The sequence below is a fragment of the Centrocercus urophasianus genome, unplaced genomic scaffold (assembly GCF_019232065.1).
Source record: "Centrocercus urophasianus isolate 14NV4802_14NV808 unplaced genomic scaffold, USGS_Curo_1.0 seq_31, whole genome shotgun sequence".
Taxonomy (NCBI): Eukaryota; Metazoa; Chordata; class Aves; order Galliformes; family Phasianidae; genus Centrocercus; species Centrocercus urophasianus.
In genome coordinates, this window is record NW_024884878.1 from 9,325,970 (window position 1) to 9,398,058 (window position 72,089).

The following is a 72,089-nucleotide window of genomic DNA, read 5'->3' on the forward strand; positions in this document are numbered from 1 at the left end:
GGCTTTGCTTTTACTTTGTTTTCATCTTCACAAAATAAAATGGCTACCTACAGCCAGTAAAATAACAGATTGGATGCTGCTGCCATTTACACTACCACAATCCCAACAGCAGTGAAACCCATGGATTAGCATCAATTCTGACTGCACTTCTGCACAGCATTGAAGCTTCTAAGATTTGTTACAGTCATTTTTTTTCATGCTGAAATGCCAATAGTGCTGAACAATTTGAATGCATATTCATTGCAAGCTAACCTAGAATTTAGCTGCTTCTGATCAGAAAGTCTAGTCAGACATGATAATGAGGAGGAATAATGATCTGATACCTGCATTTTGAAGCATTTGCTTCTTATTTCTCAATAGTGCTTAGAAAGAAGGAAATTATGACAGAGTTCTGAATCCATCCCTGTGGCAACATCTCCTGCTCGTCCTCCTTTTTTCCTAATGAACTTAGAACCACTTTTCATTCTCTTAAGTATCAAAATCCAGCTCAAAATGAGGAAAAAAGAAACACAACCCATGAGATGGCAGATCTGAGTTTAGATAAAACCACCTTTAAACCATGCATTTGCCACTACCAGAAAAACGTAGCGGAAATATTTTCTAGTAAAGGTCAGAGACCCAAAACCCTATTAGACATTTAATTTGTTTGCTTGCTTTTAAGAAAAGGAAAAAGTGCAAAACATCAGAAAAATGCATTAATCTACTTTACTCTTTGCAGATAAAATGCACTTTTACAAAAAACAGATTTTCCAAATGTCTGTTTAACTGAGAAATTTTTTTTCGTACCATTTGTTTTCAGCCATAATCCTAATATTTCTGTTTTAAAAGAAAGTAGATGCTTGAGCTCCATCAGTGATCAGTGGCAAGAGTTCAGAAAACATACCTATCTGTCGTATTTAGGATGTACAGTGCTCCTCTCAGTCACATTTATACAGGAGTCAATACAAGTAAGAATGGCATGATGAGGAGCTTTTCTTATTTACAGCAGATGCACACAGATTTCCCAGACATTGTAATACATACTCATATGTTGTCCTACTCCCTAAGTTTGACCAATTCTGTGTAATACAGAAAAACTTAAACCCATATGCAGGACAGTTAATTAATGTGTACTGAACACACATGGCCTAGCCAATGATGCACTGTATCAATGATAGCAAAAACTCCAAATATGCCAAAAATTGCACTGCATAAATCCCCTTAAAGCAATGGAATACTACGTACACTATGTTATCAAAATTATAAGAAAGAGCGCAGAAAACCAGGTACAAGTAAAATGCTTTATCAGAATACAAGCCAGCATGTTTCTAGATTTGCAACTGATCTCAGAAATAGAAAACAGAATTGTAGCAGTGGTCCAATTGCACATGTCCAAAGACAACTGAGAAGATGTAATCTATTACTACTTAATGAAAGGTTCTATTAAAATTTTGAAGATGAAAATTATGTCATGGTGGAATTTGTTTTCCTGTATTTCATTACACGTATGTTAAATTCTACATCAAGAGGAAGTAAACCCCTTATTACCATGGGATGAAGGCCATGAGAAGGATGCAAGTGAGTCTACGTACTCTAAGAGGGTATCAAATAAAATTTTCTCTACGACTACTATAAGTTTTGGGATTAATTGCAGCAAACAATCTCATATCCAATGAATAAATTCAAAAACACTCACCATGATTCCAGTGAGTAAACAGACTCCTTTCCCACAGTATGTATTAGGTACCATGTCACCATATCCAATGGATAGAAAAGTTATTGAAATCAACCACATGGCTCCAAGGAAGTTACTAGTAACATCCTGCTGATCATGGTACCTCGAAAGAAGAAGAAAACAAAACTTTTATCATGAACATTTCAGTTAATTTTTAGGGCTGTAATAAAGAAATCTCAGCAACTGGTCATATAACCACTCTTGTATCCTACAGTTGCTTGTTTTTTTAAAAACAGCTATAAGGAATTCAATAAAATGCATATTAAAAGAACATAAATTGTAAGGAATCTGAAGACACAGTAATAGCACAAGCAGCAGCGACTCTCCAGACACCCTGTATGTTAGTATTTATTTATATTAGATTCTGTTACCATCATCAAAGTAGCATAAATCTCTTGGCTTTTATTAAAATTTTTCCACCTGGGCACAAAACCTGCTAATCCTCTGCAGTGCCACAAGACATCAGTCTACTATTGCTGTTGCAGTGAGAGACATAAAAGGATGTGTGGGAAAGCTGAACTCAAAGTAAGGTCTTCATCTTCATCTTCATCTTCATCTTCATCTTCATCTTCATCTTCATCTTCATCTTCATATTTAAGAAAATCCCCCTTTTCTGAAATTAAATATAATTTCCTATGTGCCATTTGTTGTCTTAGTTTCAATTTTCAAATTTAATACAATTATTTGTCTCCTTCAAAGAAAACAAGCTCTGATGAATAAATTCTCTTCACATGACAGAAATATCAACTGGGAAGCCATGATGGCACGTTTTAGGAATAAAACCTATTGTTGACACTCATCCTGTGGGGGGAAAAAGGTCTAACAGCATAACACAGATGGACAGAGCTGCTCTGCAGCACAGACTATCTGCAACAGCTTCTGCAGACTCAAGATTGCAATAATGCCCACAGCTGCTGTGAAACCTCAGGTTAGTAATTGATGCCACTGCATCATGACAAGTGTCATTTCAGCCAGTCTCCAAATCAGTAGGTCAGACAGTGCCATCAGAGGACACGCTCATAAATCTGAAAGCAACCTGCTTTTGACCACCAAAATAACTGCTTCAGTCTTCTTCTTCCTGGAATTCACCCTCAAAAATGGAGCAGGAATGCAGAATAAGCAGAAAGAAACATTCAGGAAAACTGCAGTTCACTGCAAGTATCTGCAAAATGACTTTGTTATTTTCTTAGAAGTCTCACCTATGATTACACCGACCTCCAAACTCTTTACCTGCCAGCAACTACATCAACTGATCCCAACCCATCTGTTTCACTGTTTGCCTGTGTCCTCATCTCTGTCAGTTTGTGCTGTTCTTCTCACACACTTCATGCAAACTTTTGAAGGTGTTTTGTTCTGTTCTGCATCTAGAGAAATGTGGCAATAGTTCACACAGAGCTCCTAATGATGAGAGTGACTTAAATAAATACAGCCAGAACAATGGTAGTAACAACAGCAGAGCTGTAAAATTGATTTAACTCATCTCCATTAAGCTCTACACAACAAAAAGAGATCTGGCATTGCTTTTTTCCAGTCTGCTCTACACTACATCTTATAGACTTAGCATATAACAGCTGTGAAATATATGCACAGAGAGACAGAGAGACATAATTATCCCATTCAGGAGGCAGGAAGAGAGACTGTGCATCATGCAAGTCCCTACAGAGTATCACATAAATGAAACGACCCAGAGGCTTTGGATGAGCTTCACCATAAGTGAACTAAAGCCACAGCACATAACTCAAAAGCTAGCAAGTCAGTTACATAGAAATAAGTGCCCAAATAAGTATTTATAAGATACTTCCCCAGTGCTCATCTTCGGGTTTTGAACCTGGTCATTTCTGTAGTTCAGACAGAAATCAGTTTACCTACAAAGAACATGCATTTTTCCTACATCTTGTCTGAATTTCTACATCTTTTAAACTTTCAGTGCTGTGCGGTGCTAACTATAGAAATGTTGGTAGGACATAAAAACTGCCAAAATCTCTCATTTGATTAAGATTTTAAGGTTATGGTTCAGCAGTCAAACGATGCACACTATTTAAAAGCCCTCATCAATGCTTACTATTTTGTTGTGACTGAGATGCAAAGAATACTGTGTGTCACCTGTATGGGCTCAACTGCCCAAGAATGGCAAAGCCCACCAGCTAGAAGCCTACTGCAATCAGTGCTTCTCTCACAGCTGTGCAATGAGGAATTTCTCATATTAAAAATCCTCCAGTAAAATTGAGACAATGTAAAGAAGAGTTACTGTCCTGATAGTCTTCGCCTACCCCAGATTTACAGGGAGATGGATGGGTTTTGCCATGTTATTTTGTTTCCTTTGGTAATCTGTCTGGTGATTTTTAAGTCTTTGTGGAGAACAGTTCTGGTACATGCATAAGCCCTTCTGATTTTAGTAAGATGACAAGAATATCCTTTCAACTACTATGCTGTGTCATTATGCAACGTGATTATTTGGGTTCAAGACCAAGCTGACAGGAAGATCTCCCTCCAATGGAGTGGGAGCAACACCAGAATCTGCAAGTTTGGATTTCGGCTATCCTACTTCTGTAACCAAATTAAGCCAAAAAAAAAAAAAAAAAAAAAAAAAAAAAAAAAGAAAAAGTAATTTCTTAAAAGAGAAGGAATTGCAATGTCATATTGTACAGCCATGGGAACTACTGAAAAGAAGGTCAGGAGGTATTTAGGTAATTTTCCTTTGTTTCAAGGAGGCAGACAGAAAATTTACCCTTTCTGACTTGCTTTCAAAGTCACCACAACTATAAAGACTGAACTCTGTTCATGCAGGAAAATAAGCATGTCCATCAATCAGTGCACCTCTAATGTCTGTCTTTCAAGGCTTGAGAAAAGCCAGCCACATCACTGTGTTCTTCACTGTTGTGACTACCTCCAACAGAGCTGTTGTAATGGACATTACACTGAGGATAAAAGCTGCCCACAGCTAACAGGAACAATGCTGTCTCACTCATTGTTAGTTGTCATCAATCTCTACAGACATTTCCTCTTTCCAGATGGATCATGAAAGATAGGTCGGATACAACAGGCTCTAGAATTCAAAAACACTTTTCCTAAACTACCTATTCATTCTGTTTGAGAGCTATGAAAAAATGGAAACTCAAAAGCTGAGGAAGAAAATCAAAATAAATAAAAATTTTCTTTCAGAAAATATAACATATCTTTTTTTTTTTTTTTTTTTTTTAATCACTAGAAAAAATATTTAAATTCCACTATTCTTAGTCAATAAAAAATTGGACTAGAAACATGGTGAGTCACTTAAAATTGAAGATACACGTTCACAATTATGTTAAAACTGCAGCTATATACAGTTTGGTTTCCTGGATGACATCCAGTCCCACAGAGTGGCAGAATAAAGGGACATTTAGAAAAGCTGTGTACTCCCTGGAGGCAAGAAAATCCCTGACTGAAGTTGCGCAAGCAGAAGTATAATTTATTGCTTCTGCTTTCCTTCTCCAACAATGAATGTGCTGGCAGGCAGGTGGCACTACAGCTGGAACTCGCTACTCTGCAGAAAAGCCTCCTCCTGTGAAATGCCACAAGTCAGTTCTCACTAACTAGCATGCATCACTCCTGAAACTACTCTAATTTAAACCAAAAATAGCTGAATGGTTAGACTTGTGCAAAAATAGAGTAACTTGATGCCCTTCCAAACCAAACTGAGTGGGAGTTTTACCATTCATCTCAGGAAGATATAAATACATTCCTCAGCTGCTAGGGTTGTCAAAGCTATATTCCAGATTCTTTACTGAGCAACATTTTCTGCTGCTTTCACTATCAGTATAATGATTTTCAGTTCTGCTCTCCTTCAGAATTATGTTCCTTTTTGATGATGTTTCATTTCAGATAAAACATCTCCTTCCTAGCTTCATGCAGTTATCACAAATGAGTATCTTGACATCTATTAAACATTAATCTTATAAAGTAGTAAGTAACAGAAAATCAAATATAATTCTTAGCTTAACTACTGGCATATTAATTGACGGTTAGCAGATTCACTTCAATTCACCTTGCCTCTAAAGCCAGCCTCTGATAACTTCCAACTTTTTAGTTTTGCTTTCTTTAACGCATCAGTGAAACAACTGAAGATGAAGGTGAAAAGATTTTCCTTTTTGTAGAGAAGAAAATGGTCAGCTTTGACAGTAATCACAAAAGAATCTGAAGCTTGCAGTACAAAGCCCATCTGGGCAGTTTACTGTTGTGAAGTCTTAAAAATTTCAGACTAATTATTCCATGGAAACAGATTCAGCCCATTAAAGCAGAAATTTGTCAAGATTCAGCACAGACGCTGATTGATCTAACTAGCTATTAGCACTCAATTATAGCACTGGGCCATCCTGTTACTAAGTGCCTGTAAAGTCTTAGACAGTAGACACTGGTAGCTTTTTTTCTGTTAATATAGATTTTTCTTCTGTTGAAATAAAGAAAAAAAAAAAAAACAAAAGAAACCTATAAATGCATTCAGATGAAACAGGAACACTGACTCATCCAACGGTGTTACTGGCAGAAATGCTGCCTACCTTCATGGGGGGATATCACACCTTCTTTTTTTTCTGTCACATCTATTGAAATCTTCAAATGTTTTATGAACAGCAGCAAAAAGGCTTTGCCAAAAAACACCAAACTTAATCCACTAGCACTTAATCCAGTAGCACTACTGAACCCAATTGAAACAACTGCTGTGATCAAGCAGCCTGGATTCCTTCTACAGAAGTTAAAATGATAATTATTTTACTATTAAGAATATCAGTGGACAAATTGCATGTAAAATTAACAAAACCAACAGGGAAATGTGAAGTAAACATTATTACATGAGCAGCACGTGCACTATATTAACAAACTGGAGAGAAACAGTAATCCAAAAGACACCAACTGACAGGAGAAAGAGAAATCAACACAATAACAGAAGGGTGAAATGGCATGTTTTAAGAAAGTTTATCATTATTCTGGAACATAAATCATATTTTAAACATAAGTGGAGACATACAAGGATTTGAACCCTAAACACTTTCATATATCAATGTTTGGATACGGGGTAGAGTGCCTTTTCAAAAGGCACTGAAGTTATTTGCCTGACACTCCTGAAGGTCTTGTCTTGCTTTCTTGGAGCTGATACTCTTGTAAATCACTATACCTGTCTGCAGTGCTAGGAGGTGGAAAGAGTTTATGTTTTTTCCAAGAAAAGCCATTTGGTTTCAAATTTAATCGAATATATCAATGTTACTAAAGTTATTTGAAGTGTTACCTACATTTTCTTCTTTATCTTTTAAATAAATGTAAAAGTGTGAAGGAAAGCTGCAAAGGAATTCTGCAAGTGCTGGGAAACTGGTACACTTGTAAAGGTGGGATAGACAGCAATCTGCTAAGAAACTGCAGCACAGGTGAGTGCTGAGTATACATTCACAGATAGGAGCTATTGGGAATAATGTTAGAACTACTGCTTCAGGCCTTAGACTATAAGAAAACGAGTAGCATGGAAGTTCTCTGATAGTTTGTTCAAGGATCCTTTTTCTTTCCTTGTTTCAGAAGCACACTCACACACACAAATCTCACCCTTCAGGGCTTATCCCCCAACTTGATCACACTTTCACTCCTACCGTTTTCTTTTCAGCAACGTCAAGTGTTTTTGTTCCTTGTAGTGGTGTAACCAACGAGAAACATTATCTCCATTAAAGTCAACAGCAAAATTCCCATTGCCTTCACTGGGATCAGGAAATAGAAATCCAATTTCTTTTTGTCAAAGTTTCAGCTGAGCATTTTCTAAAATGTTTCCAGTTAGTGCTTCCATGCTCATCCATTTCAGAATTTTTACTGTGCCTTTGTGTTCATCTCACATCCTGGGTGCCAGGAAACCTCCACTGTTATGTGTATGACTATCAAGAAACATTCCAAGAAAATTGCTAAGCTAATTAAACTTCCAGTTTACAGGAAATGTAAAACGTGATGCTTTTCCTCTTCAACATTTAGAAGTATTACAAATAAAATAAATAAATAAAGAACATTAATAATAAATTAATGCTTATTTGGGAACTTACACTGAACTATAACATATCCTTATGTCCTGTGTGCTTGAGATTCAGTAGAATGGTGAACAAGCTAATGATCGTGGAAAGCTATCTTCTAAGTCTTAAACCAGAAACTGTCCTTAAGTGCTGGAGGCCTGAATAAGTTCTGCTGGCTCTGCATTCTGCCCGTCACCAGCAGCCTTTCTTTTAAGAAAAACAGAGCAAAACACAGAAAACAAAACACACAGAGAAACTGCCTGGAGTCATCCAGTTGCACCATCATGAGAAGCAGCACTGTTTCATTCAGCTAATGAAACACAGCTAATTCTGTTACCCCCACACTCTGCACAGCAACTTGTTAACAGCTTCCACTTCCCTTTCACCTCTTGGTGAAACACTGCATCTTCAGTGTTTCTACTGCTGAAAACTCTGAAGAAAAATATTAATAAGCGATAAAATGCTTTTCAAAAGGTTTTGTTTGTTTGGTTGGTTGGCTGGTGAATAATACAAATGAAATACTTTACTGGAGCTTTAGCATACTTCAACTTAGAAAGCACACCCTCATTGCCTTCTTAGACTACATCATCAGCCAGAAAAGAAAAGTTACCATCCAAACAGAGCCTGTTTTTATTTTGTTTTTTTTTCCTACTCTTTTGTACCTCTCTGCTTACTACTTTAATGCAGCAAAAAACTCAATTTGTTTTTGAACAAGGAGAATAGTGTGGTTACTATGAAAAACAAACATTTCTTATAGTTACCATACATGCTCAATATATTGGCTTATAGCCATGAACTGTAAGAATATAAACTTGAACATTTCGAAAAGCGTATGTGATACCATATTTGTCCCAGTCTTGTTGATTCTAATAAGATATAGCTGTATCAGTTTGTATCCATTTTAAAGGAAAAAGAGTCTACAGAAATTATATATAATTCTAGAAAATCGTGAAAGTGATGGAAAAAAAACCAGGAACAAATAAAAATTATACATATCTGGCTGCAATATGTTTTAGCATCAATCTATCAAAATTAGGGAAAAGCTAGCATGGAAGGTTTTTTTTTTCTTTGAACAAAGCTACTGAAAAGATCTTTTAAATAAAAATGGAAATAGAATTCCTAGACTCCCTGAATGAAAAGGAGAACAAGTTAAATACAGATAAAAGGAGGTAGCTTTATTAACATTGATATTTCCTGACATTAGATAAGATGGAAGAATCATATTTTAGGAGGATTTAAAGCTGAATCCAGTAGCATGAATAACAAAAACAACCAAGGTTACAGTAGCAAGACAAAAATGTATACAAGACATTAATCCTCAAATTTCATAGCACAAGGCAAAGAGTAAATGTCAGGCAGTAGGACAAAGTTATACCTACAAACACGTGCGACGGATCTGTTAATCTCTTTATGATTCACACTTGACTCAAAGCAGAAGCGATGTTAAAATGAACAATACACACAGGTATCTGCATGGGCAGAAGGAGTGAGCTACAGTTATACCTCACGGCAGGGCAGCAGCATCCTGAGCACCATCTTTACTGTGCAGCGCTGCAGACAGACTGAAAAGCACGGGTCCATCACAGCAGAGGACAGGAAGACAGAAGAAGCAAGCAGGAGCTAAGCAGGAAGGGCTGCCGCCTGACACAGCACCACAAACAAGGTTGGGGTCAGGCACTCCAAGTTTCTGACTAAGCCACGCTGTCAGCAGCACGAGGTCCAGACCCATGGCACCGCACTTGCTGACAAAGCTGGTGAGCAGAAGCCAGGGGGCCCTCACCCTGCAAAGGGACTCTGGCACAACCCACATGCAAGCAGTCTGAGGGACCACAGGGAGCTTGACTGAAGAGAAACAGCTGCTATTGTGTCTGGCGCAAAAGAGAAAAATGAACAGAGCTACTTCAACTTTGAATTGAATTCAAGATCGAGAGAGGATGACTCTTCAATCTACTGGAGAGATACTGCCTAAAATGCTTAGAAGAGGAGTTGGGGAAAGAAACACATCAGTGCCAAACGTAGACAAACCACTTCTCAGTAAATAACAGCTCTGCTTTCAAAGCCAAGTTTATAAAGTAACCCAGAAAGCCTTGAGACTACCAGCACACTCAGTTAAGAAAAATAAAAAGAAAACCTCCTGTAGATGCTTTTCCTATAGCTCAGTATATCATTTTTTACCAAATGAGGTTCAGAACAGAGGCTATTACAAACATACACCCAGTTAAAAGAACGCTGTAATGCATTAATATAATTGGGCCAAACTAAAGCAACATAAATGGCTTTGGAGCAATGCTTTTTGATACTGTAATCATACAAAATAAGACATACATTCATGTGTATTTCCTTTCTGCAGCCATCCATTTAACGAAGTCTGGAATTTGGGGATTCAGTCAGAATGAATATTACTTCAAATATTCACTGCAATTTTTCTAAGTTTCTAACAGAAGTAGATGAAGCTGTATAATTACTGAAATATCAATCTTTGAAAAATCAAAGGAAGTTTCTTAATGAGCTCTACAGTTAATCCTTCTGTATATTCAGCAGCAACTAATTCCCTGCTAAAATTTTCCTTTATTTTGCATTTTTTATTTTCTCCAGATACCTTGATACTTAAGCCCCAACTGGGAGTTGTTCTGTTTTCTTCTGTTGTTTTTTGTTTCTTTCTTTCTTTTCTTTTTCTTTCTTTTTTTTTTTTTTTTAAGTTCAGAACGCCAAATATAATCAACTGATGCCTAAAGAATCCAAAGTAATTTGCTGAAGATAAATTTTAGACACAGAGGTTTATAGAATTAGTCATTACGCATCTAAAAATAAGCCCACTATCTTTTCTTTGTGCCATACTTGCCAGAACGACATAAAGGCTAGCCTTCCTTTCCTCCTGGATGCAGACATGGGTAAATGGGAGATAACAGGAGGACTACAAATTACACAGCAATGATGGTGAATTCTCAAAGAAGACGTAGTGACAAACCAAGCACTCTGAAGGTGCTTTTCTCCCATGGAACTAATAGCATTTATCGGTATGCAAACTACTGCTTTTCAGTATCTTGCTTTTTACTGCAGAAGCTGATGTATTTCCTCTAACCAAAAGGAAGTACAAGCTCAAAGTCATAATGCCCATTCTATGTGCCCAAACATGAGAACGTCAACAGTATTACCATTGTAAGTACTTATCCTAATGAAAAGCACATTGTAAGCAGATGACCATAAAAAAGACCTGAGAGAATTTATCATTTTCATTAGAATTTAAAAGTGGAATACTTAGATTCATTCAAATGTTCTAGGCACACGGAATCTCAGAACTGGGTTGGAAGGAACCTCAAGGATCATGCATCTCCAGCCCTTCTGCCACACGCAGGGCCACCAACCTCCACATTTAATACTGGACCAGAACAATAAGATTGCCCTCAGCTGTGTTGCTACACACAGAGCAATAAGATTGCCCTACGCAATACCTTGGAAGTAAAAAGTTTACAAAGAACAGAATTTCTTTTCAGCTGGATCTTTGTGGTACAAAAATTATCTGACTGCCTTTTTGGACAAAGCTCGCAATTTGTATCATAGGCAAGGCTGGAAATGCGCTTACCTTAAATCAGTTTAAAATGTACTTGTTTAATGAATGTATTTTAATATCCTTCCTGAAAGTGACAGGTTGCATTGAGCTCAGCTTCCTGAAGTCACAATGCTTGATACTACACAGATTTTACTGCATATTCATAAAACAATTCCAAACATAAAGTCTGCATACCTGACATTATGTCAGTCACCTGAAATTTGTGCCGGTTTTTACCACCAGTTGGTTATCCATGCACTGATGGCAAAAATTAATACACTGACATTATGAAATATAAAGAAGTATAAAATGTAATTATATAATACTACATAGTGTATTAGACAAAGAAAATACTTGTAATGTGTTTTTGCATGTGAAGCTTTAGCATGAAGCAAACAGTGTTAAAGAAAAAAAGTGCTCCTCTTTTTCAATTCTGTCCTTTTCATCTCTGATCCAAAGGCTAGAAAAATACTGAAATCACATTGCCTGTAATAAATCTAGAGACACTCACCTACTGTAGGTCAAGAAAGGTCATTTATGCAGGAGACAAAATTTTTGTTTCCCTTTGGCACGATGCCTCCATATTGCTGTATGCCTTACATCGGAGTGAAAGCATACACAGATCACATATGGGACAGAAGTTCTGTCACAAGTCTCACAGTGCAACTACACAGTGAAATAATACTTTCAGTCAGGCTATCAGAAACATAATGCAGCTGTAGTGCTTAGCTACAGTGATGGTAATAAAGGACTGCTGCCTTCATTACAGGCCTCTGTGGTGTCAGATTTGGAGGGAGAAGCATTGTCCAGATAGAAAGAAAATGCTTGAGAGGCTTCTGCTGTTCAGTGTTAAAAAAGCCAGATGCAGTTAAGTTTCCCTTTGCTCTGTTTTAGACAGTGGCTTAATATCAAATTCTGTGTGAATCTGTATGAAATCTAAGTTTTCTGCTTGCTTCTTTTATCTTCTCATCAGAATGAAGATAAAAATCAAACTGGTTTTGCTAGTTTTTCAGTTTCCAGTTTGTTTGCTTTCAGGACAGCATAACTCTCAAGGAGCATCTGTCCTGTAGGGATCCAAAAAAAAAGAATAAAGATAGAAAGAAAAAAAGATCTTGCAATGTTTTCTCTAAATATCATGTACTAGAGAGATTTCCTTGAGCCTCCAAACTCTTCTTGCCAAGACTCTTTTATTGACTGATACTTGTCCTGCAGTAAATACTTTCTGATCTTTCGTCTCTCTTAATTCCAGCGAAGAAAGGAATGAAATTCTTTGCTCTCAAGGAACTTCAGCAAGTGATATTTCAGAAAGAAAGAGCAGTTGCATGCTGTCACTGTGCTCTACTGGAGGTAAGAAGTCTGAATTCACAGCTGTGTCCATCCTGAACTTAACTAACCTTTTTCACTACCTACACCTACAGCATGCGTCTTGTGGCTTACAAGCTGAATGTGTTAGAAAAATCCTCTAATGATACAGAATTTACCTGGTGTCTATGGATTCCTCAACAGAGCTAATTCCTAGGCAAATCATACTTTCATACTTAACTGCACAGGATTCAAGTGAGAAAGCACAAAACAAGGAACTGAGTCCCTGATGAAGTAAAGATGTACAGGGTGGGAACACACGACTTTGTTCTTGGGGTTGGACTCGATGATCTCTGGAGGTCCCTTCCAACCCCTATAATTCTGTGATTCTGTGATTCTTTCTACACCTTTATTGGTTTGCCTTGAATATTTTCTTTACTTTCACCTGCTAATTATTCTTTTCCAGATTGTGTTCATTAAGGCTGTCAACATAATAAGCATTAAATTTCAACATAGCCAGCAAGAGCAAGAAGACATCTGTTAAAACCTGAAATCTAATTCACAGTGGTCTCTCAGCCCTGTACAGAAGGTGAGCTCATGGATGGGACAGACTCACAGAAGTGCATACACATGAGCAGGTCTAGTTCTAGGGAACTACCCATGCGGAGCTACTAATCGTCCTCCTCCATTGAGTTTATTGGCTGAACTGTCCTTCTGTAAGATTTTACATATAAAGGGAACTGAATCCATCAAAAAATAAATAAATAAAAATCATTTTAAATTTAGAACTTAAAATTTTAACTTACAAACACCACTGGAGACCTACAGTCTTTTTTCTGGTGTCTTAGCTTTCAGCTGTCCTTCTTCGATAATTATCACTTGAAAGCATTCCAAAGAAGAAGAAGAAATCTATTTATTTATTTATTTATTTTTACTCTTATTTCAAGTAAGTAATGATGACGAACAACATGGAGGCCAAAGACACCTCATTCCAATAGAAGTCCATAACACTGAAGAATAAACAAGTCAGATATGCACAATAGACAGTGTTTGTTCTAGAAGAGAAGACAAGAACTAGATACCAAACTCAAAGTATATGTCTTCCTCTATTGCTATTGGGACCACTTTATACCCAAATTGTATTTCTGCAGTTAAAAAGTGTTCATTATGCAAATGTACTAATGGGACATACTAACTCAAGAAAATATTTGAGTAAAATTATTTCTTATTTATCTTACAGAATAACGATCTCAGATTTGTCTAGATTTCTGCACTCAAGAAATTGAATTGTGTGTTCTTCATAGTGAAGGAAGACAGTGACCTTCAACACACTAATTTAAAATCCATGGAAAGTACATCAGATCCAGTGTCTCGATTCTCCACACCACTCATCTCCACTTAATTCCTCCCTTAGCTACATGAGCTGTGACAAAATAGAAGTATGAGCAGAATTGAAGGACAGCTACAAATCATCCTGCCTGGGATAGCCCATGTTTCCTGAATGTCTTTTCCCAAAGACTGAGAAATCATAAAGTAAGCATACAGAATAAATTAAATTAACTGTATTTTCATACAGACACACTTCCTTCCTCCAAGAATGGGTAGAACTAGGTTGGACATCTACCCGCTCAATAATTTTAAGCAATATAAAAACACTAGCACTTCTAACATTCTTTAACAGCGTTGCCAAACTGAAACCATTTGGATAAGGTATGGGTCAGGATGACATTGTTTATGAACAACAGAAGGATGTATGTCCTAGAAACCAGATAAGCATTGCCTAATTAGCCTTACTGCTTATGAAAACTCGGTGGATTCTTCTGAAGTAGTGTCCTTTCGATGAATATAGCTCACTCTGACATGAAAATTACACCCCTGGAGACCCTTACTTACGGAGCAAATGTAGTCATATCAACAGTTTCTTAAATGTGAGCAAATCACTAACCAGTCTCCTGACAGAGGGCAGATATCCGGGTGGATCCTAACCATAACTAACATTGTGAAAACAGTACAGAAATGAAGCTTAAGAAGGTAGTGTGCTAGCTTAGTGGAATTCCCACCTAGTACCCAACTTTGGGCAAAAAATCTGTATGTGAAATTGATTTATTCATACTGGATATGCAATCCCATATGTAGTACTACAATAGAACTTTGCCTCGAAAGGCAAATGGGATCCTGGGCTCCATCAGGAGAGGGGTGGTCAGCAGGGACAGGGAGGTGATTGTCCCTCTCTACTCAGCTCTTGTGAGGCCCCATCTGGAGTACTGTGTCCAGGTGTGGAGCCCTCAGTACAAGAAAGACATTGAGATTTTGGAAAGGGTCCAGAGGAGGGCGACTAAGATGATCAGGGGGCTGGAGCACCTCCCCTATGAGGTCAGGCTGAGGGAGTTGGGTTTGTTCAGCCTGGAGAAGAGAAGGCTGCGGGGTGACCTCATGGCAGCCTATCAATACCTGAAGGGAACCTACACCCACGAGGGGAGTAAACTCTTCAAAAGGGCTGACAACAGCAGGACTAGGGGAAATGGATCCAAGTTGAAGGAGGGAAGATTTAGGTTGGATGTTAGGGGGAAGTTCTTTACAAGGAGAGTGGTTAGGCCCTGGAACGGGCTGCCCAGGGAGGTTGTGGATGCCCCGTCCTTGGATGTGTTTAAGGCCAGATTGGACGGGGTCCTGGGCAACCTGATCTGAATGTGTGTGTTTGGTGGCCCTGCTAGGCAGGGGGGTTGGAACTACATGATCCTTGAGGTCCCTTCCAACCCGGGTGATTCTGTGATTCTGTGATTCTGTGATTTATGCTGGTTAAGTTTGAACCATCTTGTTATTCACTGGAAAATCAACACACCAAATGTGTTTATAATTCTCTTCATGGAAGAGACAAAAGAGCTTAAATGACTTTAGAATCATAGAATCATTCAAGTTGGAAAAGACCTGAAAGATCATAGAGTCCAACCGTAAACTTTGCTCAAGGGCAGAACAGTCTAAATAATTAACTGCATTTTCCACTGAAGTTTTGCACATTTTTATATTTTTAGAAATGTGTGAGTTTTATGTTGGCATACCAAGACCTTCAGTTCAATGTTCTGTCCTACCCACAACACAGCCTGTTATCTGAATAACAGCAAAACAAACATCATTGACATCATTAAGGCTATGCTAGCATTATTTCTAGTACAAATTTGTATTTTTCTTACAAACGAAAATGAAGATGAGCTGACCCAATGTGCATTTCCTGGTACAGATTGTTGCACCTCCAGTACACACTGGAACATCTATCCTTGGCATTTGACTAATTATCTGTGCCAAAGCATCCTGTTCTAAAGATTAAGAGAAATCACATTTCTTTCCTTCAGAAGTACAACCACTGAAGGATAACAGTATCCTGCTGTGGAACATTGATTGCATCAGCAGTTCTGCTTTCCAGCACACAAAGAACAAAGAATGCAACCAAATCAATCTGATTGCAAGGAGGTGCAACTGTTTGAGTAAATATCATGCTAAATGCAGTATTATTAAAAATTACCATGCACCACCTTTGATAAACTTTGGAATACTTACAACAGATAGAAAAGTAATGCTGCAAATATTACTGAGAGCTGACAAATGTCTCTGGTGTTAAATTAACTAGACGGAAAATATATTTTTCTTTTGAATACCTTGGAAAAAAAAAATCTTCTGCAATTTACCACTGAGGATTAAACGGTGAAGGTTATAATTTTAGCAGCTTATTGGTCTGAAGGCATATAACGATTTTCCAAGGAAATGAATGATTAAAAACAGAAAGATAGGTACTTCAGCATGAATATTTAATCTGAAATCTGACTGTCTAATTTCAGGCCACGTTGCATCTCTACGATTTTAGATATGACCTGCAAAGGTTATACTGTTCTTTTTGAAACACAGTGAAGAATTGCTTTCGTTAGATGACACTTAATGTCAATCATTTGCAAGGTCATACATGTGCTAGTGCATGCCTAGAAGGATGCAGTCCAGCTTGAGGACTGACACTGTCACAAAGAAAAACATTTTGTACAATTCTTAGGTCACAGTGATTAAAATAAGAGGCAAAATAATCAAAGCTACCAGAAACAAGCCTGAAGCAGCAGATGGACAGCACATTTGCTCTTCACCAGTGTGTCACATTCACCACAATCAGTCCAGAGGCTGGATTGGGCAATGTTTTATAAGCCCATCTTTAAGCTTCACCCTCAGATGTACTCAAATGGCAAACTCAAAATAAAGTCACTGAACATTGTGACACAACTGATTATTAACTAAGTACTTTCCATGCCCTTCAACACTCTTCTGTGTTGGAAAAAGGAAGCAATTTCATCTCTCTGAACATCATGTGCTATACTAGTCCTCACACGCAGCAGAATACAAGCCAAAAAAGGAAAATGCCTCCAGCCAAACTCCACAGCTCCCCTCAAACTACATCAAGCTGCACGCAAGAGGACTAAAACATTTCTTGCTCCTTTCACATCAGTTCCTTCACTTTAACACCTGCACGGTCAGCTAGGCAAACACTGTCTTCTGACTCTCTGTTGGTTTGTTTCATTTCAAAACAGCCCAACAGCATGAGACAGCTAATACGCAACAAACCAATGGGGGGGAGAAAAAAAAGGCAGCACTGATTCAGACTACTTCTTGCAAGTAAAGACTAGGTACTTATGTGTCCTGAGTTCAGCTGAGACAGTGTCAATTGCACAGTACGTTTGCCAATGCCCAGGACTGGGCCACTTGGTGAAAGAGCTGCCATCATTATGGCCTGGTAGCAGGGGGCAGGGCAGAGCCAGGACAGCTGGACTAAATAAAATAAGGGGTTATTCCATATCCTTTGCGACCACAGGAAAGGATTAGAAACTTCACAGCTGTGGGGAGCGGGCAGGGGTCAATGGAACTTGTGTTGCTGACGTTGTACAGCAGGTAGTTGTTAGCTGGGCATCGGTCAGTGGGTGGGGAGTAGTTGTATTGTTTTTTATGTATATAACTTAATATTAATAAATATATATTAATATATATCATATATTAATATATAATATATAATTTATTAAAATATAATAAGTATATATTAATATTTATAACATTAAATAATAATGTTACACAATATATTTTGGTACGTAGTATAGTTTATATAATATATAAATATATGCACGTTTTATTATTTATTAATTAACGTATTATTTATATAATATATAATATAAACACGTAGTATAGTGTATATAATACATAGCATACTATTACGTAGTACTCATATAATAGTATATCACGCAGTGTACGCACAGTTATTATTGCATTTTCTCTCATTGCCTTTTCTGTTTTAGTAAACAGCTTTTATCTCATTTCACAAGTTCTATTTTGCTTCCAGTTCTCTCCTTCATCCCACAAGGAGGGGTGAGTGGGCAAATGACTGTGTGGTGCTTAGCTACCTGTCGGGTTAAACTACAATATTAAACAAGGGTTTAGTTATGGGTTTGTTTTTTTTTTTTCCCCACCCCAATAACTGTCATGTTTGTAAATAAATACATAAAATCAGCTATTTTAAAGTCAATAATTAGACACTGACTTAAGTCTTACTACAAAAAATAGAAAAAAAAAAAACAACAAGAAAGCTTTAAAGATTAGAAAAACCTGGATAATTTATCAATCTATTCAGTCAGTAGCTGTTCCCAAATACAGATCTGCATGGGTCAAGCTGTCTTACGAGAGAATGAGATCACTGAGCCCCAAGTTGAACTGCCATGTTATTATGCTTAAGCCCCAAGCTTTTAAGACAATTAACTAAAAGTCTTTATCCATTTGCTCTACTGCACAATAGCCAGAAGACTGGCACTTTCAAAGAGTGTGCCTCACAGCTCTCTTGCTCTGTCACTGATCCTAAGGAAGAAACTATCAGAGATGCAAGGATGAAAGAAACCATAACTTCTGCTACTTTGCTGGAGTGATAGGATGCAAATGTTTACTTTTTCCACAAATTAAAGACATGGAAACACCCATTGAAATGGGCATGCATAATACAGTTGTGCCTGGGGCCATAATAACTGAGTTTTCCTCTAACTAGCAGGACTGACACCCTACTGATGATAACAGCAGTTCACAATGCTGTCACCTGCCTAATTACAGCTACTAAGACATACTTTTATGACCTAAGACAAATTACGCTCAATGCAGACAAACGTTTCCCACAAAAACGCGTTTGAAACATCAAGCAAGTAAGATGAATCAGACAGGGACACATTTTATTTACATGCCAACTCTTGTTTCTCAGAGGACATAGCAACATAGGATACTTGGAATTCCAATACATAAGTGCCAGCAACCACATACTGCCTTTACAGTTACTTTGTTAACGCAAAACAGCTGGCATGAGAAGTGGCAGCTGCCATTTCGGAATGTCTCCGGCGAAATTAAATTGATTTTTGTGAAGGAGCCTTTCATTAACTCCATCAGGTTTAACAACATACAGTCTCCCAACAGTCATAAAATTATCCAACTTAAAACACTCTGAGACTTTATAAACATGAAGGAGTTTGAGTGCAGAAAATTATAATTATCTCCTTTCAGTTGTAATCCACTTTTTCTCCACTCACAGAGGGTGTCCTCCCCCTCAGGGTTTACTGGCCTCTGTGGCTGTTTCTAAACAGCCAAGTAGTGCTCTGCTGGTCCAGGCTCCTGAAAAGGAGCTGTGAGAAAGCCAAATTACTAACAGAGGCAAGATAAATGACAAAAATAGGATGGCAACCATGTTTGCTGGTCTAGCTGGGGTCAGCAAGGATTGTCCATCCACCAGCACTGGAGGCACTGTGGGAGCTGGCAATGCAGCAGCTGGCAGGACGATTGCTGGGTGCTGAGGAGGCTGACCCTTCACCACATCATCTAACTCATGGCTTCCAGGCCAGCAGGAGGCTCCTCAGGAGACTCACTGAGGTGAAGAGTACCTCAACTGTTAGTCTACCAGAGCACTAAAGCCCAGCTAGCTTCTGGTCCACCAGCAAGTAATAAAAGCGTTGCACTTTCAAGTACTGTACAACATGCTCACAGTGTTTCTGCACCTTTTGACAATGCCCAAATAATCTTACCCAACAGAGGGGTCGCAGCACTTCAGGTAAGGAAATTAAAGCATACTTGCAGTGACAATCCCTGAATTGCAAAAACTCTGGAAGTGATAGCTTTTAGCATGCTCAACTTGTGCAAAATCTGGTCTTTGTCAGAGTACATTCATTTGTTCAGCCCACACAACTCTAAATTCCTAGGGTTTTAAACCCTTTTTGCTTTCTACTCCAAAATTGCAGAGGGCTGGAAATATTATTAGTGCAACCTGTCCAATAAGACAAAACATATGCTATGTGACTAGATTTATATTTACTCAAGCTTACGAATATTAAAAATAATCTCTAACATGACAACCCTCTACTTTATTATGCCATCAAAACAAAATAAACACCTATGAACAATCTAATGCACTTCAAAGATTAGGATATAATCTTGCACTCCTGGCATAGCCATAATACTTGGTAATATAAATCCCATTCATTTGCATTAAGTGAATTGCTGGCTTATACTGCCAGGTGATCATTGTCAGAGACTACATTAGCATTAACAGCAATAAAAATCTTCTGTCCTACAGTTCGTTACATATTTAATCATTTTGTCATTTCTTTTCAATGCACTACAACATATTTTATTGTATCAAACACAGTCTTTGTTGCAAACTTTTAGTATTTTCACCTTGTTAACCTGCCTTGCAAGTCCAATTTACTTTTAAATACTTACTGTATTAATGGAAAAAATGAGTCTTTTAAAATTAACAATAACAAAGAAGCCAAACAGCTGTTTAGCTGTAACAGATGTTACTGCCAGACACCCTTATCTCTCACCAAATACACACAGAGGTAGACAACCCAAAGTGATTCTAAATTGCCTTTCATATACACTGGGACCAGTAAGACTACTTGCACATCTTTTCAGACATGCATCCCTATTTCCTCCTGTTGCAACACCTGCTTTCAAATGCATGCACAGTTCCTTACAAGAGATACTTATGTCTATATCCAAAGCTCTTCCTAACGACTTGGCATGATCTGCATATTTATAAACAATCATTTCTGCTCCACACTCCAGGCCCTTGAAGTCAGTGAAAATCCTTTGCCTTCCACTAGTTCCATATCAAAACCCTAACAAGGCTGTAGCCTCAGGCCAGTGACACCATCCATCCCAGCTCCCACCCTTTCCAGGTAGCTGATAATCTGGGGCACCAGAGATACTTTTATCTTCACTGCACCTTCCCAGCAGTCAGAGATAACCTCTTTTGCTGGCATCAAAAGACAGGCTCACATGCTACATCATGCATTTCATAAAGGAGTACACTGCAAAGACACCAGCTTAGTGCCAGGTCACTCCAAATCCACCTGATGTGCACTGACAGCATCGTTCTGTGCAGTACAGCTGAACACCTGCCAAGCAGTGAACGTTAAGGTCCCATCACCTGCGTAGCTGCTCACTTCTGCTCCTCTGCTGGATAGGTACAACATGGTGCTGGCAAATCCCTGTCCTCCTGCTTTGGCACTGATCTCCAGTGTGAACTCTCAGCACGGCCAGCATCCATCAAATCAAACAGCTCATCTTAAACTTCTATAGCAACATGTGACCACATTCATCTTCATCTGAATATAAGTACTTTCCAGAAGTACTTTGCTGTCTCTTTCCCTCACTAAAAAGCATAACAAGCATCACTTAGTACTGCAGTATCTTAGATGGAAGAGTTACTCTCAGATATAACTGTGCCCAGCAGTGCACACACATACACTGATAGCCCTGACCCAGAAGCTTAGTCTGAAAAGCAACTCATCTTGTACCAATAGCTTCAGCTTTCCACTTATGCACCTCAATATGGAGAGCTGTTCTTGTGGAAACTCAAGAGGAAAGTTGCCAATGGATTGTATTTAAACTACAATAAACCCTGTGTGTTTCAGAGAAGAATATCTGCAAGAAGATTCACGTTCTAATTTCTAACTGAGAAATGTTCTTGATTGTCCCTACAATCAGAGCCTACAAGCTCTGGAGTACTGTTAATCACTGTTTTTGGAAGCATGTTTGTATGTGATGGAATACACTACCTCCTTCAGGGTTAGATAATTAAGAAAGTCATGCATCTCAACCTTCAGACCAAACTCACTGCTATCGAGCACTGCATCTGAGAACACCGTGATCCCAGAACATGTACAAACCTCACTGACAAGAACAGATGAAGAAGGGGAACAAGCTCTTCTAAAAACAAGTCATCGCGCACTCCTCCTCATTCAGTTTCCCAAACATAACTAGTTAAAACATACTACAAATGATAAAATGTAGGGCATTTTTGTGAAAAGATTTAAATTACTATAGATTAAACAGGCTGAAAATAGGTATCAGGATTTCAAACACAACTGAAGCTTTACATAAATACTGCTGCAAGGATGTAAGAGGCCCCGTGTTTTGGACCAAAATAGGTAAGTGCCTTGTCACTTGCAATGAAATTGGAAAGCCTTCCCTTTAATATTTCACTTACTTTTGACTAAATAACCTTTCTATAAAGCCATTTAAAATAAATAATAGGATACCTAAAAGAAGAGGGAAGTGAGCAGACAGAGTCACCAGTGTGGCTCCTGCACTGCACACAGCTCAAAGACTGACTTGTGGGTGTTACGTCGAGGTGGTTCTCACAAATGCATGTGGTAGAAATCACTCCAATGCAGCATCGCCTTCTTCCTCCAGCACTCATTTCCTGCAAGCAGGAAGATGCACAGGCAGAGCTGTGCTCACTTGTACCCCACCAGGAAAGGAAGCTGCCATTTCAAAAGTCTGAATCAATGTAATAGTATCTCAGCAATATTCCAGTGTGGTAATGATGAGACCTTTGCCTTCAAAGAGCACTGGTTTTTAGCATGAGCATTGATGAAAATTTGGGCTCTCTGTAATTGCTCTTAAGCTCTGTTACATGTTAAGATATCAAATGTTTCCAGTGGGTTTGTGGGCTCACGTATACAACTGAACTGTACGCAAGAGAACAGTATCAGGGATCCTCTACAAACAGTCTTAATACAATACTTTTTGACCTGAAAATAAACAAGCCAGTAGTAAATTACCTGGTAAATTGGGAAAAAATATATGTATGTATATATATAAAAGTAAAGCTATGGCACCTACGGGTAACAAAGTTCCATCTGGTGAGTTGCACATACTTTCCACATATACGTTAACTACATGGGGATTGTACAGGAAGCCACACTTAACTGTTACAGCTGTTTCCCTAGGCAGCAGGGTGGCCACTACAATGATGTCTCTGCAATACCAGTTACCAAGTGGCTGAACAGCTGTAGCAAGTACTGTAGCCAGTTTTGAGCTTCACAAGGTAGAAAACAATGCCAACAAAAATATATACATCTGAATGTGCTGAAACAACCAGAAGAGCACTAGAAAATAAAGAACATACCAAATACATTAAAAGCACCTTCTAACATTTCCTTTCTTTGTTTAATTTCTTTAAACTTCTCCCACGCCAACCATCTCTAATTCATCAGTAATTCAACTTACAGACTTGGATTTATGTAATTGAATCTTAATTTCTCAATGGAAAGGATGATTTAATGCCTACAGTCTGAGTTCAGCCAGCATACCGCTACACAGAGTTAGCAGTGAACTGACTATCATGATACAAACTCCTCACTGTAGCCTGACAGCCAGATTAGGAAACTAATGGAAGTAGTAAAGCATAAATCCTCATTTATGGGTGTATTTTCAAATGCATTAAGTTCCTAGAGCAAGAAATCATATTTTCAAGTGATAACAAACTGATTTCTGGTTCAGTATGACTGTATTTTCTAAGGACTGCTTTTTTTAAGTGGTACAGTAAACAACACTCCTTTTGAAGCGAGTCATCCTGGCTAGTTTAATGTGTTGCTTAGAATAGGTAGAAGAAAAAGTGAACTACTGCATTTAAAACTGCAATAATGCAAAAGCCAGAGGTTGCATCTTTGATCATTGAAATGATGTTATAAAAACATGTCCATAAATTGCTCTTATCTGAAAGTTTTTGGAAAGGCTGCAAGAATGACCATCCTTGCTAAGCAGAAGACAGATCATTCCCTGCATTATGTTTCGCAGATTACAGACAAATGGAAAACAAAAAAAAAAAGCATTTTGTCCTTGAAATCTGATAAGTAGCCCTTGATAGATATTCTCATCTCTTCAGCCTTTTGCTGCTGGAGAAATAGCGTCATGAGACTTTGCAGCTACATATGCACTCTTCCACTTCATTCTGTTCTTACAATGCTGCATGTAAATAGAAGGGAATATGACCTTAAATAAATAAATAAATAAATGGAAAGTCTTCCTACTCTAGTTAGATGACCCTGAAAACATATAAAGCAGTCATAAGATCTTTCTTCAGAATAAGGAGATCTGCTTGTTCTTGTTTTCCTATTCTATTTTGCCTTTTGCTCTCCGTTCTCCCAAGTTAGGCCTGCTATTTTTGGACTACAGAAACACCCATCTATTGGTTTGAAAATCTTTTGTTAAGAATGATGACTATATCCCCTGGCTTACTGTACCAGTTATTGGTACCTGTCACAATTACAAGGTTAACTCCCTCTGTTTCTTCCATTAAAATACTTTCATGCCTTTGAAAAGCTGTGGAATAAAGCACTTAGCGATTACTTCTTCTGGATACACCTGGAAAATGAATGTTTTATTTAGATCACTTGATCTCTTTGGGGCCTGGTTTATATATATTGAACATACACTGATGTACTTCTATGATGAACTCCTTTGTTGCCTTCACTATTTGATCAAAGAATAAACCTGATGTCTATTGCAAATATCAGACACTTAAAAAATGATGATTTTATTAAAAATTGCATCTGTTTTTTCTTAGAAGTTGATTTTGAGATGTAAATACAACAAAAAACTAACCTAACATTTACAGTTAATCTGCAGTTTGAAAAAACAAAAATGAAGACTGGAAACGGAATAATTCAGCCTTTTATAGCACAGATTCAAGATGATAGTGAACCATACTGAATCACTGTTGTGTTGAATATTTAAACAGTTAACTTTTATCGTGACTGAAGAAATCTGACTGCAAGTAACATATGTTAGTTTCAGCAAGACAGGAGAAGGTAAAGAACAGCACGGTATCACCAATGCACAAACATCTTATCTGCTGTCAGTAATTAGACTCACCAGCTACAAAAAATAAAAACAAAATATCTTTGCTGCTGAACTTCTGGGACAGAAAAAATTGTGCGTGTGGTTTTTAGTTTTTTGGGGTTTTTTTTTGTTTTTAATATTTAGCTTTAAACCTAAGAATTCACAGTGCTGTGAATACTTGTGAATACTGTGTCCTGTGCTGGGTTCTTCAGTTCAAGGATGCCAGGGATCTTCTAGAGATAATCCAACAGAGAGCTACAGAGATGGTCAGGGTCTGGAGCATATCTAGTACAAGGAAAGGAAAAGTAACCTGGGACTGTTCACCTTAAAGAAGAGAAGACTGAGAGGAGATCTAAGCACTGCTTATGAACATTTAAAGTGCCAAAGTCACGTGGAAGGGGACAGGCTCATTTCAGTGGCAGCAACAGCACTAAGGGCAAAGGGTAGGAGTTGAAACTGGGGGAGTTCCATACAACCATGAAGAAGAAATTCCTTAGTGAGGGTGACAGCACTCTGGCTGCCCAGAGAGACTGCGGAGTCTCCTTCTACAGAGATACTCAAAACCCATATGGATGTCTTCCAATGCAGCCTACTATAAGGAATGTTCTTTAGCAGTGGGTTGTACTTGATGATCTCCAGAGGTTTCTTCCAACCCCTACGATTATGTGGTATCGCCTTCACATGCTGATGGATTTCTTTGTTTTGGTTTGGTTTTGTTAAATCAAGGGGAAAAAAAACATAGCAGAGGCTGATAGGGGAAAAATATGCTGACTAAACAACTTAGTCCAAAGTGACTTCACTACCAGGTGTTAGAGAGAAGTACAAGCAGAACTAAAAATGGTGCCATAAAGGCGGTCTCTGGGGAGGCAGAAAATCCAGCTCTGTTTTCAGTTCTGCTGCTGTAAATCCATACGAACTCTGGGCATGTGATATGAGCCATTATGGACATACAACAGTGTAATGTGGGTAAACACGGCCCATGTCATCCTGATACACAGGGTATGTCACAGCCATGTATGCATTCAGAAGGCAAGCTTTTGTGGGCTTTTTTTTTTTTTTTTTTTTTTCAAAGAAAAACAGCAACTACACTCTACGTAACCTAGGAAAACACAAATCTCATGTAAGAGGTAACTATTCTAAAAGTGTAAAGTGTATTTGTCAGACCTTTCAAGGATGAATGCTATGCACAGTAGCACAAATTCCTGAGAAACAGAAAACCTCTATTTTAACTGCTACAATTAACTACCATGCATAGAGGTATGTCAGCAACAATTATAAGGACTGCAAAAAGCAATCTGCTTACACAGTTCATGATTTATCTACAGAAGCGATGTATCATAAGCATTCTTGATCACGAGTCTCACAGATATCATAAACACCAACCTATATTGAGTAAGCACTAATAAGAAATTAGGTTTCCATTATGAAGTTCACATACGATAGGCAGCAATATATTAATGCTGGCAATAAACAAGCAGATATTTACACATGTAATGTAATCTTCCCTGCAAATGAGACATAGAAACAGAAGTAATAAAAAAGCAAGAGTGCCTGACTTGAAGTACACAGTGACACTTCGGTGTTTTCACCACCTTTTCCCCTCAAACTCTGCAGGCATGTTACTCTGGAGCCCTGGCAACCCAGCTGCACTCTGTGCGTGAGGGCTGTCCACCATAATTATCGCAGCCACATTCTTGCCCTTGTGGATGACCTTAAACTGCAATCCTGGAAAATACCTTGCTCATCAACCCAAAGTGTCACTTGCTATAATTAGCATTCTGCGAGCTAACAATACAGCCATTAAGGCACTGAGATAGACACATGCTCTGTCTTAGTTCAGCGTGCATCGAGTGATCTGTCAGATGATCATGAAAGTAGTGAGGTCTTTACTTAAAACAACACAGGAAGGTGAGCTCATCTGCCTCAACACAGATAAACTGTCTCTCCCTGCAAAAACAGATGAAGATGCACCTTTGTGTTATCTTCCACACCAAGAAATGCAGCGCTTCCAACTCTCTTCCTTTTCACAGGACAGCCTGCGAGGGCATAAAACTGACTTTGAATACAACAACAGTCTAAAAATCTTGCTGTCATTCAGTAGCAGGGCTACCTGCTGAGAAACCACAACTTCACAGTAAGGACATTAATTGCAGCCACCTGCCCCCTCATCAAAGACACTGGAAGTAGTGTAAGAACTTTAAAATTCCATTCTGTCATGTTACAGCTTTGATCTGATTATTATAATAAGTCCTATCTCTATGGTATCACTCTGATTTGGACGGCCAGGAAACAGCACAGAAATACAAAAACAATTTGTGCAAAGCTTTCCATAAAACCACAGCATAGCAGTAGTATGAGTGATTTTCAGAACTGTTCACCACCACTTGACTTTGTTCATGTAAATCTCCCCTTCACGAAAAAAGAAAAAAAGCACCAAACTGTTCACTGTTTCCTATTTTTTGCTAAGCGTAACAAAATACATTACAGCTCTACATATTCTGTCAAGCTCAATAGCAAATACTTCAATGGTAACATCTATTTATATTATTGCATATATTATTACAATTTACATTATATTGCAGTAGTAATATAATAATAAATAATGTATATTATTTGTATTTTTATAATACTGCAATTGTAACATTTATTTTCTGAATCATTTTCTGTACATAAAATAGTCTACTCTAACAAATAAAGATTTCCTCTGCTTAAAACCCAGAAAGAAAAAAAAAAAAAAAAAAAGAACAGATGAAATAAACGTATCTTATTAGTGTAAACTAAACTTTAACCATGGAGCAAATCAAAGCCATTAAGCTCTCAGGGGATATCCCCTGGAACCACAGCCCCTGCACAAATAGATTTAGTGGCCATATTTGCCCTTTCCCATGACAAATGGCATTTATATCTGTCTACAGCTATGCCAAACAGGACATTTCACTTTAGGCAGCAGAGTGCTGAGAGCATTCCCACGTGTGAGGTCTGGAGTTTCTCATATGGAAGTTGTGGAGTTTTTTAGATGTACTACTATATGGGCTATGAATTTACTAGAATTCAGTAGACTAATTAGTAACTGGAAGCTAGAGCCATTATCATTCGTTTGGCAAAAGTACTTACCTAATACCTCGAAGAAAACTAGAAGGCAGTTCACACAAAATTGACTGTGAAACAATTATGAATGACACAAGTAACTAATTCCCAAAGCCAAAACATATCTCTACTAGTGTTTCTGAAATGTAAAAATAACAAGTCTGTCATGTTGGAAGGAGCAGGACCTTTGACAGGACTCCACTGATACTAGTTAGTTACGCTTGAGATACATCAATCTAACAGTCACTTCCACATTTAACTTGTTTTAGTTGTGTTTTGCTTTACTTTTAAGAAGTGACTGATTATGCAGCTTACTATCCCAACAATAACAGTAACTGTAGGTGCACCAACTTCAATTTAAAATGTGGAAAATTCACAACCAGTTTGTTATCAACTTGAAAAAAAAAGTCAGTTCTGCTTGCAACCGTGGAGTTCAGTGTCCCTGATTCAGCATCACAGAGATGCAGAAACATGCAGTTCTTGCTCAACAATTTTCACTGTGACATGCACTAGTTCTATATGTTTGAATGTGCATCTCTTTAAAATTAACATAATGACACTTCATTGCTACTTCGTAATAATAAAACCCAGTAATATGCAAAACAGTGACAGCAGTGGATGCTGAAGTTACTCTGAGCCACTTCGCAAGTGACAATTTGGGAAATTCTTAAGTAGATGCTCATGAATTCCTGTGCTGTGTTCCTGTGGAGCAAAAACAGGAACAGAGAATGCAAGAGAAAAGGGGAGAAGTTCTGCAAAAGTCAGTCACATTGGAGATGAGAACGTGTTTATTAAAATATAACTGCCATAGCTAGTTTCAATACCTAGAGTGCTCTACCAGCCTCCACTGCAGGGAATATTCTGGAAGTATGTTACTGTTAATCTGGCTTTTTTCTTAATCAAGTAAAATGGCAAGAATAACATCCACAAGTAACCTCGCAGCTGGCATGCAATTTAGCTGCTGATTTAAATCAGTTAGCTGGTAACTACACAAATAACTCCCCTACCTTGTTTCCAAAATTGGCAGACATGGTAAGAAAGAGGAAAAACAAAATGGTCAACAAACAGCAATAGTAATGCCTTAAATATGCTGAAGAAAATCTTCCTGTCTACATTAGCAGAAGTTTATCACAGGATCTGCTCAAGTTGTTAAGTCTTTCAGAATCATCATTTCCCCTTAAAATTACATCTCATGTTCCTAGATAATTCTATCCAATCAAAAGTTTGTTACCTTTTTTGTTAAAGGTATGCCCAAAAACCTCATTTTCAAGGTGGCAGAACTGATTCTGCACCTACACTGAGGACTGTGAGAAGGGGAGGTTAGAAAAAAAATCACATGAAACAAACAATCTAACTCTCAAATGCAATTCTTTTGATTTTTAATAGAAGGCATCAGCATTATACCAATGCCAATAAGGCATTTCCTTAAATGTTATATTATTGCAACTTATCGCTCTTCCCCTTTCTTGATTTTGCCAGCGTCCAGAAAGACACATTTCCTTTCTGTTTTCTTTAAACAGGACAATAAACTCAGGAATGAAAAAAAAACAACAGCAAGAACACACACACACACACACACAAATACATTCATTGGAATTTTACACTGCTCTTTTACTCTCAATAAATTCCTACTCTTACACAAATAAACAAAAGCAAATATCAATGCAGAATACCAACAAGCACAGTTAAATATATTGCATGGCATCTGTCCCCTGTGTTTTAGCCAACATATCTAAAGTTAGACCAAAACACTTAAATCAAATTGCAATTCTGCTGTAACCAGTGCAGCACAAAGTTCTCTTTGCAGTTCCTTCAGATTAAAGGCAAGGTGTTCCTGGCAATCAGTGACAGAGTGCTACACTGACAGCACTTCAAATACTCAGTACCCAGAAATTCCATCCCATTTCATGTTTAGATCCCCCAAAATAAAAACTAAGAAAGCAAACTGAGAAAGAAAAAAAAAAAAACAACGAAACTAAAAAACCAGAATAATCTTACCTTTCACAAGCTCGGACGGTCCACGCAGCAATTATCCACAATGAGATACTAAAGACCAACAGTACAGTTCCTGGACATATTGTCATTAGAGTCTTCATAACAAAACGAGTATTGAAGTTTATCTTATTTAATGCTCCAATGCTTCTAGATGAGGCATCAGTGAAAAGTTTGCTATGCAAGAGCATAACTCTGGCGATAAGATACAGTCTTAAGAACATTGGTATAGATAAAATAATATCCACATCAGCTGTTGCTGTGGATGGAGCATAAGAAAAGGCAAGTCGGGCTGTCCATGTGAACGTATAGTTCCCAGGTATGGGATGTATAGCACACACCAGTATTTCCAAGCAGATAAAGAAAATACGCTCATAAGTCATGGCTATTCTCCAGTCATCTGCTCCATTGTCCACCATGAACAACTGAAATAATAAAATATAAAGTTAACTTTAGTGTGTCATTAACAAACCATTTTTATAATTCCATTTTAAAATACCACAGCTTTCAGCGCTACCAATGACTGCTAAAAAGAAAATAAATACGCCATTTCAACAAATCAAATTACTACACTGCTACGAAGTGAAACATAACTTTGGTTACACCAAAAATATTTTTTCACCATTTTAAAAAATGTATATTTTCATACATTAAAAAACTGTATTTTGATGCATAATTTCCTAAAAATTCCTCATTGTTTTTCATTTCTCATAAAGCGAAACTCTGGATCAACTAAACCCCAAAATCAATTGCTAGCTCAAAGTTCATAAACTGGAGAAAAAATGAAGAAGATTTTTTCAGAGTGGAGAGGTAAATATCAAACTGAACATTCTAAGGTTAAGCTCTCTCTAGAACATACCTATGCTTCAGCCATCACGATATTATAGCTTCGGCTGTGCAAGCTTACTTCAGTCTTCAAGTACCAACACAGATTGATAGAGAATGTAAAACATTCTCAGAAGCTGAACAACTCAAAAAGATATCTCATAAGGAAAACCTGAAAAGCCTGCAAACATCAGAGCAGACCAGGCAGGCAGGTGACATCTATTAGAAGCTGAAAATCAAATGCACCTGTTGGTTCTTGTATAATCAGGCCCTCAGTTCGCCAACCAGGAACAAAAGCACTGACACATTTCACACTGTTTAGTAAATTCCTAAGGAACTGTGAAATTAATACTTCAATAATATTTTTAATTAGTAGTGAGTAAGGGGTATGTAAGAATTTGCAAACAGGCTATGTGCTAAAAAGGGAACGTTGTGACTAAGAAGATACTACATGATCACAGGAGAAGACTCACTTTAGCTGTAGTCTAGACAGAGCTGTTCATTATATGCATGAGGAAAAATTAAAAAAACAATAATAACTTAAAATTGGATTACTCAAAAAAAACCAGAAGCAATTTAAAGAATGAAAAAAAAATAAATACACAAATAAAGCTCTCCTCAGTAATAGAAAACTATTTCCAGCATGCTACACACAGCTAAAAATACAATTCCTCATCTGCACTGTTATTTACCCCTTCCCATCTTTTCCATCTACCAATTTCCTGCTCTGCTCTGCACTGGTATGGCGTCACCTCGAGCAGTGTGTGCAGCTTCAGGTGCCACAATGTAAGGACCTAAAACTACTACAGAGGATCAAAGGATAGCTATGAAGATGACTAAGGATTTGGAGGGCAGGATGTATGAGGAGTGCCTGAGGTCCCTTGATTCATTCAGCTCAGAGATGAGCAGACCGAGGGGAGGCAAAATGGTGGCCTGCAGCTCCTCGCAGGGAGTGAAGGGGCAGTGCTGATCTCTGTGACAGCAGTGGGACAGAGGGAATGGCATGGAACTGCATTGAGTGTTAGGAAAAGGTTCTTCACCAGACGTTGGCTGGAAGAGACCCCCCAGAGCAAGGGTCATAGTCCCAAGCTGCTGGAGTACGAGGAGCATTTGGACAACGCTCTCAGATACAGGATTTGAACTGTGGGTGGTGTTCCTGTGTAGCACTTGGAGTGTGGTCACCCTTGTGGGTCCCTTCCAACTCAGGATGTTCTGTGATCCTATGAAATCCCAAGAGTTTAGAAAAGGGAGCTTGATCTCTCTGTATAAGTTGTTTAAAACCAGAAACACACTCTGCAATCTCCAGTAAATTCATTTGTCTTCCAGAAAACTGTTCCAGTAATTTGTTTTTGAAAATGATAATTATAAATTTATTGTAGTTGTACTGACATTGAAAGAAACAAAGAAGTTAACTGTAGTAAGAAACAACACAAAATAGATTGTTGTATTTGTGGTCATATCTTACATTCCTTTATGCTCTTTCCTTCTGTCTTACTTCATTGGGTATGTGTGACAAGATTTTGATAGCTGGGGAAGCTGCAAGGATGGTCTCCCTGATTACCATGAGACACAGCTAAGCCTGTTAGTGAAGGTGGTGCCTGTTCCATGCAAATGTGTTTAAGAAAAGCCAAAACACTGAACAGTCAGTGAGGAGTAAGGAAAGAAGTGTGTGAAACAGCCTGGTGAACACTAAAGTGAAAATAGAGGGGCATGAGGTCCTCCAGGCACTGCAACATGGAGAAGATACGTGTAGAACTGCAGCCCATGGAGAAGACACATGGAGGACTACGGAGAGAATGGTATTCACTGTAGTCCATGAAGGAACCACATCAGAGCAGCTGCCCATTTCCTGAAGGCTCTGCTGCCTGTGAAAAACCCAGGCTGGAGCAGATTCTCCTGACATGGCCCACAAAAGACCCATGCTGGAGTAGTGTGAGGAGGAAGGACAGGTAGAAGAATTGTAATAATCAGATCACAACCCACATCCCCCACCTCTCTGCACAGCTTGGTGAGGAGGTGGGGCAGAAGGAGAGAAGGTGAGCCTGGAAAGAATCAACAGGAAGGGGGGGGTTTGTTTTTGTTTTTGTTACTTAACAGCCTACTCTACTTTTAATTGACAGAAAGCCAAATTTTCCCAAATCAGTCTGTTTTTCCAGTGGTGATTAGCGATCTCCCGATTACCTCAGCCCATAAAGTTTTCCTCTTAATTTCTTTCTTTTTCCTGTTGAGGGGGTAAGCTGGCACTTGGCTGCTGGCCAAGCTCTGCCCATTGCACTAATGCATAGATCTTACCTCCACTGCAACAGTATTAATAGCAAAGAAACACAAAGTGTTCAATTAAGCTACAGAAACACACTCGGTTTAGCGTTAGCTAACATGAGCACATGCACCTTCTTTCACATGAGATCATTTTGCATACTAGAAATAACTGTAAAATTGATACTGGTAGGAAGACCAATCTATTAATTTATTTATTAATTTAGTGGAAGTATTACTTGTTATTCAAATTACACCATGGCTCTAGCCCATTTGGTTCCTGTGATCAGTCTCTCAATGACAGTCATATCAAAGTATGGCTACATGAGGGCTGCTTTGAAAGTAATGCCTCCTATTCTACTACATCAAGCCAGAGTCAAAGGCAGATGTTGGTGGCATGGCAGTAGAGGTTGAACCTTCCCACCAGTATCCCATGACATAAGGTTGCCATGCGATACATGGCAGCAGATGGGCAGTCTGATAAAATGGCATCTGACATGGAAGCGTGTATGAAGAAAAGGTGCCTAATTGAATTCCTCTATGCAGAAAAAAATAAATGCGTCCATTGACATATTGATGCTTGCTGAACATTTATGGAGACCAGACACTGGATGTGAGCACAGTGAGGCGATGGGTGCTCCGTTTCAGCTGACGATGGCTTTGGGTCACCTCCGCTCAGGCAGATTTTTACAAGAGCATCATGAAGGCTGTTGCTCATTGCTGGCAAAAATACATAGCTAATGGTGGTAGCTATGTTGAGAAAGTGTTTTGTAGCTGGGAATTCTCTGTATTAAATAATGTAATCGTGCTGTTTGTATCTGCTGTAGTTTCCATGGAAATAAACAGGAGGCATTATCTTCACAATGACCTACGTAAAAAAAGAATATTTATATGTATATAAAAATATAGCCAAATCTCTCAAATATTGTACAGTGTTCTGATGAAAAGACTAAGTGAATAGCAAGGCCAAGTATTCTAAAATATACCTTAAGTGGGCAGTGTTTTAAAATTTCTTTTAGAGTTACAAAATCAGTTGAAAAATACAATGGTTTTCATCTGCCCTTTTTACCCAACTTCTCCACAGATTTCTAGAATAATTGTACTTAATGATACATAATGGAGAAAGCAGTTCATGAAAAATGGTATCTTAAGTACAGATTCAATTTAAAAATGAGAATAAAAGAATGTCTACATTAGAAGTTGACCGTACAATCTTTATGGAAGAGAAGTATTATGTAAGCATTGATACGGGAAAAAAAAAAAAACAAAACAAAAAACCCAACAACTTTGAAGTGCCATTTTAAAATACTTGAGAATATATTCACTTTTCAGTAGAATAAATCCTGACATGCTACAAAAAAAGAAATTTCTTAGTATTGCTCAATAGAATGGATTATGCTTTGCAGGCACAGGAGCTGCCTATCAACTTTCCTCGACCTCAGATGTACCAATTGCTTCTAAGATAAATAGTACCTGAAAGTGGTAATATCTTCAGATATCATACAATGATCTTTAGAAGGTGAAAACTTGGAAGGTAGAAAACAGCAGAATCTACAAACGACCAACAGATCATATAAAAATTTACATTTCATAAAGATATTAATATTTCAAAACCATGTTTTTAGGTAAATTTCCAAAAAATTCTGTGTCTCTACATTCAAACCATGATGGCTATCAAGTACTCACAAACACTGGCCTGTAAAAAAGGCTGTGAGTAACAATTAAATTGGGACATACGGAGGGAAAAAAAAAACATCACAGATGCAGGTTTTTGTGTACATTTTATACATTTGCAACTATGCAATCTTGTAAATGCAAATTTCAGGTTTTTTTGTGGAAGGTATTTGTGAATGCCTGCTTGTTTGAGTAAATTTCCTATTCAGAAAGTGAGAAAGGTAAGTGAATGAAAAGGGAAAGAACAGCACATACAAATGCACAAGCGCTCTCAGCTGCTTTCAGTCAATTCTAATAATAATAGTGCATCCCAATAATAATAATAATGCATGCAATAACCATGCATTAATTTTCAGAATCTACTCCTGTTTGAATGGTGAATCATGCTAGTGATATAAAAAGAACACTATAAAAGAACAAAGTCCTCCTATATAATTGAGTCCCGTGCTTCACAAACAAGGCCAAACTCCAGTTGAGGTCAAAGATGTTATGTCTGTTGATAGCTTTCCAATTTATTATAATTATTATTTTAGGGATTAAATGCAAGGTAAGTGCTTAAGCAGTGTCCTGCAATGGTCTTCAAATAAGGAATTAGACTTCCATGTGGTACCTAGGATTCCCAAAAGTCTGACAGTCAAAAATGTTCTCCAAGCATATAATAAAGATCTGAAGACAGCGTAAGTGCAGGAAGAACAATTTAGAGGAGTGGAGACTACACTTCTGCTTCTTTCCTCTGCAAAATATGAAACTAACTAAGAAAAGTCAGTTTTCTTGATTTATAGCATTTCTTGCTTTGTTTTAGAAAGTAAGGAAGAAAAAAAAAAAAAAAGAAATACATGTTGTTACATAACAGGCGTGTTTACTAGAGAACAGATTGGGTGATCCAGAGCAATCTAGAACTTAATCCACTTAACAAAGATAGAATTAAAAAATATACATAGTTTTAAAACCTAGCTTTGTTCCCAACAATCTAGGGATGGAACAAGGCTGTCTGGATCTAACAGGGTCCCAGGAAACACATCACCAGCTAAGCTAACCACAATACAGCCTGCTCTGAACCCAGATTCCATCAGTAACCACCCCATATGGCACTCTGCTTCTCCAGACTGGTTCTTGCTCTCAGTATCCAGAGTACAGCAGGACATAAGCTATGCCAGCTTCATGACATCTGCAAGAGCAAGTTGCAAAGAAATACTGAATGAATCACTCAGATTCTCTTTGCACTTTCGCCAGTATAAACAAGTGGTCACCATGAATGGATTATCATACTAATAAACCCAAAACAACTAAAAAAAAAACAAAACAAAACAAAACAAAAAAACCTCCAAAAACTTCTCTTTTAGGTGGTCTGCTGCAATTAGCAGAGTAATGTTGGCAGTATGGGGATGGAAACATTGGTCTCATTCCAAAGTTAAGACCAAATTAAGTTTTGCACTGAATCAGCAATTCTGTGACTTTGTCTATGAAACACAAAGCGTAACTGATGACAAAGTAACAGAGCTATTTCACCCAACTGATTTTCAGAACCCTGAAGACACTTGATGGTCTGTTACATTTTGCTCCCTTCCAAGTAACAAAGAAATTCTGATTCTATCCACATAAAGAAGCAAATATCCAAGGGGAGAACTACCTGCATTTCAATATTTTTGTGCTATTTTTATATTAAGTAATTATTTTTAAATTCTTCATTTAGTACTTGTTTTTCTTCATTCATTACTAAAAGTAACATGTTGAACAGATCACTGCACGAAGAACTGCCACTACACAAAATGGCTGCCACCTGCCACTGTTTCCAATGCGAAAGAAGCCTCCATCTTCAAACGTGACCAGCTTCCTAGTAGGGAAAGTGCAACCCATTAAAAAAAGGATGTATTTGCTGGATAATTTGGCACTATTTTTGAATGCAAATAGGGGACACGGAAATGACAGAGCAAAACATTGAATCTGAAGCTGGATAAAATGAGCTTACTCATTCGTTCTGCTGAAGGAGAGCACCTGCAATTCTAAACTTAGAATGTATTTCTAAGGAAAAATTGGCTCCAACACATTGTATATACAAGTATCTGTTTTCTCTTCCCCTTCCTTATCATCTGCATTTGACATACATTCTTTGGGTATTTGGGAAATTTCGTGTGTTTGCTTTTTAACCGATGAGGTTTTTTTATTTAACTGACCATGAGTGAGTACACATTTGCACCACAGGAATCATAAAGTCATTTTTGTAGAGTCTTCGCCACTTCAAAAACATTTAAACTGGATACTTTCAGATACTATTTATGATTAAAATTGAAGAAACTCCAAATATAGAAAAGTATGAAGTATTTAACCTTTGTACCTAACTACTGAATATCAAGAACAGGGCAGCAGGAGAGAGTGGGGTTTGATTTATCATGAATTTAAACATCTACATAAACATAGTCATGCACAAATCTTGATTGTATAGAGGCATCCCTGCAGCAATTCCCTCTGTCATTCACCCTGGCAGGTAAAACTGGGACAAAGCAGAAACAGCCACTGTTTATTTCATACCTTTTACTTCTGAAGGCCTGATGTGAGTTTCTGGATAAACCATGCAGCAGATAAAGTCTTTAAGCTGCTTCAAAGATTAAGTTAAAGTACCTTAAAGAAAGCAACTTTCAACATCAGGTTAAACAACATAAAATCAAGTTTCTTTAGAAGTATTTACCTAGACTTGTTCATAAGCAAAATGCTGTTTCATTTGATTACTGCTAATTATGACTGGAGTTGCTTCACCAACCCAAACAAAATAGAAAAATAAAAACCATTTCAAACGAAAAACAAGAGCAACAAAAAGCCAAACAACCAGCATATTCCAACACTTCTTGGCATACATTATTCTTGTTGCTGCCCTTTAATTATTTGAATGTTACAGCTTCATTAAACCTGCCTGGTTAATTGGAACTAAAGATTCACCGTCCCCTAAGTTACTATTTTTCAAAAGAGCCTGCAATCAAATAAGTGAAAAAAGTTTGCACTGCGTGCTACCAACACTATCATCTTTAGTACCTTAAAAAGTTGCTACACAAGATGTTTTAAGCAGCTTTGTTTTCACAACTATTATGTTTAATATGATAGTCCACAGAAAGGAAAAGTTGGATGACCAGCAATGAACACTGGAAGAAGACAATAAAATGGTGCTACAGGAGCCCACACACATTTGTTTCTTAGTTCTTATTTCAAATACACTGGTTAAAAGCATAAGCTCTTTCTTTGCCTCTGGTATCATCTCATGGATACACAGACTCAGCATCAAGCTAGATACTTTCCTAGAGAGGCATCCTTATCACTGGCTGTGGTTTTGCAAGACATATTACACTGGGAATTATGCCTGAATAGCCTTTAAACTATCTATTATGATGCCTGTGGCTCCTGTTCTTGCCTAAAACTTTGTTATGTGTATTCAATCAGAAACCAAATCTGTTGCTCAGAAATACAGAACCCAGCTCATCCCTTTTCATCTCAATAGCTCTACAACATTAACAAGCATAGAAGCTTAGAAGATGGCCCCTTGACAGAATGAGCTTTTCTGTCATAAATCTGTTTCTTTAAAGGGGAAAAAAAAAAAACAACAGAAAATAACCCTTAAAAAAATTAAGAGTGGGTAGCTATTCTAAAACGTAAAGACATTAAAGCTCATCCATTGGTTTTAATTTACATGCAATTCACAGATGCATTTCCTTTCAGTCACAAAAAAGATTGGTACTTCTTCAAAAAGGATTTAATTATGAATGATCTGTGACTCTCCAGCAAAATGAATGAGATAATGAAGCAGCTTAGGTGTGCACATCTCTATTCAGAATTCATCTCCCCTATTCATTCTTTCATGGAGTATCTAACTTAAAATATCAAAATAAAACAATTTTCATTAAGGAATATTTTTCACACCGTGGAATGAATGCAATTGCAGACACCAGGAGACAAGAGCTGTATGAATCAGTAAGTTACAAATGTATGATCCGCAGCATCTACATTAAAACTATACTATATAAAATACTGATGTGTTTATATTTGGCTGCAAAATACATCAGTTTCAAGTGTAAAACGCATATGTTTTACCACATTACTTACACAGTAATTATTTTTTCTAGCTATAGACTCACTCCTGTGATTATCTCTTTCAATCTTCTGATAGCCACAAGAAGAAATTATCTAACGAAGCTTTCATTTAAACAACTGGACAAAGCCAATTTACACAACTTCAATAAAAATAAACTGTGGCACATAGATGTTTCACACATGATATTTCTGAATGGAAGTATTTCCATTCATATTTTCGGTTCTGTGTAGTTCATATTAAAAAAACATCACCATGAAAAGTTAAGTGCTATTTTTCATTTAACTGAACATAATTTACTTCCCCACAACATTTCTTGTTTTGCTGCAAACTTTTAGAGTTCCTTGTCAGTTAATAAAAGAATGCTTGTAGAATGAACGATACGCTCATCTTACCTGAAAGCTAATTATAATATCAATTATAGCCTCTCCTCTTAGAGGTGTTTGATGTTTTAAAAGCAGCTTCATGGGGTTAGAGCAGTTAGTCATCCTCTAGTAAGGATATGTGACAATGACTTTGTGACAGTGTGGAGTGGGGTGGAGATCCCATGGCCAAACCCCGTGATCATCCTTCAAGGATGAAGACTTGTTGATATGTTCGGAACTGATAAACTGTTTTCCTGAGCCAGCAGTTTTGATTTACTGTACTGAATTGTATTACTCAGAATGTAACCCCAGTCCCCCCAGTCCCTCTCATATCTGAGGACAAGCTGGAAAGCAACGGTGTTTACTTTCTGCCAAACTTGTCTGCATGAGACACATTCTCAGGAAACACACTCAAAACAACAGTGCCTGTGAACAGGCAGTCATAAGTAGTGCCAGGCCAACCATTAAGTGGTCTGTACATCACAGACAAACTCCTCCTAAACCCTCATAGAGGCTGTTGGAAGTAAGCATCTTACACACATAGCTTCCGTGCAGAACGCCTCCAATCCTTTTGGATGTTGAACATTAAAGGATTTCCTACTCTGCCTTCCACATCTTGTACACAACAGTGCTCCTTTCTGCAGACACTGGGCTCTTGTAACACCTTGGAGGTCAAAAGGCTCTGCAGACAAAAGGTACTCTAAAATGTATTGAACGGAACTGAAACCAAGTATTTTTCACATAAACACTCACTGCATTAATTTGAATCTTATTTCATTTTCTGCTGCATCAAATGTGTATTAAACAAACGGAATCATAAAACTACAGAACTGAGTTGGAACTCAACAAGTAGAAAGCAATTTTCAAGTCTATAAATAAAGTTGCTGAATTACACATCAACAGTAATAAATAGAAAGAAATCACTACTTCTCAACAAACTGTAGATGAGAATTATCAAAGCTTATTTCTTAATTTTCATGTTATTCAATGTAGTTCCCTTTTTTTTTTTTTTTTTTTTTTTTCTGCAGCAGCAGCAGAAGTTTTAGTCTATGTTTGTTAGCCCTCATAACTCAACATAACCTAGGCAAAGGCATGTCTGATCATTACTTTTTGCAAAAAGTCAGCAGAAGCAGCCAATGAGATGCAAGTAAACCACCAAAGACAAAGCAAAAAAACCCACACAGATAAAAACAGATAAGTAATCTGGCCTGCATAGTACCCATTATTCCTTGTGATAAGTAACTGTAAGAGAGTTTGACTTCAATTTTGTTAGTGAATGCAGGACTTTTACTAAAGAACTTTCCATTTATGTTGGTTGGATAAGGAAAGCCCCATGAACAGTTTTTTATTACAGTCATGTATTACAGAATTAATTTGCACAATAACAAGGTCAAGATATATACTTATCTCCAAATCCATTAGCATCACATTGTTCTGAAGTGGTGGAAAAATAACATAAGGACAGACGGTGCCTTATCCAAGCAGATCTAGTTGTTCTCCTGTGGAAGCCACAGCTTACCCTCAGCTTTGCACTTTGCAAGAGTTCTACCTCAGCATGAACTAGCAGTATATTTTAGAATTGATTAGAAATTGTCAATTATCGGAGAAAAATAATGATTTTATTCACTCCTACCCAGCACCAATTACTGTATTTCCTGTACAAGTGAGAGCATCTATATCAGGGAGATGGAAAAAGAGGTCCAGATTCTGTCCAGGAGAGCAACAAAAAGGCACATAAAGTCCTTTATTTACAGAGCGGATAACCTAAGTAGTCCACCAAAACAAAAGTTTTTCTGTGGACATACACCTCCTCCCTAAGGACATGCAGTTTTACTATGTGAACTGCATGTCAAATTGCCATGTGAACTTTTCAATTCCACTTTATTAACCTAAAAGCAAATTCCATTAAAGAAATGTGGAATAGAACAGTAAATTGCCAAGAAACAGTAGCTGTAACCATGTCACACACTGCAGCTTTAATTATGTAAAATAGCATTCAAGTAAAAAACTATTTATGCATTAAGTGGGTAATTAGAGCAGTGTACATTATTATGATAATTGGATCATGCTGCTTTCTTCACTTTTCCCTCATCCACATCTCCAAACTCTCAACTGAAGAAACAGTAAGAGAAAAACCCATTTTAGGGTGTGATAATGATGAATTTGATGAAAGAAATCTTCCAAACACAGGACGCTTGCTCTGAAGAACTTAATCAACAACAAAAATTTGGAGGGAGAATTATAAATTTCTGTAGTCTCCCAAATCAATGTTCTAATATTACAAACATGACATCAGTGGGCTAAAAGGAGAATAAACCAACTTGAGGTTGTTCCTATACTCAATGCCACCCTCGTTACTGTAGTTCATCTGCATTTTGCTTTTAGTTTTCAGTTGTTTTTTTGTTTTCAAAGGGAGGATGAAGGAAACAGAATTCCTTCCTGGAAGGAATGTTGCTGGTAATTTCTATGCTCTTTTCTGGAAACAATAATGTGAGCAATGACTTCTGGCTTAAACATGCCTCGTAGACTGTTATATGTCTTAACACACTGATTAAGCTTAGCAACAGCTCCCACTGCAGATTTAGGATAACGCAGTATAATAGTCGAGATGCTAAACAAGTTAGCACCTGCAGTACTTCACCGGACAACACAGCATCCAAACACCACTTCTCGCCTGAAAACCACCGCTTCACGGGAGACTTTTGTCTTCCCACTGCAGAGCTCGGCACAGGCTCGGGGACCTCGAGAAGCGCGGCGCTGCGCCGGCACAGCGAACGCCCCGCTGCGGAGCGCGAGCCGCGGGACGGCGCTGTCCGCCGCCAGGCAGCGCCGAGCCAGGCGCACCGCGTGGAGCTGTCCGCGGTGCTGAAAGGGCGGCGGGTGAACCTCCTCCCCGAGAGGCCGCGAAGGTGCCGCCGCTCCCCTAGGGCTCATCAAGCGCGCTCCGAGCGGGATAAAAGATTTATCTGCATAGAACACTGACGTGTTCCGCACACATGCACAACTCCTAGCCCTCGGGAAGAATTCCGGTAAGTCTTTTTAAATCTCCCTTCCAGTCCCCTTGCAACGGGGCTGAGGCAGGTGGATTCAAGGGTTTGGTTTAGCTGACTGCGTGACCTGTTTCCAAAGCATAACGCATGTGGGATGTTAGTGGAAAGACTGCAGTCACCTGCTGTGCTGCGAGGCACTCCCACTGACTTGCTGGCAGCATGACTGTTCGGACTTCCTTCTCCACTAAGGTCACAGACTACTAAAAAGAATCGAGAAGCTGATTGCCACGAATGGACATTTCTGGTCATTGAATATTAAATCAGCTAGCAGTAATAATTACTATCGTCATCCTCTTACTCATATTTTGTTTTATTCTTCATAGGAAAAACTACTTTTAGCTAGGGCGATTTGTTTACACTCAAATTTTAAAAACATACCACACGTAACAGTGCAGAATCAATATTCTTCTCTTCTACAAAACTCTTCTCTCTGCTCAGTCCAGCTAGTTTATACAATGCTCCCCTGTAAAGTCTTTCAGAGAAGAATTAAACCAGAAGGCTTAAACCTGCACACAACTGACGAATAGCTGGTGCCTCTAGGACACAGACAGCCATCTGTGAGCAGGATTCTACAGAAAATAATTCATGAATTTGCTTGAATTAAAAATTAGTTCACCTTCAAAATACAGACAGCTTTAAAGATTATTTTAAAACAACCAATTATCATCATTACAAAATATTTTATTTCATCTGGACTAGGCTCCATATCCACTTAAGCCTAAGTATTTTAAAGGAACTTCCTGTTTTCAGATGCCATGTGTAACACAAGTTTGTCAGCATAGAGGGATGTAAGTTTTGCTCAGCATCTTCTTCACCTTGTTTTTAAAAAGTCAAGACTGAAAACAAACGCATACTGCTCTGAAAGTAAAAAGCTGTCAGATACTGGACAGCTCAGGGACATTATGCCCTTCCCTTCTAACAGGCTCCTTGAACACAGAACTTTTATTTTCAAGATGAATGACAGAGTTTGGAACAACCAATAAATAAAGAAATTACTTTTAATTACTATTAAAGGTTTTTAAAGATTGTTTTTGTCTGACCCACAACACATCTCTATAAGAATGCAAAATTTGCAACTATTTCTCTGAAAAAAATAAATAAATCCAAAACAACGACCAAAAAAAAAAAACAAAAAAACAAAAAAACACCACAACCCAAGTCTCAAAGTAACTACATGGTGCAAGCTGATGCAAATAGAGACCTACAAATATTTGGTTATCCTGCACAAAATCTTCCAAAGTTTCTGGGAAATGCTTTGAGTTATTTGCAGTGCATTCTTTTAATCTTTGTTCCTAATGCCTCAAGCACCACTTGTAGGACAGCGCATCAGAAAAGGAGGCTCTCACACTGGAACAGCAATAGTCAGATTAAGAAAACCGTCTTTCTAAGTAGCTCACAGAGACACTACTTCAGGAGAATGTTTGCTTACATTATAAAACAGATTTTGATACCTATGATACTATAAAACTATAGTATAGCAAATAAACTGGTTTTTGAATCAGAAGTTTTGCATGTGGAAGAACAGCATGACAGGAAGCAGCCTGGCAAACAGTCTCCAGTTACATAGTATTTCTCCAACTTTATAGTAGGAGACTATGATATCCTCTAACACTGGAGCTGCACCATTCATTTGCATAGAAGGGAATTAAACTGAATCATAGGGGTCGGAAGGGACTGCTGGCGATCATCTAGACCAACTCCGCTGCAGGTTCTCTACAGTAGGTTGTAAAGCAAAGTGTCTGTGTGGGTTTCCACCACATCCAGAGGAGACTTCACAGTCTCTCTAAGCAGTTCCAGTGCTCTGTTACCCTCAAAATGAAGCAGCTCTTTTTCACATCCAGGTGTAACTTCCCATGTTCCAGTTTGTCCCCATCACCCTTGCCCTGCTGCTGGGCACCACTGAAAACTCTGGCCTCTTCCACTTGACACCTGCACCTTAAATATTTATAAGCACTGTAAGATCCCATATTCTCCTTTCCAGGATAAACAGTCCTCAGCCTCTCAGACTTTCCTCACAAGGTCTGGGCCCCTGACAAATCTATGTAGCCCTTCACTGGACTCCCTCTAGAAGTTCCCTGTCTTTCTTGAACTGGTGACTCCACAGCTGGGCAAAGTACTCCATAAAAGGGTAGCAAAGAGGATAATCTCCCTCAGCCTGGTGGCTATGGTCTTTTTAACGGTCCTTAGGATAACCCTAGCCTTCTTGGCCAAAACAGCACACTACTGGCTCATGTTCAACCTGCTGCACACCACGATACTCAGGTCCTTCTCGACTGAGCTCCTTTTCAGCAAGTCAGCCTCCAACCTGCACTGCTGAGTGCAGTTATTCCTTGCCAGGTGTAGAACTCTATTCTTGCTCTTGCTGAGCCTCACAAGGTTCCATTCCACCCAGCTCTCCACCCTGTCTAGCTTTCACTCAATGGCAGCTCTGCCTTCTGGTGTGTCAGACACTCCTCCCAGCTTTATATCATTAGAAAACTTGGTGACGGTGTGTTCTATCCCTTCATCCAGGTCATTAATGAAGAAGTTAGTTAAACAAGTACCAACTGCTGGGGAACACCACTAGCTACAGACCTTCACCTAGACTTTGAGCCACTGATCACACAGACAGCCAGCTCTCAGACCACCTCACTGATCAATCACCTATCCCACACTTCCTAAGTTTACCTATGAAGATGTTATCAGAGACTGTATCAAAAACATTAGCAGAAGTCAAGATATATAACATTCACTGCTCTCTTCTCATCTACCCAGCCAGCCATCACAGAAGTCTATTAAATAAGTCAAACATTATTTCCCCTTGATGAACCCATGCTGATTTGTTTATAACCTTCTCTTCTTTCACTTAGTTGGAGATGATATCCACAATAAATAGCTCAACCACCTTCCCAAGGACAGAGGTGAACCTGTCTGGCCTGTCACTTCTTGGGACCTCGTTCTTGTCAGTGAAACTGGCTTATCCCCAGACTTTAGGCACCTTTTCTATTCTCAGTGACCTTGCCCAGATGACAGACAGTTGTTCAGCAATAACTTCAGTCAACTCCCTAAGTACCTCTGAGTGCATTCCTCTGAGGTACATGGATTTTTCTTCTGTGTATAGAGTTTGCCTAGGTGATCTCTGACCAAATCCTCCCCGATTAAGGGAAGGTCTTCATTTTTCAGATTCTCTCTCTTACCTGCAAGGTTTCAAACTCCCGAGGGCCACTCTTATCACTGAAGATTAAAACAAAGAAGGTGTTCAGTAACTCCACCTTCTCAGTGTCTCCTGTTACCAGGGCACCCACCTCATTTACTAACGGGTCCACATTTTCCCTACTCTTCCTTTTGTTATTGATCTACTTAGATAAGCCCTTCTTATTGTTAACCTCCTTTGTCAGATTTAATTTCTCACTGCATCCCTGTGAGATCCCTGAAAACATTTCTATACTCTTCCCAAGCAGCCAGACTCTTTTTCTCACATTTCATAAAATTTGATTTCCTATTTGAGCTTTTTCCATTAGCTCCTTACCCATCTTCAGAGGTCTCCTGCCACCTTTGCCTGATTTCCTTTTCTTATTCTTACGAATGCACCAATCTGGAGCGTGGAGGAAGTGGTGCTTGAACGCTAACCTACTCTCCTAGACTCCCTTAGCTTTCAGTGCTCTAACCAAGTGGATACCTCCAAGCAGCTCATCGAAGAGGTCAAAGTTGGTACTCCTGAAGTCAAGGATTGCAATCACACTTATTGTTCTGTTTCTTCCATGCAAGATCCTGAACTCTATTACTTCATGGTTGCTGCAGCCAAGTCTACCCCTAATCTTCCCACTTCACCAGGACTTTTAACTGTCAAATTTCCTTTTTATTGATTGCTGCTGCTGAAAAACACCTTTGCCCTTGAAGACTGTCATTTCAGCCTGTAGCTGAAGATAGTTCTAATTAGAAAAATCAAAAGCACCAATGAGTACAGCATTTTTCACTTCAGAAGTTTTAAATATATCTTTTTTATGTTTTGGTTTAGCTGAATTAGCAAGTTTTAACTTCTGGGTCAAAAAAATTTACAACTGGTATTATAAATAAGTCTCTCAGACAGAACCTATGGCAGTATTTGTTAGACTTAATATACACTTCGGCTGGTATGTTTCCCTGTCTTTCGCCCAGCTTTTCCTGACAGTTCTCCTCCATCCCATCCCAGGGCATTAAATAAAGCAGGTCAGACATGAGTGTTCCTCCTCTTTTTAAATATACTCTTAAAGTATGTTGTTTCTGAGACAGCATAGCAAAAATTACATAACTCACATCTCCGATAATTAACCTTGCCACCGAGGGAAAATGCGTGGCATGAAGTTTATTCACTGGAAAACTAAGAGTGTTGCTGTACATCTACTACAGAAGACAGCAGGCATGTCATACACAAAGTGCATTACCACCTAGGGCTGAGCGGTCCTACAGCATCACTGCTGCTGCCACTTCCAGAGAGGCAAAGCTCCCCGGCACCTATGTGACCACGCTGCCTGTCACCTTGCTCTCCACTGAATTCCTGTTAGTGCCTACCGATAATTCGTGCTTCCCGAGGCTACTTACCACCTTCCGAAAAACCGCCAAAGGAAGCATTACCTGGATCTCCCGTGCATGGTACACGATGATGAGTCCGAGCAAGATGATCGTGGAGAGGCTGATAAGGCATTTCAGAGCGAGGGAATACAGCGATTCCTGCAACACAAAAATACCACCGTCCCTCAGCGAGCCCCGCGCGAGGCCGCTGCCAACCCGCAGTGCCCCGATGGCCGGGCCGGTCTCGCCTCGCCTCGGGGCGGCAGCGGACCGGGGGGCCGGGCCGGGCTGCGGAGCGGCGTGCCCGAGGAGAGAGAGCGACCCGGAGCCGGGCCGCGTACCTTGGTGTAGGCGCCCCAGGACAGCTCGGTCTCGATGACCATGACCACGATGCCGAACATGCCGAAGATCAGCGCGTAGTCGCTGAGGCGCTTGCGCTTCTCGAACAGAGCCCGGCGGTGCCCAAGCTTGTAGCCGATGTTCTGATTCTTCTTCTTGGCGGGTTTGCTCCCGCCGTTGTTGGGGCCGCCCGGGCCGGGGCCGGGGCCGGCGGGGCCGTAGATCGCCAGGTTGTTGGAGTTGTTGTGCTCGGGCTTGGAGACCACGACCTCCGGGCCGGCGGCGTTGGGGCTGGAGAGCGGCGGCTGCAGCAGCTGGGACTCAGCGTCCATCTCGTGCAGGTTCCTGCGGGACGAGCTCAGGTTGCTGAGTGGCCGCATGACGCCGCCGTTGTACCGGCAGCTGCTCATAGCTATTTCGGTGAAGGGATTGCTCTCCCGGCGCTGCTGGGGCTGCTGCTGCTGTTGCTGGTGGTGGTGGGCGCTGCCGCTGCTGCCGCTGCTGCCGGGGCTCGCCGCCTGCTGCAGGCTGTGGCACTGGTGGTGTGGACCGTGCTGGGAAGGCTGCCTCGCTGCGCCAGCATGACTGGAGGGCAGCTCGCTGACATTCAGCTGGCTGCCCTGCCGGGAGGAGGCGACAGACGAGAGCGGCGAGGAGCGGGTGCGGAAGGTGCCCGACAGCGGCGAGGAGGCGCGGAGCAGCAGCGGCAGGTTATCCCCGGCGGTCGCCGCCGCAGCTCCGTAGTAGGCGCAGTTGTTGCACTGGAGGCACGGGCTCTGCTGCTGCTGCTGCTGAAGGAGGAGGCTCGCCTTGTCCAGCTTCTGCCGGCAGTGCAGCGGCGCCGGCGGGCGCTGCTGCTGCTGCTGCTGCTGCTCCGGGCCGAAACCCGGCGCGAAGTGCCGCGGCGCTTCCATGCCCGGGTCGTTAAAGCCGCAGGAGTACCGGACGGTGCTGCACCTTGCGCAATGCGTTATGGTCGGTAAGGGAGAGTCCCGCTGCCGCCACGACGGGCCCATCCCGGCTCCCGTAGAATCCAGCCGCCGCGTCCGATTGGCTGGGCGGACCAAAACAACAGGCATGGCGTCACCTGCGGGGGGGGGACCGGCCGTGGCGTGAGGCGGCGGAGGCGGCGCTGGGACCGCTCGGCCCCGCCCCTGCCGGGATCCCGCCGCCCGTAGGTGAGGGCTGCCCCCGCCCCCCTACCCCTGCCGGGGAGCCCCGCGCCCAGGAAGCCCGGGAGCTCCCGGCTCGGAAGGGGCCCGCGCGGGGAGCGCCGCCGCGGTACCGGCGCTCCCTCCGCCCGGCGGCGCTCACGTCTGCGCCGTGTGCGGAACGCGGGCGCAGCGCCGCTCCCCGGAGCTGTCCAGCAAAGCAGGGCGCCCCCCTCCCGTGCCCCCCACTCCCCCCCTCCCACCCCGCGTGCTGCGGCTGCCGGGCCGCGGGAATTGGGCCGTGCGCGGCGCTTTTCCGACCTGTGGCAGCCGGGGCCGAATTTACTAACGCTGTCCAGCTGTGTAATTGCTGGACATCGTACCGCGTTCAGTTTCCTTTCAGACTTCAGCTTTGTTTTGGCATATCGTGGTTCTAAAACCGCGATAGGCGAGAGTGAACAAAAACTTTTAAATCCCTGGTACAGCGAAGATTATTTTGAAAGAAGCACCCGTAATAGAAGTGCCTGGTATACGATGTCGTATACCACATTTCTTCAACAATGAAGTCTTAAGGAAAATCCACCAACATTCTTGCATGAATGATGAGGGACTTTCCTGCTATCTCACTCTGTGCTTTATATCAAACTCTATTGGATGCTCTCTTTGGAAGTCAGAGGAAGAAAAAAAAAAAAAGCAGATTCAGTTATATCTCAGTGATCCTATTTTGTCTGTTTCCAAAGATACACAAATCACACAGAATCTGAAGCATGAAAGTCTTGGGGAACCTATGCTCATGTCACCGTGTAAGTGACTTGCTGTCAGAATGTTCTGTAGACTAGCTAAAAATTTTAATGAGGATTGGTTTCATCTTTCCTGCTCCGTTCATGTCATGCCTTCAACATTTTCTTAATGGTATTCAATTTTACATATTTCTATCAACAGAAGATAAAATACTCAGAACCCAGTTTACCACAACAGAGTTCTTAGAAAATTTGTAAATCTGCATGTTGTATTTAGAAGTCAGCAAATCAATGTCATGTAATTTCACCTACTCTGATCATGCGCAATTTTGTTAGAATTGTAAAGGAAAGAATTATCTTTTAAAAGTCTCAGTGGACTAAAATACATGGTGGCTATGTTCTCTACAAGGAAACGTTTGCACTTATTTATCTGATTCACATACATCAGTTACAAATCCCAGTTTTAACATCCTGCCGATATCCTGTTTATTAGTAGAATTGGCAAGGACACTGCTATTACTTGCTTGTAGATATTTCATCTGCTGGCTTGATAGATTCATTATGTGACCAAACAAATGAGTATTCCCATGTTTAACACAAGAGGTCATACTAATCACACAGCATGTTATGGAACTGCTGCTGGTTTTGTTTCAGTTCTGTTGTACAGCCTGGATGGGACACTGCAGTTTCAAGGTCTATGGAGGGAATTGGTGAGAGTACTTCTTCATAGGTAGGGGGGTAAGCCTTCCTCTGTATGACACAGGTAAATACACAGATGCTATTTAATCAAATATCTTCCCTTCTGAAGTAATTTTAAAGTTCACTTTGAAAAAATGAATGTATTTAATTTCAGAAATAGAATACATACTTCACATGAATTTAGTTGCTGTGTTCCTCTGTGTCAGAAATAAATTTGCATGAACAGCTCTGAACTGCTAAAGCATACTAAAATAATAACCCTAAACCCCTGTGATAAAGCATGAGCTGTTTGATGTTGGAGGTTCTGTTGTCATTTTTCACCTTTTTGTTATTACTGGATGAAACTGCTCTTACTGATTACCATCCTGCTGCATTGCCAAATGGGCAGTTTTTACACATGTATATGCATGTGTCAATGAGTGCACATGCATCTTTGCATGAAATAAGACAGCTGCTGCAGGTCTCATTTTACAATGATGATTTTTGCAGATGTTTGGAAAATAGATTTATTTTTTCTAAGCTCACTAATTGCAAGATGAAGATTAATGCTGTTGAGCAAAACAGTGGGACAGGAAGATCAACAGATGCAGGAAGAATTGTATTTTTGAGAAGAAAAAATACTGTGAAATATTTGAGGTGGCAGCTGTTCATTCTAGCAAGTTGTCTGAAAAGCTCACACAGCAACCAATGAAGACAGAACACCTGCAGGCTACAACAAAATATACTAGAAAGCTGTTTTGGCTGCTATCCTGTTGCTTGTACACCTGCCAGGCCCCTGTTAAAATTATTAAAAATTCTGTACTTGTAGAAAAAGTCAAAGAATGTAAAAATACTATAAAGGGAAAAAAAGAATAAGAAAAAAAAACTAGGAAATTCTATTCTTCAGTATCTTGAAATCAGAAGGTCTAGGGTTTTCTAGAATGCAAATCACTAAAGCAAACAGCCTCATTCAGATGGCAAAAAACAAGCTGGTATATGGCTGAGCACATACACATAAGGGTGCCCTTAGTGAAAGCAGAGTCACAGTAAGAGAAACGGAGCTAGCACAAACAGGAATATGATATCACAAGATCCTTCAGACTGCAGCAAAAAAAAGTGCTTTGTGAGACAACAGCAAAACAGTTGCACAGTGCTGCTGCCAAGATGGTGAGATGGAAACTACGTGTATGTGCCATGTGTGCAAGTTACCTTTTGCATAACATCTGGCAGGGCTTCAAGTACCAGATGGCTCTACATACACCTGCCACTTCTATCATGTACCTGTGAGCATCTCACCCTTACTGGACCTGTTCTGATTTCAAAGACCATTTGAAAGCATTCCATGGCAGCAGGAGAAGAGATATGACAATATGATGCAGATTGTATGGTCACATGCTATAAAGAAGAATGCTTTACAGTTTCTACTTTTGTTTTTATGCTAGTCCACTTATCTGTGTATTCTTCTTCTCCTTCGGTGTATTAGCAACAAAAATGCAGATTCACTGTAGTTCAAAACCTTCACCTTTAGAAAAGGTGTTTATTATACTCCAAAGATGAGGCCACTGGATTGGAAATTTTCAAGAGGGGATGCGTTAATTCTTGGGGTTGCAGTTGTAGAGATATCTATAATTGCTGCTCGTCTTCCCCCCTAAAAGATTAGATTTGTTTTTTCTTCCAGCAAAATTTTTGTTACTGTTAAACAGGTTGAAAATGTGAAATGGGGTTCACAAAAGTATTTTTTCCTAAGTTACTTCTCCAAGCTTTCTGGGTGTTTTGAAACTATTTGGATATCGTGCAAGCTGAATGACTCCCTCTCATGTTCCTACCCTTTTTTTTTTTTTTCCTTCCTCATTATCAGGAAATACTACCATCTAAAAGGCATTTCTCATCTAGTTAAAGGCATCAGTGCTAATACTGTCTTGTACAGCCATCACAGGTGCTGAGCTGGTGACTATATGTACAATCAGTAAGTGTACAGGGGTGTAAAATCAATCGGCGTACAGAGTTTTAGGCTAAGTAGGATTATCACAACAAGACAATAAATAGAAAATGCTTACCAATGTTGTAGGCTCACAACATCCTCCCCAAGGAGTGATCTCTAGAAGAGATCCCTTCCTCAGGGACAGTCAGCACTTAAATGGGATCTAGAAGAGGTGGAGCCAGGATCCACCCCTTCCGGTAGCACAGGTGAAATACCTTCACCTGTGCTCCCTTGGCTGACTTATTGCTTGCCTCAGCTGGTCAGTCAGAGGTTTGGGCTGTGATTCAGCCTGATTCCTATGCATTGCTGCGTTATGTTTTATCTGACTGCAGTTTTGTAACAGACCTTTGGCTCAGCACAATTACTGAGATTCTGACATGCACTATTTCTACTATAACCTGTGCAAAAACAGAGACTTCAAGTGTGCAGCACTTATCAACTGTGAGAGTTTTAATTTTACAGATTCCAGTACTAGAAAAATTGTTGTCTTTTAAGGCCAGTGAGAGTGTTTTCATCCAATTATAAGATTGTGCCTTGCAGAGTCGGCAGTGTACAAACCAGTATTAGCTTTTCATCTAAATGTCATTTCTATTCAGGTAGCAATTGATATCCTAAATAAATTTCATTTACCCCTATTTGAATAATAAATATTTTTCCATTGGTATTTATCATCAGCGACTCCATTTAACATCAAAATATTGCAGTGGTTATATTTCAAAGTTATTATATTGGAAAGTTATATTTGGAAAGTTCCCTCTAGTATAATTAATAATATGATTACTTACTATGTTTTTTTAATATTACTTTACTATGAAATGCGAAAGACTTTGCTTTTAGGAGGTGCCTGCCATGTATGATTGCTTTCAAATCTTAAATGCAGTGTAGGTTCCTATAGTCAGTACTCCTCCAAAACCAGAATATGAAGTGTAAGATTGCTTCTTGGATTGTGTTTACTGGGGTTTTTGATTGGTCCTGCAGTTCTGATTCCCTGAAAGATTCTACAAATTCAGCAGTGCATTCAGATCCCACATCACAAAATTCTCTTTGCTTATTGTCACCATCATACCTAAAACCTTTCAGCTATGTTCATAACGCTCAGATATCCATTTATGTAGTGCTTCTGTTTGTAGCAATCGTCTCTCAAAGAAATGTGCAAAATTTCTTAGAATAAACAGAAGCAAGGGAAAGGGGGTAGTTATAAAAGCTGGCTGTTGTTTCATAAGCTTGGCAACCAAGCAGGTATTTGAAGTGATAGAAAGTTTTATGAAATTTAATGAAACGTATGAAATGTTAGGAAACTTTCCTAAATTTTTATGAAATTTTTGTTCTTGGACATGTAATTCTCTTCACTTCTCTCCTTTATCCACTCCATTTCCATATTACTTAGCCAAAAATTAAATGTGTTCCTGAGGAAAAGGCTAGACACTTTTAATGTTCAGAGGATATTTTTAAGGATGTAAATTTTTGAATTTCAGTTGGGTAAAATCCATCTCTGCAACTCGGTGGAGCTCTTAACAAGCGTGTCCCAAAAGTTTTTCCTCAGGCTATTTTTCCTATTTCAAATGTATCAGTGTTGAACCAGTTTGAATAAAGCTAGTTCTTTTATGATTCTATGATCTTACATCTCATGCAGACCTATCACCACCAGTCACAGATATGGACAAATATGTTTTCCACTTTGTCATCCTTATTGCAGAACAAATAAGGCGTGTAGCTAAATGGTACTGCCTCAGGTATGACAGTGCAAATGTCAGACAATGCTATGAGCAACATATTGTCTAATTCTCTGTCACATACTACTCAGCAATGCAGACAGTTTATTTTTAAGGACAGAATCCCTCTGTTCAGCCAGCCAGTCTTCTCCAAAGTGCATAGATCTAGCTAGCCTTCACACACCTCATGCCAAGAATGGCAATGTGCTCTGCAGTCTTCACAATACCGCAGTCTTCACAATGCCGTGGGGCCTGGCGTTATCATGTTGCAAGAGAAATGTTATCTTCTTCTCTGCCCTAGCCAAAAGTTTGAGTCTTCAGTTTAGTATCATGGCTTGATGGTTTGTCCGGGTTCCAGAAAATCCATAAGGATCACCCCTTTCCTGACCTAAAATACAGTACACAACACTTTACCCAGTCAGGGCTGCATCTTGAATGTTTTCTTCTATGGGGAATCCACATGTCTGCACTCCATGCACTGCCGTTCTGACTCCAGCTCATTTCATTTTGACTCCGCCATGTCTCATCACCATTAATAAAGAGATCCAGGAAACTGTCACTTTCATCCTCATATTGCTTCAGTTAGTCCTTACAAAGTTGCATACAGTGTTCTTTCTGTCCCACCTGGTGCAAACTTTGTGATATTCCAATGTTGCAATCATGGTTTCCAACCCATTGAAGCCAATATTCACCTCTGTACACTGTTCTCTGTTTGTAATCCACTGATTTGCATAGATGAACTGACTGATAAGCTCTTCATTTCATGGTGTGGCAGCTGTTCATGGCCATCCAGAACATGGCTTTTTCTTTCACATTGCTGTTGCACATTCCTGGAACACACTGCTCACCACCTCACCGTGCTGACACATAAATGTTCAGCAAGCATCAATGAATGTCAATGGGTGCCACTTTTTCTACATGGAGGAATCCAATTAGACACCTTTCCTTCATACACACTTCCATGTCTGCCACATGCCATTCTGGCAGACTGTCCCTGTGCTGCCATCTGTCACACAGCAACAAAATGTAAGAGCATATTGATGGGTAGGTTCAACTTTTGCAGCCATAGCACCATCTGATGCTGCTGCTCTGGGCCTACATTACAAAACAGGAGGCATTCCTTTCAGAGCAGCCCTCATCCTTTGCAATACCCCTAACTGTTTTTACTGTTACCTCCATGTGTGAAAATTCAGCATTTACTCTCTTCCATTGAATATGTTGAAAAAGGATGATTCACTACAAGCTAACGCCATCGTGCTCATTTGCCTTTTATTAACACTGAGTTAACATTCAAGTTGCCTTTTTTTTATAATCCTGCTGCCCTTTCCGTGCCCAAACCATATCTCTGACAGGGCTGTCATCCCAAGTTGTGAAGCTGCTACATTGCTGCTAATTTAAAGCAATTTTTAGTTGTTTGCAAGTGTTCTTTATTAATGCTGTAGAGCCACTTCAGCTTTGGCAAGTCTTTTTTCAGCTTCATCAAGCTTTTTTGTAATTTGTACATTATGAGCATATTTTGCTCATAACAGACAAAAGAGAACAGACTTGTTATCTGACATAAAACATCCATTCTTTATTTATAACATGTCGAGTGATGCACTGATGAAAAAAAAATGCCACATTGTAAAATGTTTGCCTTTTTTTATTCACAAAAACCACCTAGCCTATTTTTGCTCTGTTTACCAGAAGCTTATTCTTTAAACTGACGAAGAAAACTTAGAAAGTCAATATGTAATGGTGGCTAAAAGGAAGTTTCACAGTTGTCCCTCTTGAATTTTTCCTATCTTCTAACCCTAGTGGGCAGTTCTGCAGAAGGTAGTAATTTGGTTCTACTTTTTTTTTTTTTTTTTTTTTTTTTTAATTATTATTATTTTCGACACAGTGAATGTGGACCAGGTTTCTAATGCCCTGTTCATCAGTATGACTTTGCAGAAAGCACAGTGTAGATAGTATCTACTATTAAACTGATTGGTGCTACCATGCAAACAAAAGCAGCATCAACAAAAGTAGGTAAGACTACAAAACTATGTGCTAAGACATTTCTACAGAGTCTAGAAATATGATGAAGGATGAAAGTGCCATGCTATCAGGTATGTCTGCCATGCAAGTTACAATGAACTCTCACATTTTTTTCTGCCTGGTTGAAAACTGCAGTCCCCCAAAGTTCATCAGTTAGCAGTTTCTCCCCTGACTGACACAGGATTTTACCCTAACTAGCAACCTGTTTCCAAGCTGTTACAACACAGAGGTAAATCATCTGAAGTTGTATTGACAAAAGTAAATCATTAAAGTCCAGCTCCGGTTTCTCTAATAATTAACTGTTATTCAGTGTTCCTACTTTACACATTTTTCATGCTCTCTTCTCTGCTTGAGTTAACTAGAACAAAAATGTTTCTACTTCGCCTACCAAGGCTGTTAAATTTGATGTTAAACAAAAATGCCTCACAATGTGCTCATGCTTTTGTGGTTTGACAGGTAAGACCTGAAGCCAATGACCATAATGTATTTTCCTGCACCAGTGAATAGCTGTTCTTCCAATGCAAAAAAGTTCCAAAAGAACTGCATGAGCATGTCTCTTCTTGGAGCACATTCTGATGTCCTGTGGGGCAAGACTCCCCAGTAAGGCCAGAAAGGTGTTCAGACTTTGCAATGTTCTGTGTGCCTTAGACTAACAGAATAATGCCACGTACAGTCAAGTTCTATGTTCATGCTTTTCCTTTTATTGCAACAATCCACTTGTAATTACTTTACTGAGAGTTTCTACCTCCATCTGCTGAAAAGAAACTCCTGAACATGGTTTCATCATAACCTAAACTTCCTAATTCCCAATTCTACAGCTGAAAAATAAATTATTCACTCAGTGTTACTCACACCTTCCAACCTGTTCAACTCTGTTTCAAGCACAGCATTTTTATTTCCACAGGAATTTGCACAGACCAAATGCAGCTGCCAGAGGATGTTCCTGTCTTTCCACACAAAGATCTCTTTCCAGATAATAAACATATACACTTTTTTTAAATCTAGCCTGAATGTTTGCTTTTGAAAACTGTCCTAAAAGACAGTGGCAGTTTTAATTGCAGAAGCTGGGTTAGGAGGGTAAATCTATAGCAAGTAAAATGTGAGAAGCATTACTCAGTTTGTGCAGAGGCATGCTTTTCTCATAAGGCTTACATTTGCAGAAAGATGGCTGCTGTGTTGTAGGAAAAAATGCTGCCAGTACATTTGTGTCTGTGTGTGCCACAGTGACTTCAGGACTGTGAGCAGACTGGAAAGTTAGAAGTGCTCAACCTGTGAAAATTCACACACGGTTCACACACTGGAGGGAGTATTGGCACCTATGCATGGTGTGAGGCAATGCATGCACTTGCACAGCAATGCTGCCAACTATGCTCATTAAAAAACCTTTGTAATTAGTTACAAGCAATGCAAATCGATGAGTGTTGTTCCTTGGTCTCTGGCCTGCAATGGAAAAGTGATGAGAGTAGAAACATAAATTAAATTAAGACAACAGTCATTACGATAACAGCATAACAGAATGGCCAGGGTTGGAAGGGACCTCAAGGATCTTGAAGCTCCAGCCCCCTGCCACATGCAGGGCCACCAACCTCCACATTTAATGTTAGACTAGGCTGCCCAGGGCCCCATCCAACCTGGCCTTGAACACCTCCAGGGATGGACGGGGCATCACAGCCTCTCTGGGCAGCTGTTCCAGCACCTCACCTCTCTATAGTAAAGAACTTCCCCTGACATCCAACCTAAATTTCCCTCCTTGATGACGGTATACAGAAACTGTAAAGATGAGCTATGTAAGGTGGAAAAAATGGTAACGAGTGAGAAAAAAGAAACTGCATTTCCAAAATGGAAATAACAGTAGATATTTGGGGAAAAAAGTAAAAATCTGACACATGGGAATTGAAGAGTACAATTATAAAAATGAGATGTGATGTTTTGGCGAAAAGAACAGCATACAGACAAAAGAAACTGTCTAAATTTGATGTGCCACAACAAGAATGTCAGTAATTAAATAACAGTGACACACTCTAGGAACAGATTTTATCCCTGTGGAGTACAAATATCATTTTGGCCCAAGTCCTGAGTGACAAAAGTTGGTTTGCCTGATGTAAGATGTATGCTCTCTAAAAACAGTTCTACCAGTGATCTTGCTACTTCTCAAACAATCTGAGTCCTCAGCAGACAGAGGAGAGGGCTGCAACATCCCTCCTCTTCAGCTCAGTTTTTGTAGATGGATAAGTTTCATGAGCACCAAGCTGCCCCTCCAGGGGCAGGATTAGATGAGTATTTCTGCCTTGGGAGATAATCAGACCATGAAGGCAAAGAGCACTAAGGACTTGGCAGTAAGCAGAGGGATAATCTCTCACTCTTCTGTTTTTCTGTGTCATGTATTTTACTCCTAGGCTCTATTATTTAGCACTACAGAGAGCAAATACTTAGAAGATGACTCAGAACAGCTAAGTGAGGAGTGCGTGTTGCGTATTTTCATAAGTGTTTTCCATGCCTTGCCAGCCGAAATTTATCCTTGCCCAGCCTTTGACAATGATGTGCCCTGCTTGAAAGGGAATGTCCAGTGTAGCACCTAAGAGAAAGCCACATTGCCTTCAGTTGAAAGCTATTGAACTATTCTCATCGTTATTCCTCATCTTGTGATTTGTACTTGTGTATCTTTGGCTGTAACTGATCTACCTGCAGTGACAAGCAATATTCCTTCCTCAGTTAATTTTGTAAGAGAATACTAAAATTGTTAATTTATTGCTGCACTAAAGCAATAGTTTCCTAAGGTTTCCAACTTCATAACATTTGTTTAAGCCAAGCTTATGTACAATGTCCAAGCAAAGAACTCATAATTAATAATGACCAGCTCACCCTAACACAATTTATCCTCAGCTTGTGCAAGAATTAATCCAATTTACTTTTCAGGAGACTTTTAAATATTCAAGTTTTTCTAAACTTATGTGTAACAGACCAGTAGAGCCAAGTGGGCAGAGCCTTTTCTGCTGTACTTGTGAAGAACATGGCATACACAATCAGCAACTTATATCAGACTGTTAGAAACAGCATGGCAGATCTTTTGGGACTTTTTAGCTCATTTATTTTGCCAGAATGATCATTACATGAGCTGCATAGCAATTCTGAAAATTAAGCTAAGTCCTATGCTACTAACAGCTAGTACACTTTCTCAGTTCTTGTACGAGCTTTTATCTCTTAGAACTTGGCTGAAGGGTGCATGTATTCCAGATCTGAACAAAGTGGTGGGATGGTGCTGAGCAAGCAAACAGGGGCCATTTCCATGGATATAAACCTTTTTTTCTAGAATAACATAAATTTGACAATGTTTTTCATCAGATTATGGAACAGGACATGTGTTTAGCAAACTGCGCAGAAGGCATTAAGACATCTATTTTTCACAGTGGCTTTCATTCTCTTGTAGCATTGTAGTAAGAGCACTAAATTAATATAAACATATTAAAATAGATTACTTGAATTACACTGGTTATGGAAAGAGGGAGTAGGTGTTGCTGTCAGAGGCAACGGATAATTGGAGAGCACTTTCTCTATAGCAGTAGTCTGGTGGTTAAAAGACATGCTAAATGAGAACTTTAAAGTACAACACTGAGAAATTTCCATCTAGATATTGAAGAACTGTGCATATTATTATATTTTTCTACCTTCTTCATGTTTCTGCATGAAGAGATTAAATAAATGTGGTTAAGGAATTAACATGTTCTTGTATATGTTTGTGATTAGATGGGAACAAATGAAACAGAGATTCAAAGGAAAAAACTCAATATCTGTTTCTGACAGAGAGTAGATCTTTAACTTGGGCTTATAAAGCTGTCTGGCACAATATAGCATCTTAGGAATCTCTGAAAATAGAACTGTCTGATAGCAATTTTCTATAAATCTAGAAATTTCCAGTGCTACGGAGTAAAACCTTTGCATCCTTTTCTGTAAGGAGGGTCCCACTTGTTTTACCTTGCTGAAATATAATGAAAGGATAAGGTCATTGATGATTTTTAAGACGTTTAACAACAGGTTAGCTCCATTTAGCTACAAATAAACACACAAGGGCTGCTCCAAAAGTAATGCTTCATATTTTGTGTCATTGGCACACAAGGTAAGATGGTGGTGGTATGGCAATAGATGTTAAACCTTACTGCCAATATTCCATTCCATGCTGTTGCCATGTGAAAGATGGCAGCAGAGGAGCAGTCTGAGAGCATGGTGTCTGACATGGGTTTGTGTATGAAGGAAAGGTGTCTAACTGAATTCCTCCATGCAAAAAAAATTGCATCCATAAACATCCATTGGTGTTTGCTGAACATTGATGGAGACCATATAGTGGATGTGGTCACACTGCAGCAGTGGATGGTGTGTTTCAGCAGTTGTGACAGTGACATGAAAACAAACTACATTCTAGATGGCAAAGCAGATATTTACAAGTGCAGTGTGCAGGCTCTTTTTCATTACTGGTGAAAATGCACAGCTAATGGTGGTGACTGTTGAAAAAATGTGTTTTGTAGCCACTACTTTTTTCTATCAAGTGGTCTCAGTATCTGTTCTACAGTGGTCTTTGAATCTGTTGTAGTTTCCATGGAAATGAAAATGAGATGTTGAAATGGTAAATAATCAGCCCATCCCTACCCACTCCACCACTGTATGATAAGCTAATAGAAGAAGAATCTAAATTCGTAGCTCAGTAACACCTCACAATCTTATCTTTGAATATCTATGAGTCTGTATTTACTTGGTTTCAAAAATTCAATTGAAAGGTGCTCATTTATGATAGAAATATGTAATATACGGATCCTGGGATGTCTTGTCTTATTTTAAGATTTGCCTGTTTTACATAGTAGCTCAGTGTCTTGCATGGTGTAAGTTACTCCTACCAAAATGTTTCCTTGTAGATGGAATTTTTTAATCATGATTTTTTAATTATCTGTCACTTGAGGAAATCTTTGCAGTAATTGTGCAAAAAGATAAACTCTATTACACTGGAACATAAACTATTTAATACAAGAAATGTTTACCTAGTGAGATTTCTCTCTTCAGAATATCCATTCCACTCCACAGATAATCACTTAAACCTCTGAGACAAGAACTAGAGGCTTATTAACTCTGTATCACACCAACCATGTAATTAAAGGCCGTATTTCTTAGCGCTGCAACATTTCTCTGTTGTCTAGGCACCTAAGGTGATCCATAATATTTACCTGTATGTTACAAATATAAGCTTTGTGGATTACACTGAAAGTGTTGGTCATCTAACTAGGAAACTGAGAAGAAATGTAGGAACCTGGTCTCACTGGCAAAGAGATTCCATCTGAAGCATCATGGCACATAGCAGAAGAATACACCACACAGTGCTCAGAATACATTCCCAGATCCAAGCTGATTCCTGGGGCAAAGTATTCATCACTGCTCCCTACAAAATGCAAGGAAGAATACAATGTGATGATGCCTGCACCATGCTTTGTCTGCTCAGCGTTCATCCGAGAGGCAGAACAAATATCTTCCTCTGCTTGATGACTGTAATATGCATCTTGTAGCTCACTGCTCTAGCCACTAACCTAGACAGTCCTCTGAAACTGGGCTATTAATAGCATATAATTTAAACACTCATTAGTACAATGACAAGAATCCAGGCTTCCAAGACCCAAGCAATTTCCTCGGCCATTAGTCTGTAGAGCTTTGTAACCGCTATTGAATTATTTTGTTCACGGTAAGAGTAATTGAGGAAACCTTACTCTATATTCTGACAATTAGGAAACTCAGCCCAGGGGGTTTCAAGATTTCATGACACAAAAGAGACATGCAGCATAGTCAGGTTCAACAAAGCAAAATGCAAGGATTTGCACTTGGGTTGGAGTAATCCCAGATATGTAGAAGAACTCCTTGCTAGTAGCCCTGCAGAGAAGGGCCTGGAGGTCCTGGTGGGTGAAAAACTGAACATGAGTCACCAGTGTGCTCTTACAGCTCAAAAGGCCTATGGTAACCTAGGATGCATCAGAAGGGGGGTGGCCAGCAAGGACCTCTCTACTCTGCCTTCATGAGACCCCAGCTGGGGTACTGCATCCAGATTTAGGGCACCCAATATAGCTGTTGGAGAGGGTCCAGAGGAAGGGCACAAAGATGGTCAGAGGGCTGGAGCACCTCCCCTACGAAGACAGGCTGAGGGAGCTGGGCTTGTTCAGCCTGGAGAAGAGAAGGCTGTGAGAAGACCTCACTGCAGCATTCCAGTATTTAAAAGGGGATTACAAAAAGGAGGGGAATCAACTTTTTACGTGGGTAGACAGTGATAGGACAAGGAGAATGGTGCTAAGCTCAAGGAAGGAAGGTTTAGATTAGATGTCAACGGGAAGTTCTTCACAGAGAGTGGTAAGGTGCTGGAACAGGCTGCCCAGGGAGGCTGTGGATGCTCCATCCCTGGAGGTGTTAAGAACTGGGTAAGATGGGGCCCTAGGCAACCTGGTCTAGTACCAGATCTGGGTGTTGGTGGCCCTGCATGTTTCAGGGGAGATGGAACTGGTTGATCCTGGGCGTCCCTTTCAACCCAAGCCATCCTATGATTATGTGCTCTTAGATGCTAGGGGACAGACCTAGCCATATGGAGTATTTAGTAAGTTATTTTTGGGGAATGGCTTGCAGTACCTGTGTAGAAGGAAGAAAGTGAGAAGAGAAATTGGCAGTGAGTTGTAAAAATGCCTATTGGGCTTGGCAATAATCTTGAGAGAAGCTTGTTTCTGGCCAGACATAGATGTAAGCTGGGGATTTATCCAATCATTACATTCAGGGATTATTGGATACTCCCAGACCCACGGCCTCAAAACCTTGAATACTGATCATACACATTTCAACAAGTCCTCAGTAAAGGAGTTATCCAGACTGACGTTTGGATCCCCAATTGCTTTCTCAGTAAAGGCAGATATATTTAAAAATCTGATGGATTTCCTTGGGAAAAAAAAACAAAAAAAACAAAAAAACATGTTAAGAAAGGAGAACAATTTCATACATCTGGATTTTCAAAAGGCAGTTCAGAGGGAATCTGAAATCAAGTTCTTTCTGTGGTAAGACATTCTGTCCCCAGACCCACTGTAGAATTTGGTGTCAGCATTAAAATAGACTGTGACGTAAGGCACTAATATTTACTAAATAATTTTGTTTGTGCATATGGGCTTTGAGATTACATTAGGAAGTAGAAAGGTAACACATAGCAGCCCTGGTAGTCTTATCTGCCCTGGTAGTCTTATCTGCTCTTCCACTGACAGTAAATCAAATAAAGGCAGCTGAATATTAACAAGCTTGGCCATAAAATGCAGTGCACCTATTTTATTTTACTTTTTAACATCCTGCCTGTTCCATTTTGATGCAGGAACACCTCTCCAAAGATGGTGAGGTAGCTGCACAGTCACAAAGTCCAATGACCAGTCAGTGCACAAAGGTAGAGATTCTCCCAGCAAACTATTCATGAATTATATCCTACTAAAGTCTTTCTTCTGATTTTTGAGGAAAATACTTCACTTGAGTATGTTAGTTGAATAATCAGAGCAATGAGATTTTAAAGCAACAACAAAAAAAGTATTGCTTCATCAAGGATGATACACATAATGTTTTCTTCCTTTCTACAGCACGTTTTTCCCCTTTCCCTTTTGCCCTATTTGCTAGCAGCAATAGCGTGTTGTACATAACTACATGCAGTTGAAAGTTGTGTGTTTAATATTTAAAAGAAAATGAGATAGGATCCTTAGTGTCACTTTTCAGCTGACAGCTGATGAGTATTTTTCGTGCAACACTTTTCTTCGTATTCCAAAAGGGAATCTTATGCCCACCATGTATTTACCATGAGGAAAAAAAAATCAGCTCGTAGGATTTTGCTCCTTTTACCACTGCAGACTCTCCTTCAGTAAAATGGATTTGGGAATGTTTTAGGTAAATTACAATAACAAGGAAGATCTAGATGGTTTATTAATAGAGAAAAAGAGGAACAATACTCAGAAATGCTGATTTTATGGAAAGAGAAACTCTTCTGTATTGGAGATATGGAAACTAAGTCGAATCCACTTTCTATATTAATTTCTTCTTCTTCAAATTCTGTACTTCATCTGGCAACTTACACAAAACCAGTTATGATCCTTGAAAAATAAAGCAGAGATGAAAAAACTGAACTTTAACATTGGCAGCTGGGTTATTTATATCCAGTCCATAAGTATGCAGGAAATTGTTCTCTCTCCCTTTGTATTGCTGTACTCCAAAATAAAAAAAAAAATAAAAATAAAAAAGGGGATCAATTTTAGATCAGTTATAGCTTTTGTAGCACTCAATATTCTCAGTATTTCTGGCAAAAATCTGTTTTCTACTTCTTCTTCTTCTGCAAATACTTTGCAGATGAGTTGCAAAAGATTTGATTTCAATTTAAAGCAGGTTAATTGAAAATTACTGACAAATCAGAGAAATGAATAATTCTTCTAGATCTCTTCATAAATTGAGAGCTGCATGACACCGTGTATCCTCTATCCCACTACACGTATAAGCATACATTATGTTCATTTGTGGTATTCATTCTAAGTTCAGTGTGCCTGTATGAAGAAACTTAGCTGAAACACCTAATATTTCCACATTGGTCAATCGAGGTTTGTTTGTTTGTTTTAGAAATGGCTTTAAATTTTGGCTGCCTAATTTTTTGACAGCTATACTCGACGTATTTTTAATGGCCTGACTGTCAGAAGATACTAGGATCCTGTCTGAAATACCCACCCAATTGAATGCATGAGGCTGAATACCAGAAGTGGTTCCAAAGCCAATGCAAGCTCTTGAAAGCGTTGGTCTTACTGTCTTCCCTGCAATTGCAAAAATAAATATCAATCTTATCATAAAATCTCTCCTTGTTTAAGCCTACCATTTAGTTCTCTTTTGTCTGAAGTATATAGGTCACTGAAGCAGGGGGGATCTGTTGCTTACCAAAGCCTGTGAAGTAACTGGAGATTGCCTGGGATGTAGTGATACAGCTGTGATGCAATTGTGTAGTTCACACTCCTGATGGATGTCAAACAGACAAAGAGTAAAATCAGACCCTATGTTTTAAGAAAGTCAACTTCCAGCTTTCCAGGGAGTTAGCCAGCAAAACCCCCTGGAAATTTGTCCTCAAGGGGAAGGCACTGGTGCAGAACTGACAGATCTCTAAGGAAGCTTTCCTTAGGGAACAAGAGCTCTTAGTCCCCAGCTGTACAGGAAAGGAAGGCAAGAGAACTGGGGCCTCCTGGTCTAACTGGAGAGTGAGAAGAAAACGCGCAGGCATTTTCATGGAAGTAGGGATAGGTACCCTAGGAGGAGTACAGGGATGCTAGTAGGTTGTGTGGGGATGGGGTGAGGAAGGTGGAGGCCCACCTGGAACTGGAGTTGGACTGGGGAGAAAAGAAGAATAAGAAAGGCTTCTGCATGCACTTAAACCAGAAAAGTCAAGGAGGATGTACTGCTCCAGAGAATAACACAGACAGTCTGGTAACTATGGACAAGGAGAAGGCTGAATTACTCAGCAACGTTTTTTTCCTTAGTCTTCAGAGGCAACAGCTCTGCACAGACTCCTTGAGAGCATGTTTTGAAAGGCAGAGACTAGGGAGAGCAACATCCATCCTGCTGCAAGTAATATTTATGCCTCATTTCTTTCCTAACCCTTTTAAACAAGATAGCCCCAGTTTGCACCAGTATTGAGAGGGATTTGACCACTGAAACTTGTTTTTTACACTACTGGACTTGCCTTATTTTCCACGGCGGATCTGAATTGTTTTTTGCATACTGACAACTGTAAGCTAGAGACTCATATGATGCATTTTATTCGCAAATATTTCTGCACCTTCTGTGAAATCATTTACTGTGAGCTGAAAAACAAACACAAAACAAAAAAAAAATGCTTTCTCAACACAGGATTGCTAAAGATCATTATACAGTTTTCAGATTTTTGTAATGGCTGCCAAATATTTTAGAAATGAAATGAAAGCTTGGGACAAGTTCTGTTCATTGCTAAAGTTGTTTCATTCAGGAGGTGAAGTCATTCCACAGCAAACAGGCATTCTGATAACACAGAGTTGTCTAGCTTTGGGATACCTAACACCCCTACAGCTCAGTGGAAAAAAAAATTGCGTGCCATTATTTAATACTCCTTTAAGATACACCTTAAAATATTATTTAAACTCAGCAGAGAACTGCAAAACTATCCCTGTATGTGTTTCCAAGTACAAAGAACAGAAGAAACATCCCAGTGAGCAGGAGTTCTGGGTTGAAGCAGCCCTTACTATATTTTTCTGCCTCCTGTGGATTCCAATCTTGCTGTAAAAGGCTTGAACCACTATTAAAATAACTCTTGTGTAATTTTGTTTATTTACATGTTTGACACACTTGTGCAGTGGGAAACATGGCAATAATGGCATTTTCACACATTTTCTGCCCATCATTCCTTCTGAAAAGACACACAGAGTGTACAGTATCTCATATCTGCAATGAGAGCAGTAGGCATAAACCCAAGCCTGAACCAGTGATGCACAAATAACTGTGTTGAGTTCAAAACTTCCATGTCAAAGTACTTGATATTTGTTGGAGGATTTGCAAGTAGAAAAATTACAGCAGAACAGAGGATTACTAAGTAAGTTCAGTGAAATTAGCAAGTTCCTAACCTTTCTGAACTAGAAAGAAGATATGAGAGCACAGATTCAACTAAGACTTTTTTATGCGATTGACCCTTAATTAAGGATGAGATGTGTTCCTAAATGACCGAATGACAGAATCACAGAATGGCCAGGGTTGGAAGGGACCTCAAGGATCTTGAAGCTCCAGCCCCCTGCCACATGCAGGGCCACCAACCTCCACATTTAATGTTAGACTAGGCTGCCCAGGGCCCCATCCAACCTGGCCTTGAACACCTCCAGGGATGGACGGGGCATCACAGCCTCTCTGGGCAGCTGTTCCAGCACCTCACCACTCTCACAGCACACAACTTCCCCTGACATCCAACCTCCATCTGCCCTCCTTCAAATTCAAACCATTTCCCCTTGTCCTGCAGTTATCAACCCTTTGAAAGAGTTGATTCCCCTCCTGTTTGTAGGCTCCCTTTAGATACTAAAGGCTGCAATGAAGTCACCCCACAGCCTCCTTTTCTCCAGGCTGAACAAGCCCAGCTCCCTCAGCCTGTCTTTGTAGGGGAGGTGCTCCAGTCCCCTGATCATCTTTGTGGCTCCTCTGGACCCTCTCCAACAGCTCTCTGTCAAGAAGCTCTTTTCTTTTCCAAAAAAAAAATTTTCACTAATAACCCAATGCATGTCTTTGTTCCAGCTCTTCCTTGCAGGACAAATAACAGAGTTTTATGTGATGGATTTCTGTAGGATGGATTCACTAGTCTTAAAGAGGGTTAGCAGGTAGGAAGCACAGGATTTCTACCACAGAAAAGAGGGATCAAACAGACCTCAAGATATCATTCCATTAATTCTCTTAGCCAAATCCTTTCTGGCAGTCCTGACAATAGCTAAAAAACACAAGTGAGGGAAAGCATGTTGGCCTACAAGACAGTGTCCACAAAGATTAAAAAACAAAGCCTTCACAAGCTTTGTAAATGGACAGAGGATATCTCTTACTTTAGGAAAGGTGTTGACTTCTCTCTCGTGACCTTTCTGTAAGTATACTGTAGAAATACAGCCTGGCTGGGAGCTACAATGAAAAATACACAAAAGTGGTTAGAATACTTGTATTCCCAGTAATTCTTGGAATTCTTGAGTAGATTGTGCGCTTAGCTTTTTGTGTGTCTGAAATGGAAAAGATTGCCCTCATTTTGGCAGAGAGCATTTGAAATAATCCAACATCTGGAGAAAACAATCTGTGCACAGTATTATATTTCAGTGCCAATAATCAATAACACAAATTCATCTTGAAGAAACACCATGAAGCTTTTCAGAAAGGACATAGAGGGACTCTATGGGACCAGATTTATCAATTCAGATTTTTTTGCAGTAAGACTTCATATGAGGTACTAATAAGAGTGTCAATAGTCAGTACTCATGAAGGGACACACAGGAATATAACACTTACTAATGGGAGTTCTCTACTTGTAGCACCACTATTTAGAAATTATTGCATGAGTGGGAAGCTTTCAGAGGGGAGTAACTGGAAACATAAGGGTCAGAGTGGAGGGGTGAGGGCCAAGATCATAGGGATATTTCTTTGATTTAGGGACTGTACTGCATTAATTAATAACTATGTCCCTGTGTCTCCTGGATGAAGGAAAAGAAGAAATAGCTCTGAATTGCATACAGATTAGGCATTTTTCAATTGTGTGGATTGCAAAGGAAGAGAATGGATCGCAAACATTATAACAACTCCAACAAAAGAGAATTGTTAGGAAACTTTCAGGCAGAGTTTCTCAAATTGGAAATGCTATAGAGCTTTCTAGCCAAATTCTCCACAGAGCTGTGCATCCAGGCCCTGTGCTGTGACACAATTTACAATGGCACACAAACTGTTCTGCTTACTCAGTGATTTGGGTTTCTGGCCTTATACTGTCACCATATGATGCAAATGTGAGCATGTGTTGGCGTGCCTCAAGGGGCACAATATGCTATGGAGCACAAAGCCACGTGTCACCTTCTGTCTGCAGCCTGTCAATGGCAAAGCTTCCTTGAGACAAGTACAACAAAGTACCAGCATAACAACATGTTTCTTTTTTGCTGTTTCTATTCTAGAGCAGCAAATGTTTTTTATTTTATTTCAACTACAGTTAGTACTGACTGGTATCTGCAGAGAACTTAGATGTGTGTTCACCCTTTCTCCTTTGTTTCTGCTACAGAAAAACAGCTACAGGACACAGATGGTTTAAATGTAGTGCAGGTAATCCATTCAAAAAAGAAAAAAAAAAAAAAAAAAAATTTTCTCCTCTCTCACTGCTATCTCTCTTAAATTGACACCAAATCATCTTCCCCTCGCCCCCATGGAAAAAAACACTGCTGATATTGACTGCTGGTCCTACTTTGCAAGAATGATCCTCACTTCTGTTGAGGGAAAAACAGTGTCCACTGCTGGTATACTTTCAAGTCTCAGGCTTCTCATCCTTTCTGATCTTTACAGCAATAGCAGATACAGAAAATACAGCTATTGCTCAATCTTCAAACTCACTTCTTCAGGAAATCACTTAAAAATTAATGAAAATTAATTCAGACATCTGAAGCCAGTCTTCAGCTTGCAGATGTGAGTCAAGCCTGAAGTAATAGGTGTCAGAGAACAGACTACCTACAAAAACTAATTAAAAGACTAATTTAACTTGTTCATCCCCAATTGCCTCCATTTATGTAAAAGGAATAAAATTTAATAGTAAACCAAAGCAATGGTATGATAATACCAGCTTCCCTTTTATATCTCCACTTGCCTAGAGATTACTGATCCTCCAAGAAAACCACCTTGATCTTGCCACACATATCTTCGCTATCCAGGAGTGTGGAAAGCATAGTACAACAGAACAAAATCAAAAACATAAAAACACACATCTGAAAATGAATATAAGTATGGAAAGTTTATTACATGCCCTATTAAAATTTGGCTTACAGACTTCTGGTTTGGTTTTCACTGCAGATTGTCAAAGATGCAGTTGCTTTGGAAGCACTTCCTTCAAGCAAAGAGCGAAACAACAAAGTTCTTCACAGTTCAGACATTCTTGCCTTGTAAATCTCCTTTGCTAGGGTATTGCTTAGGTGACTAATGTGGATTAACACTTGGGGAACATCTTATTTAGTAATTCAAAACCAAATTCTGAGCATGGAGGCCTCTGGCAATTCTGCTGTGAACTGCTTATTCTACTGACAAGCTGGCACACAAAAGTATGTGCTAATGAGTAGATTCATTATTACAACGTGATACGCATCATCAATTTTTTTCATTGTCTTTGACCCAACAGTCACTGGCAATATTGCAACATGTAGCAATTACTTATCATATTATTATCCTTCTATATGTGTTTAAAATTTACATATCTACAAAGCATTCATTTTGTTGGTTTTCTGCACACTGATGTCTTACCTGAGCACTCAAAACAGGGATTTACATTTCTCTACTAAAACTTTTCTTCATTTATTTTTTTACAACCTGAGTGACATTTTAGCTTCTCTGAAAGCATTTCCTTTTTCTAAAGGAGTCCCTCTTCTTTTGCTTCGTGCCTCTCTCTTTTATTTGTTTGATGAAATTGTCACGTGAGTAAGCAGAATAATTACTTGCATGCGTCAGACAACAATAAAAGTAGAAATTAAAATGCTAATGTATCTTCTTATCTCATGAAAGGAACTCCACCAAAAATAATTAACAGTTGCAGCTTTGCTTTATGAGAGCTGTGTGCTTGATCCTTTACTTCTCACAGCCTGCACTCACAAGCCCTCTATAGTTCCAGATTAGATGGAATACCATAGAACTTCTCTCAGGTCTCTGTTGTGCTCTCTCTTGGATCCACACATTGTTTTAAGAAGCCTGCAGCAGGTGCAGCTCCTTGTCAGGAGGGCAACAACGGGCAATTAGACCAGAAAGGGCAGAAACCTTGGTTATCATTAACTACAAAATGTAGTACTATCTGGCTTTAAAATTTACAGCTTGACAGAAATTAGAGAACAAAACTTTAGCTCCTGAACTGAAAGTCCTAAATTCTGGACATTTCTGCATCTTCCTTTCCTTCCTTGCAATTCTGTATATATAATAGGTTCCTATTATCTGAATCATTGAAAAAACTCTACAAAATAAACAAGTCTGGGGAGATTTGAGGTGCTACTGTTCTTGCTGTTGGGCATTATTTTATTATATTTTTTTTATATTTTTATTTTAAAAACTGCACCTACAACAGAGTTCAAGGGACAGGAAGGAGGTGAAGAGCAGAGTTAATGAAGCTCAGCTATACTTGTGCATGGAGTTTTAGGAAGATCCAGCAGGAATTAACACTTCTACTTTCTAACCTGAAATTATGTGTGACAAAAGTCTTTAAAAAGTTATCAGAACCAACCCTAATTTAACAACAACTTGACAGCACAAGCACCTTGCCATTATTGACAATAACAAATTGGCAGAATGCAGCTTTCTAAAGTGCATGATAACAAAATGCCTGGCACTGGGCTCATAGCTGACAGATGACTGGTTAGATCAAATATGTACAGCATAAAATAGATTTGGGCACCATCTTCCTAATGTTGAGGTGGGTATCAATAGCCGTACTGGCAACTTCTTTGAAGTATCTGGCATGGAATTAAATTGTTGTTTAGCATCTGAATTCTGAATCATTGTGAGAGTTGAGAAGTAAGGGAGTATTTCATAGTGCCTGTTGTATTATGATGTTTCTTGATAAAAAATAAACAACCATTTGACATTAGTGAAGAGCAATACAGATACGTAACCTGATTCAAACGCACCTCCCACAGAAGCTGTCAGAAGGAGGAACACATTTGTGTGGGCATGTTTTCAATGACGTGCCTCCCTGTGAACATTATTTTTTATTTAATAGACTGTCATCTTGAAGGTAGTCATTTTTCCATGAATTTACAGGAAGAAAATACCACAAGTCATGGCAGCTTCAAAACACATCTCTTAAGAAAAGAAAGAAAGTACCACTGGTTCCTGTAAAGCTTTCAAGCACAGCTGCTTTTCCTTCAACAGTAGAGTTATTGTGCCTCTGAATTATAAACATGGCTGCTTCTTCAGCCAGCAGAAATTTGGTTCAAAAATACAAATACTTCTGAATAGATGGGATTGTAATAGCCTGTGAGTTACTAGAAAAGATGTGAACACAGTTGGAATCTATTCTATTCCAAATGCTCAGAAACCATTGCAACAGTAATTGCATTTCTTCAGATGCTCTTAAACTCAGTCCAGCCACTGTTAAGCGAATCATAGGCTCTGCAGGAAAGCAGCTGGTGAGCTTTGACCTTTATTAATTTTACCAGCCAATTTTATTCCACTGGTGTTTCAACTTTGTTCTCTTGTTTGTTGCATCCACTCATTTTTTTGAATTATACTTGAGTAACTCTCCTGGGCAAGAATGACTTCCTCAAGGTACATGGACAGTGCCTGGCAGGGACAGTAAGACCCTTCCTCTAAGACAGGCCTCTGAAAGCAGAAATAAAACACATATCAATCTTTTGGTGCCATGTCCTATCTCGGGTTTCTTTAGGTGAGGACCTTACTTGAAGTTTTTAATCACAGTAATTTTTGCCTAATTATGAGACCCAGTAGACATACAATCACACTGCACATGGATGTCAGAGAAAAAGCAGCAGATACTGTCTGAAAGATGCTCAGCTCAGCCTTCTTCAGGAAGTAAATGTGGAAGAACATGGGCAAAGTAAAGAAAACTGTTGACTGTTCTATCAATGCTAGGAGCAATAAGAAATGATACTGAAGAACTGTACATGTCCTCTTCAGTATTTCCTTTGGAAAATTCTGTATTGGAAATACTCCAGAGCGAATGGAGCTGTTGGTGTTGGCTGTTCATTGAAACGAGGAGCTTCAGGAGGAGTAAAAAAGAACAATTTTATCAGAGAATATATTATAACTTAGAAGGAAAAACAGTACAGGAGGGGTGAAATATCTCCACGGTAGACTAACCATGCCAAACAACTTGAGAGGAGGCCATCCTCTGCTTTTATATTGATGCACAAAGCACCCAGGACTTACAAGTCCTTTGTTTTTCTGTTTCCGTGACAAATAATGGTATTCTAGTCCACTTTTAGAAATGGAAAATGAAATATCAAAAATAATAATAATAACAATAATAATGACATCTTCATTCAGTATTTCAACAATAAAATGAATGAAAAGGAAATGTGGCCTATATCGATGTGTAAGAGGT

At 39.4% G+C, this 72,089-nt stretch overlaps 2 protein-coding genes across 2 annotated transcripts in view; both read right to left on the minus strand.

Moving 5' to 3' along the window:
- Positions 1-9,318, minus strand: part of KCNN2 (potassium calcium-activated channel subfamily N member 2) — a 29,946-nt gene extending 20,628 nt beyond the window's left edge. The window contains exons 1-2 of the mRNA XM_042829536.1: positions 9,235-9,318; positions 1,676-1,817 (exon numbers count right to left, since the gene is read on the minus strand). Of these exons, the coding sequence (XP_042685470.1) occupies positions 1,676-1,774 (99 nt within the window). The 5' untranslated portion in view covers positions 1,775-1,817; positions 9,235-9,318. The remainder of the gene's footprint in view (positions 1-1,675; positions 1,818-9,234) is intronic.
- Positions 9,319-33,496: 24,178 nt separating this feature from the next.
- Positions 33,497-48,038, minus strand: LOC122165979 (small conductance calcium-activated potassium channel protein 2-like). The gene is made up of 3 exons (XM_042829397.1): positions 46,962-48,038; positions 46,684-46,779; positions 33,497-33,794 (listed from the first exon to the last, which is right to left on the minus strand). Exons 1-3 carry the CDS (start codon positions 48,036-48,038, stop codon positions 33,717-33,719), a joined length of 1,251 nt encoding a protein of 416 aa, XP_042685331.1. The 3' UTR covers positions 33,497-33,716.
- Between the last annotated feature and the right edge of the window lie 24,051 nt (positions 48,039-72,089).

Excerpts from the sequence above, each read along its gene's own strand:
- LOC122165979 (XM_042829397.1), bottom strand. The coding sequence starts at position 48,038 with ATGCCTGTTGTTTTGGTCCGCCCAGCCAATCGGACGCGGCGGCTGGAT. Across the intron at positions 46,780-46,961 it reads CCTGGGGCGCCTACACCAAG|GAATCGCTGTATTCCCTCGC; the intron begins GTACGCGGCCCG and ends TTTGTGTTGCAG. Across the intron at positions 33,795-46,683 it reads ACCATGCACGGGAGATCCAG|GTCATTGTGAAGATAATGCC; the intron begins GTAATGCTTCCT and ends TTTTTTACGTAG.